The sequence below is a fragment of the Papaver somniferum genome, chromosome 7, assembly GCF_003573695.1.
Source record: "Papaver somniferum cultivar HN1 chromosome 7, ASM357369v1, whole genome shotgun sequence".
NCBI classification, from domain to species: Eukaryota; Viridiplantae; Streptophyta; class Magnoliopsida; order Ranunculales; family Papaveraceae; genus Papaver; species Papaver somniferum.
In genome coordinates this window covers 181,118,237-181,190,325 of record NC_039364.1, presented here as the reverse complement: position 1 = coordinate 181,190,325, position 72,089 = coordinate 181,118,237, and the positions used below count along the sequence as shown (strand labels likewise).

The 72,089-nt window shown below is 38.7% G+C and overlaps 2 protein-coding genes across 2 annotated transcripts; one reads left to right on the top strand and one right to left on the bottom strand.

Annotated features, from left to right (window-relative positions):
* Nucleotides 1-35,089: 35,089 nt before the first annotated feature.
* Nucleotides 35,090-35,904, bottom strand: LOC113295643. Its single transcript, XM_026543973.1, has 2 exons — nucleotides 35,750-35,904; nucleotides 35,090-35,491 (listed from the first exon to the last, which is right to left on the bottom strand). The coding sequence occupies exons 1-2, from the start codon at nucleotides 35,813-35,815 to the stop codon at nucleotides 35,090-35,092; spliced, it is 468 nt and encodes a 155-aa protein (XP_026399758.1). The 5' UTR covers nucleotides 35,816-35,904.
* Nucleotides 35,905-63,224: 27,320 nt separating this feature from the next.
* LOC113295641 lies at nucleotides 63,225-64,226 on the top strand. Its single transcript, XM_026543972.1, has one exon. The coding sequence runs from the start codon at nucleotides 63,225-63,227 to the stop codon at nucleotides 64,224-64,226; it is 1,002 nt and encodes a 333-aa protein (XP_026399757.1).
* Nucleotides 64,227-72,089: the final 7,863 nt, after the last annotated feature.

The following is a 72,089-nucleotide window of genomic DNA, read 5'->3' as shown; positions in this document are numbered from 1 at the left end:
GTTCTTTGCAATCTGATTCAAGTTTGGAATCTTCTTCCAGCAAGTCTAATGAGGAATCTCCAAGCCGTGACACTAACATGGAAATTCAAGCCGGGTTGGTTGATACTGTTTTTGATATGAATAATATTTTGTCTAAGGAAGAATTAGAAGTGGCAAGCAATATTCATATTGAAGATGTGCGTGCTAAGTTCATTAGAAGTCCAGCTTTTAGACAAGATTATTTCAAAGAAAAGAAGGAGAAAATGGAAAGAATGAATCCAAAGAAGAATTCCCCTAGTAAGTTTTCTCCCATTAAGCTTGTTCCTGGTAACTTTGCCACTGAGGATGAATATGGAGAGTTTTATGTGGATGAAGATGAAGATATTTTGGGTAATTATGCTTTTGGTACGGATATTATGGCTGAAATTTTTCCAAGAGCAAATTGAATAGAGTTGGTAGTAGCAGAAGTAAATTGAAAGGGTTTGGCTATAGATATAGGTAGCTTCTTTAATTTTATAGTTTGAGGTTATTACTTTAGCTATTTCTTTGAAGTTATTTAGACCCCTTTGGTTTATGGGGGTAGGGAGTTTTGTGCTCCAAATTTGTAATTCTTGTAATTACGTTTTTTTGTTATAACAAACTTTGGACTTAAAAAAAAAAACATAGTTGGTTACGTAATCTCAACTCTACATTCCAATCATTGAAACATTCTTCTATAATGTTATAATAGTCGTTAGACATAAAGAATTGACTATCGTCAAAGCTATTTTCAAGATTGAAACGTCACCATGACTTTCGTCCCGGGTAAAGATGAAAATGGTTAAAGCAAAAGCTTACCAACACATATTTCGAGAAAAAGATAGGCGAGTAAACTCGGCTCGAAATAGCAAATGTGTATGTATGAAAACCATCATACTTATACGACTTTTGTCTCAAGAGTAGGAGATAGAGTAGATAGACTTTTGAGTGACAGATGAGTTCAAGTCTCCACATACCTTTTGGTCGGATTAAGTTCCATTGGTTCCTTGAGTAGTTCTTCATTTTTGTAAGATAATCGCCATGGAGTCTGGAGCTCAACTATTCCTAACTATCCTAGACCGAGACTTAGTCATAAGTATACTAGAAATCAAGAAATATAGTTTTGATCACTAACATTGACAAACATGGTTGAGATAGTAACACATGCGAGTTCGATCGAGCAATGCTCTAACAATCTACCCCTTTGTCAATTTTAGTGACAAAATTATCAATACATATGGATTACAAAATAGATAAAACTTTGTAGCTTCTCGTCCACATGCTTGATCTCCTTGGTGCTTCAACATTACTCGAAAACTTCGTCTTTTCCAAGTACTCCCATGATTCCATAGATGTTCAATTCAATATCATAGTTGTTGAAGTTCCGTAGCCGTAACAATGAGAAAACAAAAGCTCTCGATCATTGTTATACAGTGTCATAGTATTATTACACATCATCAAAGTTCTTATATCACAACTTCGACAACAATACTATGGTGATATGTATCACTCCCCCTTAGTCAATACTTTCATCTCAACATGAAAACCACTCCCCCTTACATAATGACCCGTAAAACACGTAAATCATATATATTTGTAGTGTGAACTACATATTAATTCTCCCCCTTTTTGTCAATAAAATTGGCAGAGGTACGAAAACGAGATCCTAGTGAAATTTCCACGAAGACGCTTCAAGACCAAAGAAAAGTACATATCAACTTATTTAGATGCAATCATAAAGCCAAAGCTAAATGCATTCATCGGGAGTTTATAAAGATACAAGATAACCCCTAAATAATTCCACAGTCGCACTCCCCACAAAGATGTGGAAATTAAGCGCAAGTTCAAAAGAATTCTTCCCCATTTGATGTCATTCCCGAGAGAACAACAAGAGCGACCTTACTTTAACAAGAAAAAAAGGATTTTATTGGACACCAAAAACCATAATGAAATGATTTTCTATATCCAAAATTCTCAATTAAACTAACCACAAGTAAACCCATGATCAATTTAATCGGAATACACAATCAAATTAAACACAAAAGTGATTAATTTAATTGAACATGCTCAACATAAGAGAACTTACGGAGCTAAGACTATGTTAACCATAAAAGAATGATTAACTCAATCGTTTTATGCTCAACACAAGAAAACCTTATGGAGCATTGCAGTATACACATAAGATATGGATCAGGGAAAGATCAATAGTGCGGCATATACAAGGATTCATTCTATTTTCCATCATTATTTGCACAATGACACACAATAGACATACTCCTTGTAAACAAAAGATTTTAACCTATCTTCCATCAATAAATGACATAATAGGATTAACTTTTGTTTGTCAAAAGTTCATCGATCTTGTATCGATACTTGCATATCGACATATAACTGAGATAACTTTTGACAATATATGGGACAATAATAGTTCACGGACGCACAAACATATCCCATAATACATTACAATATATAAAACCATAAAGATTAAAATTGCAATCATCATCTTCCAAAACAACTTTAGAATTTAAATAAATAAATCTAAAAACATGAAGATGAAAACGTTGGACATAGCTATGTGTACTCACAATAATGGCTATTCCAAACTCTAGTTATTCTTCCTAAAAAAACAAGAATAGAATTCTTATAAGAAGATTTACTAGACATTATAGAGCTTTCTCACAACATCTACTGAGAATTCCTTCTCATTATTAAAGAAACTATTGATTATGGGATCATTCTATTCCTCTAGATCTTCAGAAATGTCAGTTAACTCACTAAGTTCTCTTTTTAGTCCACACAAGGTGTTCTTGGTTAGAAACAACATTTTTTCATAGTGAGTTATCCTTTCCAAAGAGGAAACGATTTGAGATTTTAAATCATTTCTCTTGTTGATGAAATCTTTCACCATGCCTCTAAAATTATTATCATAATGACAAACAGATAAGAGACACTCCATTAGTTGTCGACTTTGCTTTCTTTATCCTTGAGGAAGAGATTCCTTCACACAGATACACATTAACTGCTTCCACTGCATCTCTTTTTGTGATCCCTTTAGTTTCAGGAGCCATGAGACTGTATCTTATAAACAGGAATGAGACAGGAAATATATATATAAACAGATTCTATGAACACAAAACCCTAGAAAGACATTGAATGAGTCTTTCAAGATTTTTTATCCGTCTTCCATCTTCTTAGGAGAATATTTTCTTAACAAATATAAGAAAAGAAAAAGATGTACAAACCATAAAGACTTGAGCCATTTTAGTCCAATCCTCATTTTTCCCAAGCTAAAAACGAGGATGCGGACGTCACCAATATTAGTTGGTGAATGAGTGAGCAATAAGCTCAAACCTCTTTTTTTTTTTGTGGCTTATCACTGTTTGTTGTGTAAACAGATTTCTTACCTCGTCTATATCTGGATTTCTTCAAAAGAGCTTGGTTTTCCAGACCCAGATTCATTTTCTGCATGTTCTCTTGAAGTTTGGTGATTCTCTTATTGCTCCTTCTGAATCTCCAACAAGAGTCCTGATCATGCTTCGAATGTCCACAAAAAGAACAAGTCAATGAGGATTTTTCGTCTCTATGTGATTTTTCCTGTTTAACACAACAATCAACATTCGTTGTTCCTTGATTAGTTGAAATGGACAACTTTGAGCTTTGAGTTTTGCTTTTGAACCCTAAACCATTAGTGTTTCCAAAGGATCTCCGACCAAACAACATTGCTGCGATTTTTCAGAGCTTCCAGATAACCTTTGCAGGTCATATTTGAGAGTTTTAATCTCTTCTTGCTTTAGAGACATGGTTTTGACGAACTTATCATTAAGACGCTCTATCTCAATATTTTTCGCCAAGAGTGATGATTCAACTCTCTTCAAGGAGGACTTTAAGTGAAAGTTCTCTTGAAGAATCTCTTTATTCAAGAGATCAAGAAACTCGGTGTCATACTCAAATTTTGAATCATAAGTTGAAGAGGAGAGAGAATCTGTAGTACGGGCAGTAAGTCCCTTGCACCTGTTAGACTCATCTGAGACATCCAGAGTGATTGTGTTTTCCATTGAATCATCTGAAGCATTAACAGAAGATGGATATTCATCACATCTATTCTTCCTCTTTATCAATCCTTGATCTTTCTGATTATCAGTGATTCCTCAAGATTAACTTGATTGGAGCAACATTCATCAGCCCAATACAAGTGAGATGATACACCTGTTTTGGTTACAACATTAAGTGCGAACGTTCTTCCTGTGTCAAGATCAAGAATTTTTAACTTTCCTATCAGAGTATTTCTGGAAAGTGTATCAAGATTATTTCCCTCAATCATGGCATGCTTCTTAGAATCGTATCTAGATCACAATGTCCTTTTCAGGAATAGTCTTACCCAATGCAAAATATGCATTAACAATTTCAGACACTTTGTGATTAAACTCATCAAATGAATCTTCATATGTCATATGAAGGTTTTCCCAATCGGAATTAAGGTTTTGAAGCCACTGGTATTTCCTTCGAATACGGTTTGTAAGATATCCCACGCATCTTTAGACCTAGTGGAATTTGACACATGGTTCTGAAGATTTGGGGTAATGGCATGTATGATGGCCTTCAAACCGTCGGAGTTTTGGTTCACAACAAGTATCTCAGCATCATCGTATTCGCCAATATTTTTTGGAACATTAACGTTACCTACTGCAACAATGGGAGCATCATATCCATTAACAACATATACCCATGATTGAAAATCACGCGCTTGAAGAAAAGCTCGCATTGCAATTTTCCACCATAAGTAATTAGAGCCGTCGAAGACTGGTGGTATGTTGATAGAGATAGCATCTCTGTCCATAGAGTCAGATCGCTACAAACACAGACTGATAAGGTCTTTAAACGTGTTTGCCTTCTATGATACCAATTGTGTGGGTCTAACAACCACACCCAATATTTTCTATTAGCAATCTGTATGGACTAACTCCAATATAGTTTCTAGATAATCAACTAGACAGTCAGACTCAATCTAGAGAAAAGTATATTGAGGAGTTAATATCTCTCTCTCTCTCTTGATTTGATTTTTACTCAAGAAAATAGAAATCTGCGAGTCTTTATCAAATACAAGGATAATAAACTTGGATGGTACCAAAGACCAATATCCAAGGATCAATCAATTTCCAATCAAAACCAAAGGTTGGATTTCACGATTGATCGATACAAAAGCACAACCTGTGATATTTCAATTATATAACAAAATATAATACGAAATAGAAATAACATAGACACCAGAAATTTTGTTAACGAGGAAACCGCAAATGTAGAAAAACCCCGGGACCTAGTCCAAATTGAACACCACACTGTATTAAGCCGCTACAGACACTAGCCTACTACAAACTAACTTCGGTCTGGCCTGTAGTTGAACCCTAATCAATATCACACTGATTCAAGGTATAGTTGCGCTCCTTACGTCTCTGATCCCAGCAGGATACTACGCACTTGATTCCCTTAGCTGATCTCACCCACAACCAAGAGTTGCTATGACCCAAAGTTGAAGACTTTAATAAACAAATTTGTATCACACAGATATGTGTATTCTTTATTCGGTATCTACGACCTAAAGTCGGAGAACTATTGTGATTACTTTTTATATGTTACCTATCAGAGATAAATCTCGAGTAAATCTTAGAGAGGATACAAAACAATACGATAGAACAAGTAAGATTAGAATACACAACTATAGAGAAAATAGTTGGATTTGGCTTCACGAATCCCAAATAAAGTCTTCAAGTCGTTAACCTAATAATGGTTTTCGAAAAACCTAGGTTAAAGGAGAATCGACTCTAGTTTGCAACTAGGACACATGAAAGTGTCGGGATTAGGTTTTCCAGTTTCTAGAGTTCTCCCTTATATAGTCTTTCAAATCAGGGTTGCTTACAATCAAAGATAAAATAGCGTAGTAACAAAGCATTCAATATTCACCGTTATATGAAATCCTAATTTAAGGTTCATCTGACGGTGAATATTGAATGCTTTGTTACTACGTTATCTTATCTTTGATTGTAAGCAACCCTGATTAGAAAGACTATATAAGGGATAACTCTAGCAACTGGAAAACCTAATCCCGACACTTTCATGTGTCCTAGTTTCAAACTAGAGTCGATTCTCCTTTAACCTAGGTTTTTCCAAAACCATTATTAGGTTAACGACTTGAAGACTTCATTTGGGATTCGCGAAGCCAGATCCAACTATTTTCTCTATAGTTGCGTATTCTGATCTTACTTGTTCTATCGTATTGAGGTTTATCTTCTCTAAGATTTACTCGAGATTTATCTCCGATAGGTAAGATACAAAAAGTAATCACAACAGTTCTTCGACTTTGGGTCGTAGATACCGAATAAAGAATAGACATATCTGTGGGAGACAAATTTGTTTATAAGTCTTCGACTTTGGGTCATAGCAACTCTTAGTTGTGGGTGAGATCAGCTAAGGGAATCAAGTCTGCAAAATCCAGCGTGGTTTTAGAGACGTAAGGAACTGTGACTGTACTTTAATTGGTGTGAGACTTGGTTAGGGCTCAACTACGTTCCATTCCGAAGTTAACTTGTATTAGGCTAGTGTCTATAGCGGCTTAATACAATGTGTTGTTCAAAGCTGGATTAAGTCCCAGGGTTTTTCTGCATTTGTTGTTTCTTCGTTAACAAAATTTCTGGTGTTTTTGTTATTTCTTTTCTGTATTATATTTGTTTATATAAGTGAAATATCATGGGTTGTGCGTAGTTCAATCAGTTGATAAATCCGACCTTGTTTGTTGTATAGAACCTGACACTTGGGCATTGGTCTTTGGTACCGTCCAAGTTATTTATCATATCAATCAAGCTCACTGATTTTTATCTGTTAGAGCATAGCTCGGTTGGACCCACCAAGCGTTGGTAGTCCAGTTTGGTTGTCATATTTTAGTGAATCAAAACTCATTTAAGAGTCGCTTGATTATGTACTAGAGTCGACTTCGTATAGGTTAGCTTGAAAGTATTAGGATATGAGACATTACAAGTATTGCGAAGACTTGAAGAAGTGAAGAAGTAAGAAGCTACAACGACAACATCATCCTTCCACTTGAGGTTAGTGATATTTGACTTGAACTGTTTCATTCCCTAACGTATCTTTCAAGTCATGCATATTGAAAACGAAACTGCTAAACATGAACACTCTAGATATACATAGTATTAAGAAATACAATATGAAGTTTATTGTTGAACCATTAAACTTTGTAGATAAGACATCGACATAATCTTTTAAATGCTATTGTGATTATGTATGGGTATGAGGTGAGGATTTCATCCTAGGAAACAATGTTTTACATGTGTTTTAAGGAAGTAAGTTCATAAACTTGTTTATGAATCGAAAAGGAAATCGCCAGGCGTTATTGGGATTGTTATTCATTGATGTTTGAGGGTGAAAACGATTTCTGCTGATTTTGGTAATTTCGGGTGTGTGGGTGAGAAACGAGTTTAAACCCTAAACAATGTACTGTAAGGGAGTACTTTAGATTCGAGAGATCAATCTTTACAAATCCGGCCTAAACCAAGAAATGGCCTTTCCAGACTTGCTTCGGTCACAAAGTGAAGGAGAAGGGTTGGTTTTGGGGAGGGAAGCAAAGAGAGTGTTGAGACCAGAATAGTTGATTCTGGAAGAGTAGTTGTTTTACGACTTGCATCAGAAAGTGGGAAGCTAACAGATGGAAAGCTAGCAAATATTTTTTGAGTCTTGTATGCTCCTGACCTAAACTTGTTGTTCGGTGGAAATAGGTAATACCTATTTATACAAGTCGAAGTGAAACGTACTCTGGTCCCGTAAGAAATGGAAACGGGTGAGTAAATGGGAGCAGGTGGTAACCGGTAATTCCTGGAATTGATGTTCCATAATGAAGGAAAGCGTTTCACCATTACTCCATGTATTTACTAACCGCCTCATCCTTATGACACTGTCTTATAACGGGCGTAGTGTACGCCGCACGTTGTAAACTGCCAAACCAATACCCCAATGAGCATCCCCCAGTTTGTGACATGTGTTGATGTCTCGAGTGTTTTCATGGAAAACATGTAGCATGTTGTTTTTCTTTGGCAAGTTGATCTTGGGAGACTTGTCGGCTCGATGGTGACCTTCGACGGTCGAGATTTTGCATCTTGAGATGAAGGGTAGCTGTTGATTATTGCAACCCTTCGTTTGGTAGCCAGTGGCATGAAAGCATGGCCGGCATGGTTAGGCATGGCCAAGCTAGGATTTTGACATAGTTTAGGCGCAGCCAAAAACTAGGGTTTTGGTACTGTTTGGGCGCGACTAAATTAGGGCTTGGCGTCGGGCCAAAGGTTGCCATGCGTTAGCTGGTAACCTTGGACGGCTAAGATCCGCATCTTAGATGGAAAGTTGGTCGTCGATTGTTGCAACCCTTCGTTTTGGCATCCAACGTCGTGAAGGAAAGGCTGGCATGGTTTAGGTGCGGCAAGGTGGCTGGCACAGCATGCCATTGGCACATGTGGCATGGTCGGCATGCCTTGGCGCGGTTTAGGCGTGGCCAAAACTAGGGTTTGGGGTTTGTATCCAAGTTGGCGTCGTGACCAAAGGATAGGCGTCGTAGCCAGGTTGGTGCCGTGACCAAAGGATAGGCGTCGTAGCTAGGTTGGTGTCGTGACCAAAGGATAGGCGTCGTAGCCAGGATGGTGTCATGATCAAGGGATTTCCACAAATCGTTTGGTGGCAACTTTGTATGCCTGAGATTCATATCTCAGGAGGAAGGGTAGCCGTTGAGTGTTGCAACCCTTCGTTTGGAAGCCAGCGGCATGGTTGCATGTCCGGCATGCCTTTTGTGTGAAGTGGAGCTGCTGGAAGTATGCGTCCTGCAAGAGAGCTGTCTTGCGTCTTGGAAGGGAGCCGCCGGAAGTGTGCGGCTGTGTCTAAATTAGGGTTTGACATATCGAAACCCTAATTAGCGCCCTTTACTAGAATCGCCGTAGAATTCACGTACGGACTCGGATTTTGACGATCCGCCTCTCCATTTCGATCAGAAAAGAATTCTCTATCTTCTTACAAGGGAATATTTAGGTTTTGAGCTCGTTTGGATGGTGAAAACAGCCCTACAGTAAAAACCAGAAAGAATTCAGGAAGGATGGCGGCATGGCCAAAGTTAGATTTTGGTGGCACAAGCCAAAGAATTTCGCATCGAGGCAAAAGGTAGCCACAAGTCTTTTAGTTCAGTGGCGGACTTGGACGGCTAAGATCTTCATCTTAGATGGAAAGGTGGTCGTTGATCGTTGCAACCCTTCGTTTTGGCGGCCAGCGACATGAAGGCGTGGCCGACATGGCTTTGGAACGGTTTAGGCGTGACCAAGCTAGGATTTTGGCATAGTTAGGCGCGGCCAAAAACTAGGGTTTTGGCATAGTTTGGACGCGGCCAAAAGTAGGACTTGGTGTTGGGCCAAAGGTTACCACGCGTTGGCTGGCGACCTTGGACAGCTAAGATCTGCATCTCAGATGGAAGGGTGGTCGTTGATCGTTGCAACCCTTCGTTTTGGCAGCCAGCGGCATGAAGGAGTGTCCGGCATGGCTTTGGCACGGTTTAGGCGTGACCAAGCTAGGATTTTGGCATAGTTAGGCGCGGCCAAAAACTAGGGTTTGGCATTCGTTTGGGCGCGACCAAAGTTAGGGCTTGGCGTTGGGCCAAAGGTTACCACGCGTTAGCTGGCGACCTTGGACTGCTAAGATCTGCATCTCAAATGGAAGGGTGGCCGTTGATTGTTGCAACCCTTCGTTTTGGCAGCCAGCGGCATGTAGTAGGGCCGGCGTGGCTTTGGCATAGAGGCATGGCTGGCATAGTTTGCCATTGTCACGGTGGCGCGACTGGCATGGTTGGCATGCCTTGGCGCGGAGACGTGGCTGGCATAGTTTGCCATTGGCAAGGTGGCGCGGCTGGCATGGTTCGCATGCCTTGGCGCGGAGACATGGATGGCATGGTGGCGCGGCTGGCATGGTTGGCATGCCTTGGCGCGGAGACGTGGCTGTCATGGTTTGCCATTGGCACGGTGGTGCGGCTGGCATGGTTGGCATGCCTTGGCGCTGAGACGTTTTTTTTTTTATAAGTCAAAAATTGTATTAATAGATAACAAAATTTACAAGATATAGTTTACAAGAAAAGAGGTCAAAGCAACCCTCAAAACTTGAAAACTATTTAAATCTATAATAAGCAACATTTAGATATTCAACTGATAAAAAAAAATAGGTCTTCCTTCATAATGCATTCCAACACCATTGTCAAGATAACACTCTCGCTTAGCCATAGAATCCGCCGCAAAATTTGCTTCTCTGTAAGTATGAATAAATCTAATGGAGTCATAGTTTCTACAAACCATTAACCACCTTTGCCTTGCAAACCAGGGCAAATTAGAATTTTTCAACGCCTCTACCACACCATAAGAATCTGACCGGATGCAAATACGCTTTACACCCCATCTTGTAGCCCATTCCATTCCAACAATGATTCCATACAATTCAGCCAAGTAATTAGTTGTAACTCCCAAGCCGATCGACATAGATCCAATAACATTAAAAGGTGAATCTCGTGCCACCACACCTGCTCCAGCTCTACCAGGATTTCCCCTTGCTGCGCCATCACAAAAAATTTGAAGCTCATCACTCTCTGGAGGTTGCCAAAAGCACTCAACAGGTTGTTGACCTTTGACTCTTCTATGCTGCACACGAAAATAGTCCAAGATAAAAACATCTTCAACGTTGTTTTTCATGTAACCCTTTAGGCGAACTGTATAGTCTTGAATCAGCTTCAAAACTCTCTTGGAAAACATACTCCAGTTCGGTTTCTTGTACTCAAAAACACCTTTATTCCTCAATGCCCATAGCTCAGATTTAATCACCAGGTTTGCTACTAGCCACAGCTCACGAATAATCTGACTGCGCCTTTTAGCTGCCTTACAAGAAACAACAAGGTTAGAGTTAGGATTTAATCCAAAAATCTGCGCAAGCCAATTCCAGGCTCGAGTAGCAAAACTGCATCTAAACAGCACGTGTTCCAGGGTTTCCTCGGCATTCCCACACAGACTGCACTTACTGGCAAGATGAATTTTGAACCTTTCTTGTAATAGATCATATGTAGCACATGCCCCTCTGATGAATTTCCAGTTTTGTGCCACCAACACTGGATGAACTTCACTTCTCCATATCAAAAAAGACCACTCCACAGTAGGGTATTTTTGCCGAATAATATCCTTGGCTGAGCTGACGCTGAACAATCCCTTTAAGTCCGGCATCCAGATCCTGTTATCCTCTCCTTCAAGTGGTGATGGCATATTGTTTATCTCCACTCCAGCAACAACCAAATGTTCAAGGTGAATATCAGGAAAATTCCAATGGTCGCCAGCCCAAAAATCTCCCACCATGATCGTTTTATCCAAACTTTGGTCATCAAGAATGTCTGCAATACACATATATCCACACCAAATGTCAAAATAAAACGAAGTTGACCTACCATCACCCAACAGCATTTTAGAATTGTTTTCCACAAGCTTATGAACCCAACGAATGCCTGACAGAATTGTTGATTTGACCCCATAGTTTTTGATACAACCATTTCTTCCAAAAAAAAAAACTTGGCCCTAAGAAAACCAGCCCACTTCTTCTTAGAATTCCTAATACTCCACCATAACTTCATTATAAGCGCCTTATTCATGGTTGCCATGCGAATTATGCCTAAACCCCCTCCTTCAAAAGGCAACAGATTTTATCAAAATCCACCACAACTGCCCGACTGACATTTGAATCTACTGACCAAATAAAATTCCTAATAGCCTTTTCACATTGCAATATGAATTTTTTAGGCCATTTATAGACTGCCATATTATGAATCGAATAACTTGCAATAACTGACTTAACAAGAACAATACGGTCATGAAAAGAAAGCAATCTCCCCTTCCACCCTGCAAGTTGAGCTTTAATCTTCTCAATCACATTACAAATATGATGATACCTAACCGTACCAGGCATGATTTGAACTCCCAAGTAACGATCTGGAAATGTGGCAACACTCATTCCCAAGAAATCAGCAAGGTAAATTCTCCTACTCAAAGAACCACCACCATAGAAGATTTTACTCTTTTGACGACATACCGTTTGACCTCAAGCCGCTTGGTATTTTCCCAACAAATCCACCAAATTGTGCACACTTTTTTGATTTCCCTTACAGAAAATCATAATGTCATCAACAAAAAATATGTGAGTAGGAGAAAACCCATTTCTTGTAACCATATGAGTCATCTTCTTATCACAAAAGAGTTTCGTAATATTTCTGCTAAAAACGTCTTCAATCAACACAAAAATCAAGGGAGATAGGGGATCACCTTGACGTAAACCTCTATTAATTTTGAAATAGCCCTCCGGATTGCTATTCAAAAGAATAGAGATTCTAGCAGAATTCAAAATATCCAACAACCAAGCACACCATTTCTCAGAGAAGCCATATCGACGAAAAACTTCTAAAACAAAAGACCAACTCACCGTGTCAAATGCCTGAGAGATATCAAGTTTAAGACCAAGGTTGTCATCATTACGCTTGATATGGAGTTCATTAACCATTTCTGAGGCTAGACTGATATTTTCATGAATATTACGACCCTTCATAAAAGCCACTTGTTCCTCAGAAACATGCTTGTCCAAAACAGTGCTCAGTCTAACAGCTAGAATCTTAGTAAAAATTTTAAAGAAAAAATTACCAAGACCAATATGCCTAAAGTTTCGAAGAGTATTAGCACCTCTTACCTTGGCCAGCAACAATTTCCGAGAGGTTTATGAATGCATAAAAAAAAAGAACACACTCGAAAATACGAATCAACTCAACTCTCTGAACCACAGACCGAGTTTTGGGGAATATTTATCTGTCATTACACTCTCTCGTACCATCTAATGAGCCATGGGCATGAAACCGAAACTCCTCCATTACATTTAACATTTACCAAAATCTTTAAAAATAACTACTAAGGGTTGTGTCTATAGTTAGACCAATGAATTTCTCCTATTATGACAACTTGACATCAGAAACTAAAGATATGCCGAGGTTTAAATTTAAAATAAAACACCTTTATTGTTTTACCAATAAACAGGGAATTAATATGCAGACCCTTGGTCGTCGGTTTGTTGATCATCCATTTTATACTATAAAACAACAATGCGGGTTTAACCAACGAGTTACAGTTTGAAACAAAACAACACATGTAAGAGTGTGATTACCTTGGCATAACTTATTTTAATCTTCTTGCTTTACTTTTGTTTCCTTCCCTTTGAAGAGCCAATAGAAAAAGTAAATTAATCAAATACCTAAAAGATAAAATTTGAAAAAAATCTCAAAGTCATACCAGATTTAATCAGAAAAGGTGAAAAGTACCAATTTCAAACACAAAATCAGATTAGAAATACCGGAGTTGAAACCCTAGACAGAAACCCAAATGCTGAAATTGATTCCTGGCAAAAATAAATTGATGATCGAATGCAAAAAATCGAATCAAGGAAGAATTGACACCATTTGGAATATGACCAGTATTCCAACAATATATAATGGCCTTTATCAAGTCATCCTGAATGATATCCCAGCAGTGGCGGTAGAAACAACCAGAAAAACCATCCGGACCCGGAGCACTATCCGCACCCAAATCAAAAACAGCTTTTTTGATTTCCTCCGGAGAAGGAATTCTATCCATATCATTACTTTCTTCCATAGTGATGGAAGGATGATCAAAGTTGAATAAATCTTCATCAATATCCAGATGTGGGCCGTTGAATTTATCTTCATAAAATTGAACAACATGATTTCTCAATTGATCATAATCAGTTATGGAATCACCATTGACATCAACCAATTCAGAAATAGTGTTACTACTCCTCCTACTTCGAATGTTGTTATGAAAGAAACTCGTGTTGCTTGAGCCTTCAACTAACCATTGGTTTCTTAACTTTTGTTTCAGCGGAGTAACTTGCTGTAACCGAGTCTCAGAAAGGGTAGCCATAGAGTCCTTCATAGCATTTAATTTAGCAATATCACTAGGATCCTCATCTGAATTTCTAGCTGCATTCTCAAAGCGAAGTTGGTCTTGCTTCAACCGAGAATTAACATTGCCAAAAAGTCTAAGATTCCAATCTTTCATCGCCACTTTCAGCCTCTTCATTTTCTAAGGAAAAAAATAATCCGGAGACCCATGAACTGGAGCATCCCAACTCTCACTGACCATACGACTAAAATCAGCATGTAAGAACCACATCTTTTGAACTCTAAAAGGAGCTCTCTTTGGCCTTGGCACCACAAAAGGATAACCAAGAAGTGTAGAATGGTCAGAAACTTCCCTAGGAAGAGATTTACACCGCCAATTCTCAAACTTTGCTAGCCAAGCATCATTAATAACCGACCTATCAAGTTTGCTGATGATTCTATGTGAACCAGATTGACCATTCGTCCAAGTGAATTTAGAACCCAAAGAATCTGCCTCAAAATGTTATTATCATCCATCCAATCACTAAACTCATTAATGATTGAAGTTCTAGGTTCTAGCCCCCCTTTTTTCTCATCTAAACGCAATACACAATTGAAATCGCCCATGATCAGCCAAGGCATGACTGTGTCTTGCATATCGAGTTGCTGCCAAAGTCTCCTTCTTGTCACTTGAACATAACTAGCATGAAAAATGTGAACACCATCAACAACAACCGTAATAGCCTGTTTACTCCTATTTACAACCAAAGGATTTAACCCATCCAAGTAACAAATCCAAATATTAGCAATACTAGAAACAAAAGCATTATGAATAACTACTGGAGAATAACCCTCAACCTGCAGTCTTCTACTAAAATTTGCAGAACATGCCACTTTCGGTTCAGCCAAACAAAAAATCTCGGGTTTAAAATCTCTTATCAAATCTCTGAATTTAGAATGTGCAGCTTCACGAGCCACACCATTGATATTCCAGAAAAGGACCCGCATAATTAAACACTGGTATTATTTTTCTTGGATAGCTTAGATTGGTTAGCAATTTTTTAGGAGTTATTTATACCCGGAGAAGTAACCCTGCGAGCACGGATTCCCAAAGCCATTATCAACCACAATAGGTGTTACCAACGCTTTTCCCATTGTTAGAAGAGTTTTTTCAATCCAAAACTCCATTGGTAACCCTGGAAATTTAACCCAAACAGATGCACGAGAGGTTCTTTGTTTATCAGCGTCAAAACTAGGGTACCACTCCATTAGGGTTAGTTTCTCATGAGCAACTATCTATTGTTCAGCTTCTAAGATCTTAACCTTGTCGTCCTGACTTTGTAACTTGATGATGAAGAAACCCCTATTCAACGGAACAAACTTAACACGGCCATCTCCAATCTACAATTGAAGCTGGAGGTTTTTCTTCACGTCATTAAAGTTGAGTTCTTTGAAATCTAGCCTATCAATGAGGCTAAACTTCCAGATTGCACGCCCTTCCAAATAGAAATCCTCCGGAATCACAATAGAGGGTTTTCCTTCTTTTGTTGTAGGGTTTGGCAAAGTAGAAAGATCCACAACAGTTTTTGGGAGTTGTTTCTTTCCCTTAAGTCTATTAGCATATGTTAAAATCTTGATAGGTTCCGGTGGAGCAGAAGTAGTCCGCATCTCAAATCACCAAAGATGATCGAGATGAAGAAAAAATTGAAAATTTGAAAAAACCTAAAAAATTCGCCAGAGAGCCAAAAAAATTTAGGAGAGAGAAAAGTATACCTCTAGCTATGTTCAAACTAATAGAACCTTGGCGCGGAGACGTGGCTGGCATGGTTTGCCATTGGCACGGTGGTGCGGCTGGCATGGTTGGCATGCCTTGGCGCGGGGACGTGGCTGGAATGGTTTGCCATTGGCACGGTGGTGCGGATGGCATGGTTGGAATGCCTTGGCGCGGAGACGTGGCTGGCATGGTTTTCCATTGGCACGGTGGTGCGAGAATTAGGGTTTGGTATATACGAAGATAATATCAGACAATACTAAGGGTTCTGCTGTGGAACATGACACATGTATATATAAAAAAAAGGTACCCTGGTAATTCTTACGTAGGCATGCTGATTGATTCAATAAATGCGCTAGTGGTCGTAGTGACATCATGTCAGATGTACGATTTTACGATTTTACCCCTAAGCTAAAAGCCACCATCAACATTAAGTCCCTTGCTTAGCTCGGAACATGAGCATTGTTGCGAGGTAAGCATAAGATGGTGACAGGCAAAGACAAAATCGAAATGACAAGTCATGAAAAATGGTCAGGAAGACCCGGCTAACCTTTTTCGAGAGGTAACGAGAGTTCATGATGCTCGTGTTGGCGCCTTGCATAAATTCTTCTCGTGGTACCACAGGTTAGGTTGCGGAGTGGTAGAGGCCGGTTGAGACGCAAGCTGTTGGCTTAGATCTGGAATGGTTGTGCGCCTTCCGGGTTAGGCTTTGGAACACGGAGCGGAGCTGCTAGCATGGACTTGGCGTGAAGGGAAGCCGTTGGCACTGGATCAGATTGGGATTAGCCATCAGCATTGGTCGGCTTGGACTTGGAGTGGAGCTAGCTTGAGTTCCTCGGAAGGATGACGACTGGCTTCAGTTCCGTGGAAGGATGATGACTTGCTTTGGGAAGATAACAACTTGCTTCAGTTCCCTGGGAAGGTGACGACTGGCTTCGGGAAGATAATAACTTGCTTCAGTTCCCTGGGAAGGTGACGACTGGCTTCGGGAAGATAATAACTTGCTTCAGTTCCCTGGGAAGGTGACGACTGGCTTCGGGAAGATAATAACTTTCTTCGGATTTTAGCATGTTGCAACCCTAATTAGTGCCCCTTACTAGAAACGCTGTAGAATTCTCGTACGAACTCGGATTTTGACGGTCCTCCCCTCTATTCTGAACGGAAAAGAATTTCTAATCTCCTTACGCGAGAATATTTAGGTTTTGAGCTCGTTCGGGAGATGAAAACATCTCGACAGTAAAATTCAGGAAGAATTCAGGAGGGATGTTGCGGGCCCGAGGTGGCGTAGTCGCGCCCAGTCATCCGTTTCATGGAGCAAGAAGGAATCTTTATTTTGTTCAAACTCTAGAAACTCCGTCCGCATGAAAAGAGATATTGACCTTCTTCTGTTTTATGTTGCCCGTCCGGATTCGCGCCTTCGTCTGCAGTGTCTCTCAATGGATTCCAAAATTTACCGAAATCCGTCGCATTCTTGGGACGGATGGATGAAATATGTACTCGGAAACGACCATGTTAGGGCTAATATTGGAGATTGGGGTTACGTTGTCGGTCAATCCTCGGCTTTAGGTTGTTCAGTACCTAGACTTTCTGACCGTGATGATGATTTGTTGTGAATGCTTGTATGGCCGAAGTCTTCCGACGCCACTGGATAAAATAGATGAGTTGGGAGACGTTCCGTTGCCGATGTATTGCTATCAAAGTCTTCAACGACTTTGTTCCAAGCGACATCCTTCGAATCATCTTCTGAATCTCGGAATATCCTGGTTGAGGGGAGTGAAAGCGTCCCATGTTGGTAGTCCCCATGTGTAGCATACTTTAATTGCATCACCTTGAATCCACGTCCACGGGATTCGATGCAAGCTTATTGTACTCTTCTGTATGTGTTGCTGGGATACGCATGGACGAAATATTCTGGATAGCAAAGAGGTAGGAATGAGAGAGTTATGTTTTTTATCGTGGCTCCCTATGTTTCTTCAAGAAAATGTTTCAGCCGCGTCCCTGGAGTCATCTCATGAGTCTTTGATGGTCGTCGGGATGGACTGCGATGATCAGTCCCCGGTCGCATTTTTCTTTAGTTTCTAAAGTTGTTTTCCTCTGATCAGGCTTGGGATCCGCCGCGGCCTCGTAACGTGTTGAAGGCGTCTTCTAGACAGAGAGGTGATGATATTCTTGCGCTACACCCTTGAGGAGGAGATGACCTTGTTGTGGCTATGGCCTTTTGTTTGACTGTGTATTCTGAGCTTTAACAGTGAAGGGATTCCGTGTAGATTTTTGTAGTGATCGTTGCTGCAGTGAAGCTCTGGATGGTATCAAAAAATGAACAGCAACAGTTCTTGGTAGCAGATGTAATCAGAAGAGACTACATTATCGTGGGAACAATATAGGTTGACTAGAATTGTATGGGCATCCATGAAAGTAAAAGGATTGGCTGGATGCGTAAGTGAGCAAACTGTCCATGGTCACGAGTTTTGGCGGGATAGATCAAAAGGTGGCCATGACTACGAAGATTGGATGGCTGCGATCATGATCCTTGACATGGGGAGTGTGGTGGCACGACCCTTTGCAGGAAGGAGTGGTGTTGAAGCGGCTTCGGCTCTTGGAGAGGACGCTGAAACTCAAGGAGCAAAGCGCTGAAGCTTTAGCTTCGGATCCTGGAGCAGCTTATAGAGAGAACGCTGAAGCGGAGCGGCTGCTGGAGCGAACGTTGAAGCGGAGCGGCTGTTGAAGCGAACGTTAAGCGGAGCCGCTGCTGGAGAACGTTGAAGCAGAGCGGCTGTTGAAACGAGCGTTGAAACGGATCCGCTGCTGGAGAACGTTGAAGCGGAGCCACTTCTGGAGAGAACGTTGAAACGGTGCCTTGCAACTCTCAGAGCCTTGACGGTTACCATGTTGAAGTCGGAGACCGCGTTCTGTCAAACTCGACATTTCTCAAGTGAACAGAGGTTAGGAGTCCCCAGTTCCATCTATCGATCGTGCTTTCCAGGAGAGGTTGGGGTTTGGGAACGGCTTCCATGGCTGGAAACACCTGCTTTCCTGATGCAGTGTGGTTGAGGGATGCAAATATGTCTTTACGCTACGCCTTGGAGAAATATAGAATCTCACATAATTGTTTCATCATAGACTGCACGACTTTGTGGGCGAAGTCCCCAGAAATCGTGCAGGGAAGAGGGTCTCTGTGAACTCAGGAGGGTTGCTGATTTCCTTTGCCTCGATTTTGTAGAAGTCGTTCTTGATCTTTACGTGTGATGAAATTGGATTTTTGATTCCCTTCTACTGGGCGTTCAAGAGCAACACGAGCCTCTTCATCTATAAACGCACGTCCTGCTGAAGTGCCTGCGCCGGATGTTAAAAGTATTCTTTGTCAGCTCCCTCTTGGGTTGACGTGACTCTTATGGTGGCCGCTACGTCAGTGTCTTGAGGAAATAGGTATCTCTTTCTGAGTTATAAACACGTTTGTCTGAGCCTTACGAGAACCTTTCGTCTTTTCATCAAATCAACAGTGGTAAAAGGAGGTCGGCTTCTTCTGGCTCTTCCGGTGTCTTTCCCTGATGGTGGAGTAGCAGCGTCTCTGGTGACGGATGGAGTTGTCATACTTGAAGAAACGTTGGGGTGGCGGAAGCGGCTCTGGTTCTGGTGATTGTAGGTGTATCGTGCAGAGATGGCATGGTTTTGATCATGGAGTGCTAGAGCCATGGCGATGTTTCGAAGGGTGATGATGGCACTGCTTTGGCTGGTTGTGGAGAGGAGAAGATGGCGCTGGAAGGGTGCAAGCTGTTAGCGCTAGAAGGATGCAAGCTGCTGGCGCTGGAAGGATGCAAGTTGCTGGCGCCAGAAGGATGCAAGCTTCTGGCGCTAGAAAGATGCAATTTGCTAGCGCTGGATCGGCTTGGAATGGGTGCTGGCTTGGCGTGGACGCTGGCTTGGATTTGGTATGGCGCGGACTGTTGGCTGGGCATGGTGCATATTGTTGGCTTGGCACGACGTTGGCTTGGCGTGGCGTGGCGCGGACTTGTTCTTGCGGGCCCAGTTGCCTCTTTCCATACGTGGCTCAAATAGGAAATCCTTTCCTTATTCAAATTACAAAAGTGTTATGCTTATGAAAGGGGTTGGCTCTCCTTTTTATATCGTATCTTTGTTATCACGTCCTAGTGTTAGCGGTAGCGTGGTAGAAATAAAGTGTGCAAGCATATTCCAGCTATGTACTCCAGCGTTTCTCTTTCAAATTGTTCTCTTGTTTTCTTGTGTTGGTGCAAACCCTAGCCATAGGTATGCCTTCCATAAATCTGTAGAAATATTGTTCTTCTGAACTGGTGTAAACCCTATCCGTAGGTATGCCTTTCATAAACTTGTAGAAATAATTCATCATAAACAATTCCTCTTCAAATATCACCGTAGTAACGTCGGCTACCTCATGAATAGTGACGGGTAATCATTATTATGAAAAGCGGGTACGTACGGCTAGGTGACTGATTCCACAAAGAACCGGGCGTTAGGGTTTTCCTTTTTTTTTGTAAGTCAAACAAAGCGCCTGGTTTATGGTTTGATTTTCTGGATTTTTGGGTTGATAGACAAGTGTTTCCTATGAGGGTTTTGGATTATTATTCGGGATGAACTGTTTTAGGATGATGTCGTTTTTGGTTATGATTGTAACTGACACAAACATCCCAGGGAAGATATGGAACCGTGAACATTGCGTGTCGGTAGATGACATGGGATGAAACATAACATGGATATCGGTTTTATCTTTCTCGTAAAAACTTGAAATAGTAAACCATGTATTTTTTCTAGGCAAGACTTACTCGGTTTTTTTGATCTGCTAACGAAAAATGAGTCAGGTGCAAGTCCGAGTTTTGTGGGAAGCACCGCGATTGTGGAAAGTCCCCAGTCGTCCCTGAGTCACTTGATAATCGATTCGTCGATCCCTGGGCGGATCGTTTGCTTTTAACCTCTGGGAAGTCTCCAGTCGCCCGTTGCGGTGTCATGACTGGTAATCGGATCATCTGGTAACTGAGTCGTCGATCCCTGAGTGGATCGTATCGGGTCGTCTGGTAGCTGAGTCGTCGATCCCTGAGCGGATCGTTTGCCTCTACCGTCCTGACGTCTGGGTCGAAGTATGAGATCGAGGATTGAAAATTGACATTGTAACTGAAAGATCAATCTCCCACTGTGGTCGCCAATTGTTTGAGGGTGAAAACAATTTCTGCTGATTTTGGTAATTTCGGGTGTGTGGGTGAGAAACGAGTTTAAACCCTAAACAATGTACTGCAAGGGAGTACTTTGGATTCGAGAGATCAATCTGTACAAATCCGGCCTAAACCAAGAAATGGTCGTTCCAGACTTGCTTCGGTCACAAAGTGAAGGAGAAGGGTTGGTTTTGGGGAGGGAAGCGAGGAGAGTGTTGAGACCAGAATAGTTGATTCTGGAAGAGTAGTTGTTTTACGACTTGCATCAGAAAGTTGGAAGCTAACAGATGGAAAGCTAGCAAATATTTTTTGAGTGTTGTATGCTCCTGACCTGAACGTGTTGTTCGGTGGAAATAGTTAATACCTATTTATACAAGTCGAAGTGAAACGTACTATGGTCCCGTAAGAAATGGAAACGGGTGAGTAAATGGGAGGAGGTGGTAACCGGTAACGCCTGGAATTGATGTTCCATAATGAAGGAAAGCGTTTCACCATTACTCCCTGTATTTACTAACCGCCTCATCCTTATGACACTGTCTTGTAACGGGCATAGTGTACGCCGCACGCTGTAAACCGCCAAACCAATACCCCAATGAGCATCCCCCAGTTTGTGACATGTGTTGATGTCTCGAGTGTTTTCGTGGGAAACATGTAGCATGTTGCTGCTGTTTGGCAAGTTGAGCTTGGGAGACTTGCCGTCTCGGTGGTGACCTTCGACGGTCGAGATTTTGCATCTTGAGAGGAAGGGTAGTCGTTGATTATTGCAACCCTTCGTTTGGTAGCCAGTGGCATGAAAGCATGGCCGGCATGGTTAGGCATGGCCAAGCTAGGATTTTGACATAGTTTAGGCGCGGCCAAAAACTAGGGTTTTGGTATTGTTTGGGCGCGACTAAATTAGGGCTTGGCGTCGGGCCAAAGGTTGCCATGCGTTAGCTGGTAACCTTGGACGGATAAGATTCGCATCTTAGATGGAAAGGTGGCCGTCGATTGTTACAAACCTTCGTTTTGGCATCCAACGTCGTGAAGGAAAGGCTGGAATGGTTTAGGCGCGACAAGGTGGCTGGCACGGCATGCCATTGGCACATGTGGCATGGTCGGCATGCCTTGGCGCGGTTTAGTCGTGGCCAAAACTAGGGTTTGGGGTTTGTAGCCAAGTTGGTGCCATGACCAAAGGATAGGCGTCTAGCCAAGTTGGTGCCATGACCAAAGGATAGGCGTCGTAGCCAGGTTGGTGCCGTGATCAAAGGATAGGCGTCATAGCCAGGTTGGTGCCGTGACCAAAGGATAGGCGTCGTAGACAGGTTGGTGTCGTGAACAAGGGATTGCCACAAATCGTTTGGTGGCAAGTTTGTATGGCTGAGATTCGTATCTCAGGAGGAAGGGTAGCCGTTGATTGTTGCAACCCTTCGTTTGGAAGCCAGCGGCATGGTTGCATGGGCGGCATGGCTTTGGTGTGAAGTGGAGCTCCTGGCAGTGTGCGGCTTGCAATGGAGTCGCTTGCGGCTTGGAAGGTATCCGCCGGAAGTGTGCAGTTGTGTCTAAATTAGGGTTTGACATACCGAAACCCTAATTAGCGCCCTTTACTAGAATCACCGTAGAATTCACGTACGGACTCGGATTTTGACGATTCTCCCCTCCATTTCGATATGAAAAGAATTCTCTATCTCTCTTCGCGAGAATATTTAGGTTTTGGTGTCGTTTGAGTGGTGAAAACATCCCGACAGTAAAAACCAGGAAGAATTCAGGAAGGATGGCGGCATGGCCAAAGTTAGATTTTGGTGGCACAAGCCAAAGAATTTGGCGTCGAGGCCAAAAGGTCGCCACAAGTCTTTTAGTTCGGTGGCGGACTTGGATGGCTAAGATCTACATCTTAGATGGAAGGGTGGTCGTTGATCGTTGCAACCCTTCGTTTTGGCAGCCAGCGGCATGAAGGCGTGGCCGATATGGCTTTGGCACGGTTTAGGGGTGACCAAGCTAGGATTTTGGCATAGTTAGGCGCGACCAAAAACTAGGGTTTTGGCATAGTTTGGACGCGGCCAAAATTAGGGCTTGGCGTTTGGCCAAAGGTTACCACGCGTTGGCTGGTGACCTTGGACGTCTAAGATATACATCTCAGATGGAAGGGTGGTTGATCGTTGCAACCATTCGTTTTGGCATCCAGCGGCATGAAGGTGTGGTCGGCATGGATTTGGCATGGTTTAGGCGTGACCAAGCTAGGATTTTGGCATAGTTAGGCGTGGCCAAAAACTAGGGTTTGACATTAGTTTAGGCGCGGCCAAAGTTAGGGCTTGGCGTTGAGCCAATGGTTACCACGCGTTAGCTGGCGACCTTGGACGGCTAAGATCTGCATCTCAGATGGAAGGGTGGTCGTTGATTGTTGCATCCCTTCGTTTTGGCAGCCAGCGGCATGTTGTAGGGCCGGCGTGGCTTTGGCATAGAGGCGTGGCTGGCATAGTTTTCCATTGGCACGGTGGCACGGCTGGCATGGTTGGCATGCCTGACGTGGCTAGCATGGTTTTCCATTGGCACGATGGCGCGGCTGGCATGGTTGGCATGCCTTGGCGCGGAGGCGTGGCTGGCATGGTTTGCCATTGGCACGGTGGCGCGGCTGGCATGTTGGCATGCCTTGGTGCGGAGACATGGCTGGCATGGTTGTCATGCCTTGGCGCGGAGACGTGGCTGGCATGGTTTGCCATTGGCACGGTGGTGCGGCTGGCATGGATGGCATGCCTTGGCGCTGAGACGTAGCTGGCATGGTTTGACATTGGCACGGTGGTGCGGCTGGCATGGTTGACATGCCTTGGCGTGGAGACGTGGCTGGCATGGTGTGCCATTGGCACGATGGTGCGGCTGGCATGCCTTGGAGCGGAGACGTGGTTGGCATGGTTTGCCATTGGCACGGTGGTGCGAGAATTAGGGTTTGGTATATAAGAAGATAATGTCAGTCAATACTAAGGGTTCTGCCGTGGAACATGGCACATGTATATATATATATAAAAAGGTACCCTTGTAATTCTTACGAAGGCATGCTGATTGATTCAATAAATGCGTTAGTGGTCGTAGTGACGTCATGTCAGATGTACGGTTTTACGATTTTACCCCTAAGCTAAAAACCACCATCAACAATTACATATCTTGTGAACATCCAATATGTATGATTTAGTATAACTGGTCACGACTTGTTTGTGTTCTTGGTAGAACTATTCACAAATGCCTGACTTATGTATTGGTATGAATTTTATTAGTGAAACCGATCTTAAGTAATCACTTGATATGGTATGATCGAGTTTGTGATTTGTTTGACCGAATCGGGGTAAAGGGGAACCGATTCTATGAAGATGTGCAACACATCACAAAGGGGAATAGATCCTTGTATGAGGTGCAGCAAGTTTGTAGCAGAAAGGGGAACCGATCCTATGGACATGTGCAACACGTTTTTAGGCAAAGGGGAACTGATCCTATGGACATGTCCAACACATATGAGTTAGATACCATATATATGTGGGGAACCGATCCTAGTACCTAGTCAACCGATTTTTGGAAAGATAGTGTGACTATGCACAGTACTCACATGGAGGAAGAACCGAAACTTGTTTTGGTAGAACCATTAAACCCATGATTTATGATTGAGTGTTTCTTAATCAATCACATAGTTCTTGAAAGTCAGATGAACCAATTCTAAACTTGTTTGGAAGTGTGGCAAATCGGTTTCAAGGTTGTAAGTATGAAAGAGGACTTACAAAGTAAGGATGTCGGCATACTTTGAACACGTACAACAATGTTTCTCTTTTATTGTTCAAAGTTATTCCTTAATAGCTACAGGAAGAAAATCCCATGATCGAAATTTAAATAAGTTAAGAATCTTTTAATTAAGGTTATTAATTTTATTTTAGGAAAACGAGAATTAGTATTGTGCATGACTAGTTGAGATTTTCCAACGATATTTTCGGTCATTATTTTGGGCAAAGCATTTCCAGGAATTATGGAAACCGAATTTGGAATATATTGAATATCTTTGAGAATATTCTCGGTTTTGGAAATTCCTTGGTGTCCAAACTTCCTTGTCTATAAATACTTGAAGTTTGCATTTCTAGCAAACTAATCCTTCGTGACAGCAAACTTCCTCGGTTGTGTTGTTACTGGTGAAGCCGCCTATTCGAAGAGAAGAGTAACCTAATTAGGCGAAATCTTTTACTCCCGCTCAGTTTAAAGTCTTCTTTGGTATTTAGAAGCTCTACGGGTACCGTTGGTGGGAAACTAGATAATTGCGGTTTATCTTGTGTTTTCAATTGATTTGATTGACTAACGGTGGTTGAACTTTGATTGCACCTAGTTTGTTTATGCTTGAGAATATTCTCTTCTGATATAAGATTCACTAAAACTAGATCGAAGTTTCGACAGGGATCTTTAGACTGTTGTTAGTTCTAAAGACAATCTTGTGATAATCCATTGTTAACAGACTCCCTTCTGTGCGTGATTGATCACAAGAGATTCAAGTTGTTGTGTGCATGTGTTTATTGAAGATCTAATAAGATATTGAAGACAAAGAAGATATTGAAGATTTCTGATTTGGGGTTCATAATCTTTGGTGTGCACAATACTTGTTTCGGTATAAGAGGATCCAACTATAATCGGTTTATCCTTGTGGTAGATTGGATTGATTAGTTGTGTAGATCAGCATCAATACAATTCTTTGTGATTAAAAGTATTGATTTCAAAATCTTAACAATTACTTCGGTAGTTGAGAATAAGATAGTTCTAAGAACCTGACGAAAGAGTTTATTTGAGATAAACAGAAGATCTTTGTCGAACTCACATCACTTGGTTGAAGAGAGTTGATACCAAACAGATTTGTTGTTCCTTTACTGTTTGGAATACGAACCAAAGGAATTGTTCCAAGTACGTGACTTATTCATAAGTTGGAGACGTGGGAATACAGACGAAACTAGGTAAACTATAGGTTTAGTTGTTTGGTCTCAACTATACGAAGTTGGTGTAATTTTGTGTAGCGGCTTAATCATGATAGTATTCAATTCTGGACAAGGTCCCGGGGTTTTCTGAATTTGCGGTTTCCTCGTTAACAAAATCTTGTTGTGTCATTTACTTTATATTTTCGCATTATAATTGTTTTATTATAATTAAAGTAAATTACACAAGCGTTAATTCCTATTTACTTGATAAGCAATCCTATTGTGTTTGGTTAAGTCCGAACCTTTTTATCAAGTAAACATACTTCATTGTTGTATTGTCTCGATCTCGTATCCATAGACGATCACACGAAGTGTGAACCGGTTAGTTGCATTGTCTCGACTCAGTCCATAGACAATCACTTTCGAAGAAATGACTTATAGGTAGGAAACTTTTTAGCTTGAGGTATATTTGGGTACCCTCGCCTTTTCAATTGGTATCAGAGCAGGCAAACACGAAAAGATCTAACAATCTGTGTTTGTGTGATCCAACCTATAAGAATTGAATCTAATGAATGATTCAGTTAACGTAAAGCAAGACATCAAGAGTTTTGAATTAACACTTGATGATGGCATCTATGATTCAATATCTGAAGAAATAATCTTTAGAGATTCTACAAGACAAGTTAATCTTGTTAACAATGTAGAAATCGATGACGACTGGAAAATACGTCTACAAGAAAGATTAGATGAAATTTCCGATGATGATGACTCGTATTTTGAACAAGAAGTAGAAGAGGATATCTCAGAATACTCTAAACTGCTGGAACCTTTGAAAAACGAAAAGCTGAGCACTTCAAATTTTCTTGGTTTTATGAATCCTCTTTGTCGTGAGAACAAGAAACTGAGGAGGGTTTTTCATGGATATTATATTGGTTACCGCATCGGTGATTATCTTCTTAAAGATCGTACAGACGAGCTAAATTCTAAGAAATTAGAATGTGAAAATATTCAAAGAGATCTCTTTTTGTAGAAAAAGAAACTTGTTGAATCGGAAGCAAGGGTTAGTTCTCAACCAAAGAGTTTTCAAGAGAAAGAAGATGTATATCTCTCACGAGAAAAACACCTTAAGGCTGATCTAGCTGTGCTCTTGATAAAATCAAGACGTTGGAAGAAGAAATTTTGGACCTTAAAAAGTTCAGTGTTAGCTCAAACAATTTAACCTCAATGTTAGAAGTAAGTAGAAATCATCGTGATACACGAGGATTAGGCTATAAGGGAATAAATGCTTCAAATATTAGCAAAGAGGTAAAATTTGTTAAAGCTAAAAATTCTTCTAAACCAGAGGCTTCCACTGATGACAAAGATGCTCATATTTCTTGTAAAGAAGAAACGTCTGTCAAGCCTAAGAATAGTGTTCAACCAGCAGTAATCAAAGAAGGCACTTATGCTAATGTCAAGAAAGCAACAACGTTGAACAAGGATAAGAAGAAGAATAAGAAGACTCGACGAGCTCCAATGCAAGAGGATCCACAAAAAGGTAACAAAAAAACTCATACTTCGTATATTTATACTAAGCATTGTTATTATTATGGTAATAAAGAACACTTGCAATGGGGATGCAAAGTTCGTAAGATGCAAGATGCACTTTCTTTTGTATCAAACGAATTGGCTAAGTTTTCTCCTCACAAGAACTCAGATCGTTATTGTCCTAAGTTTAGGCAAAAGAATTATTATAATGATAGTTCAAATTTTGCATATCACTCGACAAGGTCATCTCATAAAATAGCCAATTATAGAAAGAGAGATGACGTTTCAAATGCAAAGACAGGATCTGATGTTCCATATTGGAGAAAGGATGTTTCGCAAAGTATTCAAAAGGACAATCGTCCTAAAGATATGAAGGAGAAAGCCACTCCTGCGAAACCCATCGCTAAATGGGTCCCGAAGTCCTCCATAGACAAGAAGGAACCAAAAGTTAGTTACAAGAATGACTCTCAGCTGTTAATTGTTGGAGACAATAATTACAAGAGTCTTCTTGAAAGACTAAAGAAAGACATCATGTCTTAAATCTCTTGTACTAGTGAACGTTGTGATAATGACACTCTTCATCACAAGTCAAAGAAGAAAAACAAGAGATAGAATAAGAGAAAAAAAACCAAGCAAGAGGTCAAGAATGATGATTCTGTCTTAGTCACTCATGATGAACAAGACAAGGATCAACTCAACACAACCTAGTTGTGTTAGAATGCGCATACTCACCTTGGTGCTCAATTTTTTGAAAGGTGAGGAAGCACATGAAACTGAGAACATGATCTCTCGGTTATTATATGACTAATTAACATCTTTAGGAGATTTCTTTTCTTCTATACAAATACCTTCTCTATCTATATTTTAGTTTTTGATAGAAACGGTAATTTTGAGTTGATGATGTTGATGTCTACTGATCATATATGTGTAGCCCTTGTTTTTACGGTTAAAACGAGCCAAAAATCACTAAATCGGACATCGTATGCAAAAGTTATGTCAAAAACAGTTTAGTGTTGTGATCCACCACAAGTAACACTTGCGGTACCGATCTTAGTGATAGGTGCAATGGGGGGAACCGATCCCAGTGAGAGGTCCCCATACGAAGAAGTGTAAAATTGTTTTTCCCATAACTTCTTCGTCCGAACTCGGAATGACCTCATTCTTTTTGCGTTGGTTTCGGAATTTAATTCCCTACAAGATAGTGGTAATTGAAATACTTGATATAATGTTGAATATTTATGGTGTATTGCAAATTGGTTTATGGGATGTTTGATCTCGGTTTTACTACCTTGATATTCGATCTCATAATGTTGTGAACCCTTATGGTTTGGGTGACTTTTTGATTAGCAGGATTAAGTTCTAGCCCGTGTTGGTAGGATTAATCAAAGGATCATGAGGGGTTCTGGTAGAACAATATGTGAAAAAGTCACAATATGTTGAATCGATTTGGTTTAGCATAAAAGCATATGTGTTTCGACGGTTTTCAACTTTTACTTGCAATTGTTTAAAACCGGTTTTCAACCTTTCTCTGGTAAAGGTAGTTGTTGTTATTCTTTTGTTTTTCATAAGGATGACAACATAATGATATTTCGATATCAATTCTCCCTGGAAGAATATGCAAACACATTGGAGAAGTGGATGTGAAATTTGAGGTAACAATCTTGTTAGTTAATTGTTTTCATGTTTAAGAAAAGCCTGATTTTATTTCATATATACTTTGCTTTTGCTTAGCAAAATTTCGATAGAATTGATGTTTTATTCCATGATGTGTGTATGTGTGTGTGATTCAATTGGTTTCGGTTAAGAAAAACTATTGTTATCTTTCTTTATTGTGTGGTATCAATTGTTTAGGCTTACAAAATTTCGGTGCAATTGCGGTGTTTTAATGCTTATGTTAAATTGCTTCCGGTTGAGGTGAATAATTTTGCAAGTTGATTTATTTGGTTTGTATGAATTATTTATGGTTTAACAAAAGAAAAGGTTTACGGGATGAGTTGTTTAGTCCAATTCGATTCCGGATCAGAGAAGCTAAGCTTATCTTAGTTAAACTTATCAAAGTGGAGGTTTCGGTTATTCAAGTCTAATCGAATGCCTTAACAAGAAATGCTAGTTAACTAACCTAGTACTTGTCTTGTTTAAAATTGAAAGGTCTAAGTTATATGGATAATTAGAACCTGATGAGAAAAATAGAGTTATCTTTATTTTGGTCTTATCGAATGAAGCGGTTGTATTTGTACAATCGGTTTAGCAAAGGGACTAAGTTGCTTAGTTGATTTTCGGTTTGCTAAACTAAATTGGGAATATTGCTTCGGGAAATTTTTTCCTTGATAACATATCAAAAAAAATTACTTTGTAGTTTCGGTTTTGATATTGGTTATCAAAAATGGTGTGTGGAACCCTCGTGCTTAACTCTATAGGTTTGCAAGTCTATTTTGAGATTTATAAGATTCTTTTCGTGTTTTCCTTTATTTTTTCGTTTCTTTGTCATTTTATGAAAAAAGGGGGAGAAATATATGGAGTGAACAAGTGATACTAGTATTGATTTTATATTGATTGGTATCACTAAGGAAAAGAACATTTGTGCTTAAACGTTTATCTAACGAAAGAGTGAAAGCATAAACTAAGGGGGAGGAGCATATCATATTAATTGGTATAACAAAGACGTGTGGATTGATGAAATCTACCTATCTCACCTTTAGGGGGAGTATTAGCTTTGTTATTATAATGTCAACGACGACATTTAAGGACTGAATGAATGCAGGTTATTGTGTTGTTGAATTCGGGAATCAAGCGTATGTGTAATAAATTCTTGTAATCTGTTTATCCATATGATTATAAGAGTTTTTTCACTAAAATTGACAAAGGGGGAGATTGTTAGAGCATAGCTCGGTTGAACCCACCAAGCGTTGGTATGTCAAGTTTGGTTGTCATATTTTAATGAATCAAAACTCATTTAAGAGTCGCTTGATTATGTACTAGAGTCAACTTCGTATAGGTTAGCTTGAAAGTATTAGGATATGAGACATTACAAGTATTGCGAAGACTTGAAGAACTGAAGAAGTAAGAAGCTACAACGACAATATCATCCTTCCACTTGAGGTTAGTGATATTTGACTTGAACTGTTTCATTCCCTAACGTATCTTTCAAGTCGTGCATATTGAAAACGAAACTGTGAAGTATGAACACTCTAGATAGACATAGTATTAAGGAATACAATATGAAGTTTATTGCTTAACCATTAAAATTTGTAGATAAGAAATCGACATAATCGTTTAAATGCTATTGTGATAATGTATGGGTATGAGGTGAGGATTTCATCTTAGGAAACAGTGTTTTACATGTATTTTAAGGAAGTAAGTTCATAAACTTGTTTATGAATCGAAAAGGAAATAGCCAAGATTTATTGGGATTGTTATTCATTGCATATCTTGTGAACATCCAATATGTGTGATTTAGTATAACCGCTCAAGACTTGTTTGTATTCTTGGTAAAACTATTCACAAATGCATGACTTATGTATTGGTATGACTTTTATTAGTGAAACCGATCTTAAGTAATCACTTGAGATGGTATGATCGAGTTTGTGATTTGTTTGACCGAATCTGGGTAAATGGGAACTGATACTATGAAGAGGCGCAACACATGACAAAGGGGAATCGATCCTTGTATGAGGTGCAACAAGTTTGTAGTAGAAAGGGGAACCGATACTATGGACATGTGCAATACGTTTTTAGGCAAAGGGGAACCGATCCTATGGACATGTGCAACACATATGAGTTAGATACCATATATATGTGGGGAACCGATCCTAGTACCTAGTCAACCGATTTTTGGAAAGCTAGTGTGTCTATGCACAATACTCACATGTAAGTAGAACCGAAACTTGTTTTGGTAGAACCGTTAAACCCATGATTTGTGATTGAGTGTTTCTTAATCAATCACATAGTTCTTGAAAGTAAGATGAACCAATTCTAAACTTGTTTGGAAGTGTGGAAAATCGGTTTCAAGGTTGTAAGTATGAAAGAGGATTTACAAAGTAAGGATGTCGGCATACTTTGAACACGTACAACAATGTTTCTCTTTTATTGTTCAAAGTTATTCCTTAATAGCTACAGGAAGAAAATCCCAGGATCGAAATTTAAATAAGTTAAGAATCTTTTAATTAAGGTTATTAATTTTATTTTAGGAAAACGAGAATTAGTAATGTGCATTTATTAGTTGAGAATTTCCAAAGAGATTTTCGATCATTATTTTGGACAGAGCATTTCCAAGAATTATGGAAACGGAATTTGGAATATATTGAATATCTTTGAGAATATTTTCGGTTTTGGAAATTCCTTGGTATCCAAACTTCCTTGTCTATAAATACTTGAAGTTTGCATTTCTAGCAAACTAATCCTTCGTGACAGAAAACTTTCTCGGTTGTGTTGTTACTGGTGAAGCCGCCTATTCAGAGAGGAGAGTAACCTAATTACGCGAAATCTCTTAAGCCCGCTTGGTTTAAAGTCTTCTTTGGGATTGAGAATCTCTACGAGTACCGTTGGTGGGAAACTAGATAATTGCGGTTTATCTTGTGTTTTCGATTGATTTGATTGACTAACGGTGGTTGAACTTTGATTGCACCTAGTTTGTTTATGCTTGAAAATCTTCTCTTCCGATATAAGATTCACTCAAACTAGATCGAAGTTTCGACAGGGATCTTTAGACTGTTGTTAATTCTAAAGACGATATTGTGATAATCCATTGTTAACGGACTTCGTTCTGTGCGTGATTGATCACAAGAAATACAAGTTGTTGTGTGCAGGTGTTTATTGAAGATCTAAGAAGATTTGAAGACAAACAATATATTGAAGATTTCTGATTTAGGGTTCATAATCTTTGGTGTGCACAATACTTGTTTCGGTATAAGAGGATCAAACTATAATCTACTTATCCTTGTGGTAGATTGGATTGATTAGTTGTGTAGATCGGCATCAATACAATTCTTTGTGATTAAAAGTATTGATTGCAAAATATTAACAATTACTTCGGTAGTTGAGAACAAGATAGATCTAAGAACCTAACGAAGGAGTTTATTTGAGATAAACAGAAGAGCCTTTGTCGAACTCACATCACTTAGTTGAAGAGAGTTGATACCAAACAGATTTGTTGTTCCTTTACTGTTTGGAATACGAACCAAAGGAATTGTTCCAAGTACGTGACTTATTCATAAGTTGGAGGCGTGGGAATACAGACTGAACTAGGTGAACTATAGGTTTAATTGCTTGGTCTCAACTATATGAAGTTGGTGTAATTTTGTGTAGCGGCTTAATCCTGAGAGTATTCAATTCTGGACAAGGTCTCGGGGTTTTTCTGCATTTGCGGTTTCCTCGTTAACAAAATCTTGCTGTGTCATTTAATTTATATTTCCGCATTATAATTGTTTTATTATAATTAAAGTAAATTACACAAACGTTAATTCCTATTTACTTGATAAGCAATCCTATTGTGTTTGGTTCAGTCCAAACCTTTTTATCAAGTAAACATACTTCGTTGTTGTATTGTCTCGATCTCGTATCCATAGACGATCACACGAAGTGTGAACCAATTAGTTGCATTGTCTCGACTCGGCCCATAGACAATCACTTTCGGAGAAAGGACTTATAGGTAGGAAAAGTTTTAGCTTGAGGTATATTTGGGTACCCTCGCCTTTTCACTATCTGTTTGATTTGATGATTGTATTGAGAAAGAGATAAAAGCCATTTGATATATTTCTTGATTGAGTCTCACTTTTAAGTTGATGCTCTTGAAATTATATTGGAGTTTAGTCCATACAGATTGCCGAACGAATTATTGGTTGTGGTTGTTATACCCCCGCTTTTTCAGTAATAACCCTTTATAGACGACTCTGGCGCCTCAGATACTATTGTCCTATCATGGAGACACAAGCAAGACTACTGCAAGGATCATGCCCGAGTAGTCAGTTTCCGCCACATCAACTCGAAGCGGTGATCATTCACTATGCCGGGGACTGGAGAGAACCCTACATCAAATACCTCAGTGATAATGACCTACCCTCAGAAAAGAAAGAAGCAGTTCGGTTAACCCAGAAATCTAAGAGGTACGTCTTTCACGATGTGATTCTATATTGCAAAAGCTTTGGAGGAAATCTACTAAGATGTCTGTCAGAATGTGAAATCCCGATGGGCCTAAAAGAGATGAACGATGAGGAACATCAAGGGACAAGGAAATTATTTCTCCAGATCCATGAGAAATATTATTGGCCGACCATGGAAGATAACGCAGGTGCCTATGTTCAGAAATACCATCAAGGCCAGTTCCACGGTAACCTCATACACACTCCTTGCCTTCCATTACATTCAGTAAAAACTCCATGGCCGTTCTACAGCTGGGGACTAGACATTATTGGCAAGATTAACCCTGCATCATTGAACAACACGAATATATTATCACCGCAACCGAGTACTTCACCAAGTGGGGTGAAGCTATCCCTCTTTGAAGCACTACTGGCATCACCATTGCGGCATTCATCAAAGAATATATCATATGCATATTTGGTGTTCTACAACATATCATTACAGATAACGGTACCCCTTTTGCAAACAAACATGAAACCGAATTACTCCAGGAGTACGACGTTAAAAAAAATTTCTCCACACCATACTATCCGCAAGGGAATGGGAAAGCAGAGAGTAGGGAATGGGCAAGCAGAGAGTACTGATAAGACTTTGATTCAGATTCTTAGTCGAATGGTGCATGACAATCCAAGGACATGGCACGAGCAATTACCCATGGCATTGTGGGAATATCGGATTGCATCAAGGAGTTTGACCGTAACTTCACCTTACTCCCTTGTCTACGGTGCAGACGTTGTCCTCCCAGCCGAGATCAAGATTCCTCCAGTAAGGATTGCAATTGCTATCTGGGTACAATAGGATGAAACTGAAGTATCAAACGCCAGAGTTGATGACCTAGATATTCTTGAACCGAGAAATATGTAGAAGCATACAGACGGAGGGTTTCTAAAGCATACAACAAAATGGTAAAACCCAGAACATTTCAAGTAGGATATCTAGTACTGAAAACTGCAAAAACATATTCAGAAAGACATGTCTGCTTCGAATTTGGCACCTAAATGGGAAGGTCCCTATGTGGTCATCAAATCAGCACCTAGCGGATACTACAAAATCCTTGCACTCAAAAGAGGTGTTGAAGGAACTATAATCAATAGCAAGTGGCTGAAAGCATATTATACCTAATTGTATGACGATAATATAGATATTAGAATGTAATTTCATTTCTCCAAAAAGTAGTTCTCTAAATGTTCTACCAATTCATTCAAAAGAAAACACATTGCAGCAATCTAAAAAGTTTCATCAAATTAAACCTTACTCAAGAAAACATTCTGAAATGTGAAAAACCAAAAACTCTATAGAGTAACCCATCCAACAGTAAATAGTTCATGTTGTACACCATCTCAAGCCTCTTCCGATAGTTATCAGTCTTGATCCTCAAGTCCTGAATCGCCTTGTCCACTCTTACGGACTCCGTGGCCAGAGTTTTTTCTTCCTCTATGATGGCATTCGTAGAAGAGACTATATTAGCGGCGGTGACCTGTCTATCGATCTTGATGATCTCGAGACGATGACGAATCCAGCCGACGTTAAATCTGAGAACCTCACAGTTAGAGATCATATCGTCCTACCGATACAGTTCCTTGTTGCTGACATCACGAAGATTCTTCTTCTCCATCTCTTCAATCACGGGTAGCAATCCAGCTACAGCAATAACAAGTGTTTGTGGATCGTTCTTCCATACCTCGGTGGTAGCGATGTGACCGTATATCTTGCAGATCTTGGTATACATAGCGGCATAACACTTAGACACGATAAACCCACCCATATTCTGGTGGTCACGACATGAGTTATTCAGGAGAAGATCGAAAGAAAGTCCAACAGTTGGATATTCATGGATAGAGATTCCCAGTTCAACCTCAGCAGGGTTGACTGACGGACTGGCGGAGATCTCATCATCAGTCGTCGTTTTGCCATCACTAGTATCTTTCTCATTCTGCTTCTCCTTAGTGTCAACGCAGACATCAACCTGCCATATCAGAAGAATATTCAATAGTCAATATGAAATCTCGAGGAAACGACAGAAGAGGATGATTATCTCCACAACTCTATCAACCATGTTGGCAGCCATTGAAGTAAAGGAGAAGCGAGAAGGAACTTTAATGGTATTCTTAAGGTCTCAGATTGTAAGGAGAAGAGGAAGAAAAATCTGCTTGCTCCACCTGCCAAAATATTGATCAGATATCGATTATAAAGATGCAAGAACGGAAGAAGGAATATCTCTTACCAATTTATCAGCTGTGTTTCTGCGCCTGGAAATAGATTCATAGGATGATTCTCTACTACCAGACATATTTTGATGAATACGAATGGAATTTTAAATCCTTGTTGAAAACCGGCAAAATCCAGAGATGAAGATGACAATGCAGGAAGACGAAACCCTAAGTTGAAAACCGTGTGTTTATCTCTGAGAGTAATCGGTTACACTTTTATTGGGATTTTGGATTTTGGATGAAGATTATGCGGACGTACGTGGAAACCAATAACACTGGGGACTGGTATTAGTCAACTGTGACTACAATTCAAAGTGTATGGCTCCCTGCTACCTTATGGACGACCCGACTTATCCATGATCAAGGTATCATGTGTCTAACACCGTTTTAATAATTTAAACGATACAGAATTGTGTTTTTAGGATAATGATGACACTTGAAGCAAGCAACTCAAATGTCCGTCATGAATATATAAATGTGTGGTACAATGACGCTATTCGGGCCCACGGAGCACGAGCAAACAGTTTAAAAATTTCTAAATCACGCTCAACCATGACTTTGTCGGTGGCCATTTACATTGCCCGACACAAAGTGACGAACTGGGAGTGATTGGTAAAGGATCAATACATGGGTCTTATGCCGTTCTCTTCGTATAGGTGTTCTCTACAGCATATCCAAAATTCAAGTTCATCAGGTGATACGATTTTTTAATTGTTGTACTAATAAGATTCGAACTCTAAGACTTGTGAAGATTAAATTTAAAGATTTAATGAAAATAATAAATATAAACAAAAGCGAGAGTTACTAGGACAAGGATTCCACCGAATTCATATCATAAGGCTCAATTATTTATTCTCAACAATTATCGCTTAATAAACAAAATAACATAGACTCTGATTTTGCCAAAGTAGATTCTCAAAATGTTAGTTATGATAACTAATTAATTCAAATCATAAATCAATTTAAAATAAGCGCAAAAGTCACATAAATAATAAAATAAATTTACCCATGTATGAAAATCGGATTCCTCCGTCACCCCAGTGATGGGTTTAGCACCTCATGTTGTAGACACTTTCAAAATGACTTTGCATTGCTCCAATGGTGTTTACAAAGAAGAACTTATGTAACTTAGGGAATTCGCAACGCTGGTACGACGTTACAGAACACACCGTTACAATATTTGTCACAAACTGAAGATAAATGTTACAAATTGACCGTTACAAACTGTTAAATATAAGACCCTAGAAACGACAGTTTTTTACGGTTTATGTTCTTCAGGTTTTTATTCTCTGCAGCAGCAGAAAAATCTTCTATGCAGCTTCATATTCTTCTATGTAGCTTCCCCAATCTCTCGATGTTCTCTCCTGTGACACCAACAACCTATTTATACATCACCAACACCCTCAACCACTCGATTAATGCAGTATATCTCGTTTTTACTCCCTCTGCCAAATCACCGAGATTTCTTTCTCTCTTTAACTTTTCCACGCATCTCTGGGTTGTCAAAATCTCTTTGAATTATTATAATATAATCCAGGGAATATTACTTCCTTAAACTGTACAAAACAACTTCAACATAGAGTGATACGAAAATATATTCATTCCATGTTTTAGCTCGTCACGCGTCTGTGTTGGAAATTTAATCTAAAGATTAAATATATGGTAAAGAGACATGAACAATTATATAGAAGAGATGAAACAGAATGATCCAACGGATGTGTCTCTTGGTGTTCAAGTAAGCAGTTAATAACTTGAAAAGGTATGGATGTAAAGAGACTTGATATGAATGGACACTTTATGTGTCTGTTCAGTGTCTATATATGTCCAACAAACCTTGAAGAAAAGAACACTTTCATTGTTTTCTCAATCTCGGCAGTTTTTATATTTGTCACTCAATTACGATATCAAGAAGAGTTCAGGATGATTCGTCGATTTTGTTGGTCGCCAATCACACAAGACTTGTTGTATCCTGGAAGCGATTTGCAATTTGTCACTTCAACAACTCAAATCGAATGGGAGCAAATAACGCTTTAAAGAAAGCGTCTCTACGCGCCTCAAGCCATGATTGTTTCTGTTCCATGCCCTAAAATTCCTAACAATTTTAAAGCGTTGCTTCATCAATGGACTTTGGAACAATTATGGGTTTTGTTTAGGCTAGGCGCTGTCCGTGCAGGATAAACTTAAATATGAAGTTTTGTGATTCTATTCCGAAAAGGAAGAAGCAGTTATGTTTGACAGAGAAACAAGGTTAAAAGGAAGATGGAAAATAATTTTCCAAATTACAACCAACATCTGGACATCCCAAAGCCAATCTCTGTGAGAAACCGGCGTCAATCAGATAAGTGTATCTAATTTCTTTTTCCTTTAATTGCGATGGCATATCCTAAATTTAGCGAATACATCATGTTGGTTTCTCGCAATGAGTACATGATTTGTTGGTTTGCATAAATATGATTGGATTATGTATTAGATGTTTGAATAAATGTCTAAGTCAGAAAATTGTTATCATAACCAATACATATGAACAAGGATTTAACTTGGTCGTAGTTCGATCAAAATAATCTGCAACTGTTGCTCCAATGGGCTAGAGTATACTGTGAATATTTCCAGACGGACTGGATCATCATTATATGATCATTATGAAATGAATTTATCATTGTAACTCTGTAAAGATCATCTTCCGGAAACTTTCTGTTTTTATAAGTTTCAAAATATCACTTTCACATTCTGGTATTTCATGACTTTGAGTATGATCATGAAACGGGGGTGAATGGAGAAGGGCTAGTGTCAATGTATCATCAGGAAAATCTTCCAAATGTATGGAATTAGATTGAAACAGAAAAATTCCAACGTGACACTAAGTCATTAGATTTCCATTTGATACACTAATGATACTAAGTCATTAGTGGCATCTGTTCACCAGGAATTGGAAAGTCATGTATACTCTAATCTAACTTTGCTGGAGCACTTCGTTAGTATCAGGATGGTTTGAATCTATCATTTGCTGTTGTTGATTGTTGAAGTGAAAAGACACTTCTTAATGGGTATAAAAGTGTGAAATAGAACTTTTGTTAAATTGCCCTGAGACTACTCGAAATGTTAAAATTGGATAGCAAGAGAGATAAATTCCATGTACCACTGGTAAGTGGTATATGAGAATATTTGTATTCCCTTTGGCTACTTAATTGTGCAACATACCAGTGGTTCAATTTGTGGAATATAATGCAGATTTGTGATGCATATATTTGAATTAATAAAATTTTGGGGGAAAGTATAATTTTTGAATTATGTTTGTTAACAATGGTTTGGTTATCGCCTTCACCATGTTTGTTGTCCCATTATTGTTATTCACGAAACATCATGGTTTCTCATTTCTGTGGTAAAATGGTGCTTCCGGTGCACTACAGGATCTATAGAAATGTGTGATGGAACTTCGATTAGAATTTCATTTGATGATTTTCTTGAATAACAAAATTGTGGGGGTATTAGAGTGGTATGCACTGTCACTTTGACAAGTGCAAATGCTAAGGCTTAAACATTTATTCAAGAGATGCTGAATTAATTGGGGATACCATTAATTCATCGCCATAGCCCCTAATTTTTCATGACCAGATATTTCATGGAGTTTCAGGCATAGCCCTGAATTTTGGTACAGCGGTAAAGGGCTAGGATGAGTTCTGAGGCTAACTAGAATTTGTTGAACAGATGAAAGTCTGTCCGAGCTACATTACTCAAGGCTTATGCTTGAAAGGCAAGTGATTTCTCTAGTGAAAGATTGTCTAATCTGCAGCCGTAAGTGAGGTGTATGTAGTAATGCTAGTTAGAACTAACTGTTGGAGACCTATCTGTTCACATGGTTAGTCGAATTCGATGGGTGTTGGGGATTATGGATGGATACACCCAGATGCATCCTTATCTCCCTATTAGAGATGTATATTTTGAAAGTCTTAATGGTTAGACTCGGTGCGTAGGGCTGTTGTGGTGGAGTACTGCATCCAAGGCACTTAGGATCTATGTATAAGAATGTATACATATCAAAATGATTGAAGCACTGGACTTCGTAACATATGTAGATGCTTACGGGATTTTTTGAATCCAAAGCTCCTAAAACTATGAAAACATCGTAGTATTGTGATGTGCCTATCATTAGATTTTGAATCTAATAGATGAGGCCAATCTACTCTGGTTGAAAGAATAAATGAACCAGGAAAATAACTGTTGTGATTATGCAGTCAACACAAAAGCCAAGCCAGGAGCACATTGATGTTTGGAACGGGCTTTTGGTTGCGAAGAAATGATCAAATTTCAAAGGAGACACAGTGAGTAAATTAACTGTGTAATGGGAATGAAACTGATCATAGTATGGTTGTTATCATTAGATTTTTGAATCTAATAGATAGGTCCAAATTAGTTTGGCAAGTCCTTTTAGTAGGAATTTATTTTTGAAGGAATTTTTTTGCGAATTCATATATGGATGGGATTGAAACCTCAATAATGTTTGTTAGAGCACTGCTCGGTCAAACTCGCATGCGTTGTTTTCTCAAGCATGTTTGTCAATGTCAGTGATCAAAACTATAAGTCTTGATTTCTAGTCTCTTATAGCTAAGTCTCGGACTAGGATAGTAAGTGTAGTTGAGCTCAAGGACTTCATGGTGATTCATCATACAAGAAAAATATCTACTCAAGGAACCGGTGGAACTTCTCGACAAAAAGGTATGTGGAGACTTGAGTTTATCTGTCACTCAAAAGTCTATCTATTCTATCTCCTACTCTTTGAGACAAAAGTCGTATGCTATATATATATAGACTAGATCATACACATTTGGTATTTCGAGCCGAGTATGCCTCGCCTATCTATATCTCGAAATATGTGTTGGTAAGCTATTCGCTTCGACCAAGTTTATCTTTACCTAGTGACGGAAGTCATGAATGTTTCAATCACTTTGAAAATTGCTTTGACGAGAAATAGTGTAACAACTATATAACGTCCTCTAAGAATGTTTCAATGATTGAAATGAGAGTTTAGATTACATAACCAATGGATTCCTTGAACCGAAGTTTTCGAACTTTGTTGATCAAGAGAACCGGAAGTATGGCAAGTGCCAAGTCCGCGAACTCAGTCCGCGAACTGGCGAAGTTCTCAAACCCGAGAATTTCTGCTGGAGTTGACAAACTACTTGTGTGAGTCAAGTCCGCGAACCGGCGTAGTTCTCGAACCCGAGAATTTCTGCTGGAGTTCGTAAACTCTATCCGGTGTCTTAAGTCCGCGAACCAAGTCTGCGAACTTGAGAAGGTTATATATCTAAAGATGATTTATGAACTTAATCTTAAAAGACTAAGGAATGCATTTGCAAACCGTGGCTATTAAAGTTCATGAACCGATTCGAGTGAATCAAATCATCTTTGCTTCAATTGTGTCTTGTGTAGTTACATAAGATTTCCTTGCAATTGAACAACTCTCTTAACTAGTTCATTTGAGTCAATTGAACTAGTTATGGTGAGGAAGAACATGGTTGGTATAAAACGCTCATATGGTTAACCTCTTTGGGTAGACTATTGTTGAACCAATAATGTACACGTTTGGGTGCGGTTAACAAACCTAGAAGCGTACAGTCATTTGTGTATGACAAGCTAAGTTTTCGATCTAACGGTTCAGAAATATTAGTTTGATTCTAAATCAGGTTTTCATTTAACGGTGAATATTGATTGTTTTGTAACTAAGGCAAAACCCTGAATTGAAAGGCTATATAAATGAGACATTTATTATTGTGCAAAACTAATCCCCACACGTCCGTGTGATACTAGTTTCTCTGCTAGAGTCGTTTCTCCTTTAACCTTTGGTTTTCTTCTTCTAAAACCAGGTTAACGACTTAAAGACTTCATTGGGATTGTGAAGCCAGACCGATGTTACTTTTATCGTAGTTGTGTGATCTGATCTTGCATCTTCTATCGTAATAGTACAATCATATTGATTGGCTAGAGGTCGTGAGAGTTCTCCGATAGGCAGGATATATAAAGTAATCACAAACGCCTCCGTCTCATCGTTTGTGATTCCACGACATCTTGTTTCGTTACCATACGATTAAGATTGTTGTGAGGTGATTGATTAATCTAGGTTGTTCTTCGGGAATATAAGACCGGATTATCAATTGGTTCCTGTTCACCTTGGTTATTATCAAAAGACGGAACAAAAACTTTTAGGGTTTTTCTGTGGGAGACAGATTGATCATTTGATAGAGTTGTATGTGTGAGACATATTTGTTTATTGTTAAAGCCTGCGATTTTGGGTCGTAGCAACTCTTAGTTGTGGGTGAGATCATCTAAGGGAATCAAGTGCGCAGTATCCTGCTGGGATCATAGGCGTAGGGAGTACAACTGTACCTTGGATCAGTGGGAGACTGATTGGGGTTCAACTATAGTCCAGTCTGAAGTTAGCTTGGAGTAGGCTAGTGTCTGTAGCGGCTTAATACATTGTGTATTCAATCTGGACTAGGTCCCGGGGTTTTTCTGCATTTGCGGTTTCCTCGTTAACAAAATTCTGGTGTCTGTGTTATTTCTATTTCCGCATTATATTTGTTTATATAATTGAAATAATACAGGTTGTGCATTTGTATCAATCAATTGGAAATCCGACCTTTGGTTGTTGATTGATATTGATTGATCCTTGGACATTGTTCTTTGGTACCGTCCAAGTTATTCCTTGTGTTTGATTATAGACTCGCTGATTTCTGTTAGCTTGAGTGAATCAAAACAAGAGAGAGATATTAACTCCTTGAGATACTTTTATATAGATTGAGTCTGACTGTCTAGTTGATTCTCTAGTAAGTGTTTCGGAGTTAGTCCATACAGATTGTTAATCGAAATATTGGGTGGTGTTGTTAGACTCCCGCTTTTTCAATTGGTATCAGAGCAGGCAAACACGTTTAAGACCTCAAAAGTCTGTGTCTGTAGAGATCTGACTATATGGACCATAAAGTCTCAATTCACGCTTCACCAGGTTCTAAAAACAACCGTAGAAAAAGGTCTGATAAACTGGTTACTCTTCAAAAGGGGTTGGATGAACAAATCCGGATCAACTCTGGTCTTGTTTCAGAAATTGCATTTCTTAAGGATTTGATATCTGGTAATTGTCCCTTGGTGAATCTGAGTAACTCCAGTTGTTCCCCTTTAAAGAATAGTCGTAAATCAGATAGTGAAAAAACTGATGTGACTAGGAACCACTCAGACAAACTTCAAAGAAGTGGCACGTATTGTTGTTGTGATTCTTCCAATCATTTTCAACAAGTTTGTATGTCATTCCAAAAGAGTTTTATGTTGCATGTAATATTTGTAAGAAAACTAAACAACATGTTGATACTCTGAAAGGACATACAAAACTTTTAGGAAACTCTAAACAGAAAAGTACTAATAGTATGGGTGCCTTTGCTTTTAAGATATACGTCTCCTTTTCAATGGTTTCTTGATAGTGGATGCAGTAGACACACGACAGGTGATCTCACATGGTTCATTTCGTCTATTGACTATGAAGGAGGTCCTGTAACGTTTGGAGATGGGAGTTGCTGCTACATCAGCAAGAAGGGAACGATCAAACTACCCGGTGTTCCAGAACTCCATGATATAGTGTACGTAAAAGGTATGACTGCTAATCTTCTTTCTATTAGTCAAATTTGTGACAAATGCCATCGAGTTGTCTTCAATGCAAATGGATGTGACATTGTTGACAAAACTTGGAAAGTAATTTTTCAAGGAACTCATGGTAAAAACAACTGTTATCTTCTTAGTAGTCAGTTTAGTAATCGTTGCAATTTGACTAAGGTGGAATCTACACATCTTTGGCATGAGCGTTTTGGTAACATCAATTATCGCCTTCTAACTAAGATCATTTAACAAAGAACTTGTTAGAGGCATTCCCAAAATCAATGCAAAGATTGAAGGTGTATGTGGTGCCTGTAAAAAGGGTAAGAAAACGAAAGTTCACCACAAATCATCTCGAGATATTCTCACTAAAGCTCCACTTGATTTAATTCATATGGATCTCTTCGGACCAATTCAACAACCCACTGTTGCTGGTAAGAAGTATGCTTTAGTTATGGTAGATGATTACACCAGATTCACTTGGGTTGCATTCTTATCTCATAAGAATGAAACTCTTGGTGAATTCAAGATTATTGTTAAAAAGATCCAGATCGAACAAGGTTGCAAACTAAAGAAAATTGAAAGCGATCGTGGTACAAAATTCAAAAACACAAAGGTATTTGAATTCTGTGACGAACTGGGGATCATTCAACAATACTCACCACCTATCACTCCTCAAGCTAATGGAGTTGCTGAAAAAAAAAATAGAAATATTCAGGAAATGGCCACGGTAATGCTCCATAACAAAAACTTACCCTTAAGATTTTGGGGAGAAGCTGTTTTCACAGCATGCTATTTGATCAACCGTTTGTATTTACGGTCTAGAACCCTTAACGCTCCTTATGAGTTGTGGTATGGAAGGAAACCCAACCTAAACTATCTCAGGGTGTTTGGAAGTAAGTGCTATATTCTGAAAGATCGAGAACAGAAAGGGAAATTCGACACCAAAAGTGATGAAGGTATCTTCCTTGGCTATGCTTCTGATAGTCGTGGTTTTCGAGTATTTAATCTCAGAACTCAAGTCATGATGGAATCTGCTAATGTTATCATCGACGACATTAGTAACTTTCGTCAGGATAATCCTCATGCTGAATTGCCTCCAACCGAGACAATTGATAAAGTCAAAGAAATTCCAGAATCAGCTGAAGTTATTCCAACTGTTACTGATCCTGACATTTCTAGTGACGAGGAGAAGAGCACTGATCAAGGCAGCCCTGATGAACAAGAACGTGTTCCTCCACGACATCTCTGGGTTCAAAGGAATCATGATCCAAACAGTATTATTGGAGGAAGAGATTCTACAGCTAAAACTAGAGGACAGCTTCAAAATATTTGCAATTTTGGTTGTTATCTTTCGCAAGTAGAACCAAGAAATATTGATGAAGCTCTGAACGATCCCTTTTGGGTGAATGCTATGCATGAAGAGTTAAATCAATTTCAAAGGAAAGATGTGTGGTAACTTGTACCTTGTCCCTCCAATATCAATATTGTTGGTACCAAATGGATATTCAAGAATAAGTCTGACGAATTTGGCACGATTGTCAGAAACAAAGCTACACTTGTCTCTCAAGGATATTCACAGATTGAAGGGATTGACTTTGACGAGACCTTTGCTCCTGTGGCACGCCTTGAGTCCATTCATCTCTTGTTAGCTCATGCTTGTTTTCTTAAGGTTAAGTTGTTTCAAATGGATATAAAATCCGCATTCCTTAACGGAATCTTAAAGGAAGAAGTCTATGTTGCTCAACCAAAGGGGTTTGAAAACCCTGATTTCCCAGATCATGTGCTAAAGCTCAAAAAGGAACTGTATGGGTTGAAACAAGCACTTAGAGCCTGGTTTGAAAAACTTACTTCTCTCATTAGAAAAGGTTTTTCAAGAGGCGGAGCTGACAACACGCTGTTTACCAAATGGAGTGGGAAAGATGCTGTTATTGCTCAAATCTATGTAGATGATATCATCTATGAATCAACTTCTGAAATTTTTGCAAAGGACTTCCAAGTCTCTCTTGCTAAGGAATTTGAAATGAGCAATGTTGGTGAATTAAAATTCTTCTTAGGATTACAATTCAACAACATAAGGATGGAATTTACTTATCCCAAGAGAAGTATGCTCGTGATCTTGTGAGAAGATTCGGCCTGGATAAGTGTTCTCCAAAATTAACACCCATGCCCACCACTGGTAAACTACATAGAGATGAGAAAGGAGCAAAAGTGGATCAAAAGTTGTATCGATCTATTATTGCTAGTCTTTTGTATCTTACAGCTACTAGACCTGATATTTCTTTTAGTGTTGGTTGTTGTGCCAGGTTTCAGGCAAATCCAAAGGAATCTCATCTTGCAGCTGCAAAAAGGATCATTTGATATATTAATCACACTGTCGGGTATGGTTTATCTTACACTTTTGATACTAACACTGATTTATCTGCATATTCAGATGCTGATTGGGCAGGATGTGTCGAGGACAAAAAAAGTACATCCGGGGTTTCTAATACGTAGAACTAAATCTTGTTGCTTGGCATAGCAAAAAACAAAATTCTCAATCCCTGTCTACATGTGAAGCAGAATATATTGCTGCTGGTTCATGCTATACTCAACTCCTATGGATGAAACAAATGCTAGTTGATTATGGAGTTGATATTGTAATAATGAAGATCTTCTGTGATAACTCTAGTGCGATTCGAATCACTGATAATCCCGTTGAGCACTCAAGAACAAAGCACATTGACATAAGGTACCATTTTATTCGTGATCTTTTTGAAAACGGTATCATAAGTATGGAATTTGTGCCTTCCGAACAACAATTGGCTGATATTCTTACCAAACCATTAGACACTGCTACATTCCAACACTTGCGACAGTTTATTGGTGTTGTTTTGGTTCGTTAAGTGTTTCTATAACTCTTTCCCCTGTGCTTATCTCTATCTTCTGGTCAATTGAGTTTGAAACTCCAGTAGGTTACTTCAGTTCAGTTCTTGTAGGGTTGTTTTCTGTCTTGTTAGTGTCATCTTTTGTGTGTGTCAAAATCCTTCTTTTCTCTTGAAATTAAGGTCGCTCGTTGTTGTTCCCTTGGGAATGACATCAAGTGGGGGAGAGTTCTTTTGAACTTGTGCTTAATGGTCATATCTTGAGGGGTGTGCGACTGTGGAATTTTAGAGGGGTTATCTTGTATCTTTAAACTCCTTGATGAATGTTGTTAGCTTCGGCTATATGATAGCATCTAAATAAGATGTTGTGTGTTTCTTTCTCTCAGTCATGAAATGTCTCTTACAAAAATTTCATTATGATCCCGTTCTTGTACCTTTGCCAATTTTATTGACAAAAAAGGGGAGAATTAATATGTAGTTCACACTACAAATACATATGGTTTTCGGATCATTGTGTAAGGGGGAGTGGTTTTCATGTGAGATGGAGTATTGACTAAGGGGGAGTGATACATATCACCATAGTATTATTGTTGAAGTTGTGATACAATTGGACTTTGACATTGTATAATAATACTATGACACTGTATAACAATGATCGAGACCGATGCTTTCTCATTGTTATAGCTACGGATCTTCAACAATGATGGTGCTAAACTTACAACCTTTGGGATCATTGGAGTACTTGGAAGTGACGAAGATTTCGAGGAATGTTGAAGATTAGACATGTGGAATAGGAGATACTAAAGTTTCATTATCTTTTTTATATTCCATATGTATTGATAGTTTTGTCACTAAAATTGACAAAGGGGGAGATTGTTAGAGCACTGCTCGGTCAAACTCGCATGTGTTGCTATCTCAAGCATGTTTGTCAATGTTAGTGATCAAAACTATAAGTCTTGATTTATAGTCTCTTATACCTAAGTCTCGGACTAGGATAGTAAGTGTAGTTGAGCTCAAGGACTTCATGGCAATTCATCATACAAGAAGAAGATCTACTCAAGAAACCGGTGGAACTTCTCGACAAAAAGGTATGTGGAGACTTGAACTTATCCGTCATTCAAAAGTATATCTATTCTATCTCCTACTCTTTGAGACAAAAGTCGCATGCTATATATATACTAGATCATACACATTTGGTATTTCGAGCCGAGTATACCTCGCCTATCTATATCTCGAAATATGTGTTGGTAAGCTATTCGCTTCGACCAAGTTTATCTTTACCTAGTGACGAAAGTCACGAATGTTTCAATCACTTTGAAAATTGCTTTGACGAGAAATAGTGTAACAATTATATAACGTCCTCTAAGAATGTTTCAATGATTGAAATGAGAGTTTAGATAACATAACCAATGGATTCCTTGAATCGAAGTTTTCGAACTTTGTTGATCAAGAGAACCGGAAGTATGGCAAGTGCCAAGTCCGCGAACTCAATCCGCGAACTGCCAAAGTTCTCAAACCCGAGAATTTCTACTGGAGTTGAAAAAATACTTGCGTGACCCAAGTCCGCGAACCCAGTCTACGAACTGGCGTAGTTCTCGAACCCGAGAATTTCTGCTAGAGTTTGTAAACTCTATCCGGTGTCTTAAGTCCGCGAACTTAGTCTACGAACTTGAGAAGGTTATATATCTAAAGATGATTTATGAACTTAATCTTAAAAGACTAAGGACTGCATTTGCAAACCGTGGCTATTAAAGTTCATGAACCGATTCGAGTGAATCAAATCATCTTTGCTTCAATTGTGTCTTGTGTAGTTACATAAGATTTCCTTGCAATTGAACAACTCTCTTAACTAGTTCATTTGAGTCAATTGAACTAGTTATGGTGAGGAAGAACATGGTTGGTATGAAACGCTCATATGGTTAACCTCTTTGGGTAGACTATTGTTGAACCAACAATGTACACGTTTGGGTGCGGTTAAGAAACCTAAAAGCCTACAGTCATTTGTGTATGACAAGCTAAGTTTTCGATCTAATGGTTGAGAAATATTAGCTTGAATCTAAATCAGGTTTTCATCTAACGGTGAATATTGATTGCTTTGTAACTAATGCAAAACCCTGATTTGAAAGGCTATATAAATGAGACATTTAGTAATGTGCAAAACTAATCCCCATACGTCCGTGTGATACTAGTTTCTCTGCTAGAGTTGTTTCACCTTTAACCTTTGGTTTTCTTCTTCTAAAACCAGGTTAACGACTTAAATACTTGATTGGGATTGTGAAGCCAGACTGATACTACTTTTATCGTAGTTGTGTGATCTGATCTTGCATTTTCTATCGTAATAGTACAATCATATTGATTGGCTAGAGATCGTGAGAGTTCTCCGATAGGCAGGATATAAAAAGTAATCACAAACGCCTTCGTCTCATCGTTTGTGATTCCACGACATCTTGTTTCGCTACAATAAGATTAAGATTGTTGTGAGGTGATTGATTAATCTAGGCTGTTCTTCGGGAATATAAGACCGGGCTATCAATTGGTTCCTGTTCACCTTGGTTATTATCAAAAGACGGAACAAAAACTTTTAGGGTTTTTCTATGGGAGACAGATTGATCATTTGATAGAGTTGTCTGTGTGAGGCAGATTTGTTTATTGTTAAAGCCTGCGATTTTGGCTCGTAGCAACTCTTAGTTGTGGGTGAGATCAGCTAAGGGAATCAAGTGCGCAGTATCCTGCTGGGATCAGAGACGTAGGGAGTACAACTGTACCTTGGATCAGTAGGAGACTGATTGGGGTTCAACTATAGTCCAGTCCGAAGTTAGCTTGGAGTAGGCTAGTGTCTGTAGCGGCTTAATACATTGTGTATTCAATCTGGACTAGGTCCCGGGGTTTTTCTGCATTTGCGGTTTCCTCGTTAACAAAATTCTGGTGTCTGTGTTATTTCTATTTCCGCATTATATTTGTTTATATAATTGAAATAATACAGGTTGTGCGTTTGTATCAATAATTTGGAAATCCGACCTTTGGTTGTTGATTGATATTGATTGATCCTTGGACATTGGTCTTTGGTACCGTCCAAGTTATTCCTTGTGTTTGATTATAGACTTGCTGATTTCTATTAGCTTAAGTGAATCAAAACAAGAGAAAGATATTAACTCCTTGAGATACTTTTATCTAGATTGAGTCTGAATGTTTAGTTGATTCTCTAGTAAATATTTCGGAGTTAGTCCATACAGATTGCTAATCGAAATATTGGTTGGTGTTGTTAAACCCCCACTTTTTCAATGTTTAGTCACCGGTAATGGTAACCTGACCGACCACTAGAAAATGACTAGTCCATCGATTTAATAGGTAAAAACAAGTTACCGATAAGTGATTAGTTTCAACACTTAAGTTTTGAATAACATGATTGTGAAAAGGAGTGTTGATGTGTACCATTATGAATAGAGGTTGACTACTAGTCTTAATGAAGTCCAATTCTTTGTGAACAAGTTTTCAAAATAACGGAAAACTGGAAGGATTACTCCTATGTGAGCATAGAAGTGGTGACGCTTCTCATAAGAGTGAGGTTTCTCTTGGGATTGCTCATGAAACCGGGCAAGCACAAGGCCATAAAAGTGTTAAGCGAAAACCGAACTCGTATTAGTATCAATGTCTCTATGTGTGTGGTGTTTCCGGTTGTATCACAATGAAGTAGAGGTTTAAATACAAGGCCACCATCACCTTCGACAGAACTTTGAAACATTTACACTAAACATAAGTTTAATCGGTTTTGATACTTATGCATATGCATAGAAACATAGTATTGTGTGGATAATTGATTATTTATGTGTATATCTAATCTAGTGGAGGATTGTTGGAAATTAAAATATCAATTAGATTAAATATATGGTAAAGAGATATGAACAATTATAGAGAAGAGATGAAAAAGAATGATCCAACGGATGTGTCTCTTGGTGTTCAAGTAACCAGTTAATAACTTGAAAAGGTATGGATGTAAAGAGACTTGATATGAATGGACACTTTATGTGTCTGTTCAATGTCTATATATGTCCAACAAACCTTGAGGAAAAGAACACTTTCATTGTTTTCTCAATCTCGGCAGTTTCTATATTTGTCACTCAATTACGATACCAAGAAGAGTTCAGGGTGATTCGTCGATTTTGTTGGTCGCCAATCACACAAGGCTTGTTGTATCCTGGAAGCGATTTTCAATTAGTCCCTTCAACAACTCAAATCGAGTGAGAGCAAATAACGCTTTAAAGAAAGCGTCTCTACGCGCCTCAATCCATGATTGTTTCTGTTCCATGTCCTAAAATTCCTAACAGTCTGTTCAGAGTTGACATACTCCAACATTCATATTTATCGTAATAGATTGAGTCTAACTCATGCCAGGATGATATCTTCACGCAGCTTCGACGAATCAACCAAAGGAAATCCCGAGTTTTCCTAAAAGCGTGTTCCCCTATTTTCTTCAAACCTTCGCTGCAGCCCAATTTTTTCGATCCTGACGGACTTACCAGTCTTGTTTGAGTGTAAAGGGTCCAGTCCAACTAATTGTAGCGATTTATTCTCCCTAATTCTCCTCCAAAATCTTCACACCAACAATCGGGTTTTTCTGGAATATTTTCCCGCCAAAAAAGTAATTCAAATGGGGAAGAAGAAGGCGCCCCTTAGCGAAGTCTGAGGTGTGAATATCAGTGTGTGTTGAATAGTAAAGCAGGTGCCTCCTATCAAGTAAGGTGCCCCTTATTAATTGAGGTGTCCCTTAACCAAAATGAGAGTCTGAATAACATGTGTCCTCAGGTGTGCAAAACATTATTTTTCGAGTAACATTCTTCACGAGAGCTTATTCCTTGAAAAGACTTAAAACAAGATTATTAGTGATAAAATGAGTCATAGCTTGGGTGAAAATGCGTCGCACTTTTGTGCTTATCAAATTCCCCCACACTAACATTTTGCTAGTCCTCGAGCAAAACCGAAGAAGACCCGCTACACAGCTGGTCATATAAGAGAGAGAGAGACCCGCTACACAGCTGGTCATATCAATAATTTATTTTATTTATTATTTTTTAGACCCGCTACACAGCTAGTCATCACATGCAAGAAAAAAGAAAAAGACCCGCTACACAGCTGGTCATAACCCTAACAATCATAATATATTTTTTTTTTAGACCTGCTACGCAGCTGATCATAACATACCTACAAACCTACACTAGACCCGCTACACAGCTGATCATAATTTGCAAGGAAATTCCTGAAAAAGTAAAGTAAAAAAGTTAACCGCTCCCGCACACTTAAACATTACATTGTCCTCAATGTAATTGAATCATCCAACGCAAAAATTAAGATGGGAAATTCATAAGATGCAAAAAGTAAACGAAAAATATAAAGAAAATAAAAATAAAATAAATATACCTACTGGAATGTACAAAAAGGATCACCATACACTACTAACCTGAAAATTTGGGGATCAACCCGAAATACAGCTTCACACTTATGTTATAACGGTGTGGAGACACTGAAACTATCAAAAACAGAGACTTAATTCCAAACCAAGTTTTTACAACACAAGGAAGTGTGTAAAGAACATAATATGGGGATTTTATGGGGACTGGGGAAACATCAATTGGTTCATGCACGATTTCGGGGATAAGCAAATCCTCTGGGTATTTAGATGCAAAGTACTCCGACAAAATTTTAGAAGCACACAATTCTAACCCTAAATTAGGTAACTTTTGGAAGTCTAGGGGACTAGAAACAACCTCTAAATTCGGTAAATTATCTTGTGAGATGATTCATCTATGGAATTAGGAAAACCATCTACACAATCATCCACATGGTCATATACAAATTCTGCTTGGAACAGAGAGTCACTACAAGACTGATCATCATCATCATTATATAATTTTTGGAATTCCATAATTCTCAGTCTTTGTTCCAAACTAGGTGGTGTGTATTTGTAATACTTCTCATATATCATGAGATGAGATTCTTCGCTTACCATTTGTGGAGCGAAAACTCCATACCGTTGCCTATGCATATATTCACCAAGTGTCATCTCAGATGAGGCTGCCTGATAATTTGAATTTCTACGCTTATATTCTTCCAGTGTCATCTTAGGTGACGCCTCCTCAGAAAAGCCATCGTCCTCAAATAGTCACTGTAAAGAAATACAAAAAGAAACGCATAAAAAGGAAAAAAGAAAATCTAAAATGAAATGAATATACTGTACAAAATAAAAATAAACCTAAAAATTAATCTAAAAATTAATCTAAAAATAAGTTTGTGTCGGCGACGCCAAAATGATACGATTTTTTAATTGTTGTAGTAATAAGATTTGAATCCTAAGACTTGTGAAGATTAAATTTAAAGATTTAATGAAAATAATAAATATAAACAAAAGCGAGAGTTACTAGGACTAGGATTCCACCGAATTCATAACATAAGGCTCAATTATTTATTCTCAACAATTATCGCTCAATAAACAAAATAACATAGACTCTGATTTTTCCAAAGTAGATTCTCAAAATATTTGTTATAAATCGTAAGTATGGGACATCAAACATTTAAGAAAGCATGACCCATAAAATAAAGTAATAACTAATTAATTCAAATCATAAATCAATTTAAAATAAGTGCAAAATTCACATAAAGAATAAAATAAATTTACCCATGTATGAAAATCGGTTTCCTCCGCCGCCCCAGTGATAGGTTTAGCACCTCATGTTGTAGACACTTTCAAAATGACTTTGCATTGCTCCAATGGTGTTTACAAAGAAGAAATTATGTAATTCGGGGAATTCGCAACTCTTGTACGGCGTTACAGAACACACCGTTACAATATTTGTCACAAAGTGAAGATAAATGTTCCAAACTGACCGTTACAAACTGTTATATATAAGACCCTAGAAACGACAGTTTTTTACGGTTTGTGTTCTTCAGGTTTTTCTTCTCTGCAGCAGCAGAAAAATCTGCTATGCACCTTCATATTCTTCTCTGTAGCTTCCCCAATCTCTCGATGTTCTCTCCTGTGACACCAACAACCTATTTATACATCACCAACACCCTCAACCACTCGATTAATGCAGTATATCTCGTCTTTACTCCCTATGCCAAATCACCGAGATTTCTTTCTCTCTTTAAATTTTCCACGCATCTCTGGGTTGTCAAAATCTCTTTCAATTATTATAATATAATCAAGGGAATATTACTTCCTTAAATTGCACAAAACAACTTCAACATAGAGTGATACGAAAATATATTTATTCCATGTTTTAGATCATCACGCGTCTGTTCAGAGTTGACATACTCCAACATGCATATTTATCGTAATAGATTGAGTCTAACTCGTGCTAGGATGATATCTTCACGCAGCTTCGACGAATCAACCAAAGGAAATCCCGAGTTTTCCTCTCTTGAAAGCGTGTTCCCCTGTTTTCTTCAAACCTTCGCTGCAACCCAATTTTTTCGATCCTGATGGACTTACCAGTCCTGTTTCAGTGTAAAGGGTCCAGTCCAACTAATTGTAGCGATTGAGTCTCCCTAATTCTCCTTGATGTAGTTTTTATAATGGTAAGAATAGTGGTTCTTTCAAAGACTTGTGAAGATTTTGTTTTAGACTTAAATTAAAATAGAAACTCAAATAAATTCGATTTCAAGATTGTTGAGAGCACTGGGACTCAGGATTCCACCATTGACCAATTAAGTGATTTAATCTAATCAATATTCATGCAATATTCTTTGCGTTTAAAGTGATTCTAATTTATTGCCTCTAGTAGATTTTTGAAGTAACAATTGTATACATCAAGCATGAAACATCAAAAGTGTTAAACTAAGCATGCTCCATCAAAACGGGTCACAATCATTTAATAAAAATCAATTTTCCAATATTAGTTTCATGCAAATAATCGTAAAAGAAATTGCAAAAATTAATTAAAATAGAAATATACCACTTTTCATGGAACAATGGCTTCCTCCGTCGCCTCAGGTAAGGGGTTTAGCTCCTCATATTATTCACGTGCTCAAAATAGGTGTTCATTGCTCAAAAGGGTGAAAAACAAGAGAACTTAATAAAGCAGACAGTTCGCAACGTTTTATAGGCGTTACAAACTGATTGTTACAGGGAATTGTTGCAATAAGAACTGCTATAGGAAACGATAAAAAAAATATGATGTAAAATAAAAGACTGCTCTAATCTATCTAATGTTCTTCGTGTTCTTCAGCAGCAGCAGCAGAACCCGGTTTCCTGCAACTCGATTTCTCGGCTCTGTGGTGTTCTAAACTTCCCCTAAATTTCTCTGAACTTCCAAACCTTCCCCTGGAACTCGACTTCACCTTTTATATCCCTCGGAAACCTAAAAATCCTGATTAAAATTCTTCTCTTACTTTCCGTGAAAGTCACGACAATAATATCGCTGCCGACTTATTTACGCGATTCTGACCTGTCCAAACCATCCCAAACACTCTATTAGGTAATTACGTATCTTAGGAAAGATTATCTGCGATTTAGTCTCCCTGAGTCTTCCAAAATCAGGCCAACAGAGACCTGTAACTTCTTTCACCTTTGTTTCCTTCTCCCGGGTTATCTAGCCCAATTCCTTCGACCCAATCAATTGTACCAACCCTGTAATGCTCTAAGAAGTCCAGCCCAACGAAAATCATCCATTGAATCTCCATTGAAATCGCTCAAAACTCCAACCCTAAATCTTCTTGTGTGCTGATTTCTTTTCCCGCCAAAACAGATTTGAATTTTGGGGAAGAAGCTGGTCGCCCCCTATCCTCGGCTGGGGTGTAAATAACACATGTCCTGGGGTGCCCTTATCCAAAATGAGGGTGCCTTTAACACTTTTCTAGCCAATTGTTCCAAAAATGTATATTGCCCAAAAATACCTACACACACACATAAAACACCATAATAAGTACAAAAATGAGCACTATCAATATATAGAATCGAGATAAATCGGGCACAAAAATGCGTCCATCAAATACCCCCAAACTTATTATTTGCTAGTCCTCGAGCAAAAATAAAATAAAAATAAAATCCTAACTCAGTGTCGCGGGCATCATCGGTTGCATTTAGCGTATGCAACAAGCCTTTACACCCCTAGGTGGCCCTAATGGCCGAGTTATAGTCTCGGGAGGGCTTACAAGAGATATACCCTCAAAACCTTTACCCCGGACTCTAGATATCTACACAGAACCTTGGAAGGCACTAAAGAATCTCCTTGGTTGGCATACTTATTGACTATAGGAGTAAGTACCCTGATGCGAAATTCTAATTGTTGTACACGAGTTTGCACTCAAGCATACTAAAATTCATATATAAGTGACAGAGCTCTACCCAGATAGTTTCTGGACATCATAACCGGAGTCAACCAATCACATGGATAGATTAAGAAGATGGATGTAGAAAAAAACGTAGATGGTTTTGATGTTGACTAAGGTGAACGGTGTTTCCCATATCTGTCTGAAGGCCACTGCCAAAATGAACCTATCCTAATGGACTGAGATACTGGTCTGACTAATATTAACGCAATTGGCATATACAAGGGAACCAGTGGTCGATAATCCTAACTCTAGGTCAACACAACTGGCATATACAAGGGTTCCAGTGGTCGACTTTATTGAATTTATTCCGGTTGGTCTGATGGTCTGGTCTCAATTTCTTTTTTTCTTTTTTTATATATAATACATATATTTTTTTTTTCTTTTTTTTTCCATTTTTTTTTCATTTTACTTGGTACTCAATCACTCTATTTCACCCTAGCAGTGGTAACAACTTGAATCGTGGGCCCCATGACCGGTTGTCAGCTCACTCAACTAGATATAAATATAATACGTGACAAGAAAGAGTTCGTTCCCACAGAGAGGCTTTTGTTGTTATAAAATTTCAGTTTCTTAGTAACCAGGGGGGATTTTTGTTTTTATCTAAGCAATAAAAGTAATTGAAAGAAAAGTAAATAATTGGAATAATCAATAAGGATAAGATATTGGTCACGGGATAGTATCATTCACAAACATGTATTTTCATTAATGACTAGAATTGGAATTTTAATCTCTCATCTATTAGAAGTCCTAGGATATCTTGATCGCAAGAGTATCCCGTTTATTTCCCGATTTTATCACAAACAACATTAAAAGATGCTATTGTGAAATCTACCTAGAAAGCAACCTAAAGTGTAAAAGCACAATTAAGTTTAATTCCCTAAGAGCAATAAGTTCTATGAAATAAGACTAATCAATGCAAACAAACGTGTAAAAGCACTAATTCGTTTTAACAAAGGTTATGATTCATATGCAATTAAAAAGATGTATCACTACAAGTAATAATGGCACTATGCTACTTAGAATCAGGGATAAACAACTATTTCGTATTGAAAACCCTAATCTAGCAATAGAGATGAAGACTAATCTAATTGATTCCGGACTCAACCAATCTAGCATTCAAATCATAAAACAATATCAACCATGAATCATAAACAATAAAGTTTTGAGACAAAACTAATTCATTGATTTAAATAACATGCCTGAGAAATCAACTTTTATCCCATAACCAATAATTGAGTTTAGTTACTCATAATAATGGAGTTCATCATAATCATAATAAAAAAATAATTGAAGAAGATGAAAAATAAAACGAAAGCAAACCCTAGTTGTAGCTATCTCCAAAGCTCCAAGAATAATACGTGATTTCCAAAGTTGTAGAAACTTTCACTTTTTTTAGCTTTTCATCTTTCCAAAACTAGATCTTCAAAGCCACAAGTCCAAGTGGTCCAATAAGCCAATTAGTGAGAGAAACCCATGTATAAAATATGTCCAAAAGAATGTCGCCAGAAAGTGGCCGGGAAGCGACCGGAAGTTGGCCGGGAAAGTTGCCCAAAAACATCTCAGGTGACCGGCAAATTCCGCCCGGTCAGCGGTCAGCGAGTCAACTCGGCCGGGTCAGTTGAGTTAACTCGGGTCAAACACCGAGTCAGTCACTGAATCAAAGCCGAATTAGCTGAGTAGGTTTTGGCCAAGGCCATTGCACTGGCCTAAGCTTTATGCTGCACAATGATTGTGCTTCATAGCTCCATCCAGCCATGATGGCCCTGCATCTTCAGTGTTGGACCTGGCCATCCAAATTTTGCACAGTTCATCATCTTTAATCCTGTCAGCAGCATCACAACACCACCACTTCCACCTGTAGCTTCAAATCACTCGCTTGAACTGCAGCTGCAACCAATTCCTGTAGTTCAATTCTTGCACTTTTGCATCTCCTGCCACAAATAAAACCACCTGCGATGCTTCCATTAGACTCTCCACTAGCTACATCACAACTTCAGTCCCATGGATATCTCTGCCGCTTCATTACTAGCTCATGCCTGCATAATTCTACACATTCACCAACATCATCCATCCTTGTAATGCCATCACCTGTACAGTTCATATCCCACCTGCAATTTCAGCTCTTTCTGTTCTGTGTCAACAGCCTAAACTGCAAAACACTTCTCTTCCCTGCTTGCCAAGTGCTAGCAACACTCCACTTACCCACTGCAACTTAAATCGCAGCTTCAATCACCTGTAAAAGCTTCAGCACAACTCTTTCCATCTCAGTTCTTCTCAGCTCATAGCCACCACTACATAACACCAGCAACTTCATCAGATAAACCCTTGCCTACAATTTCTACTTCTCACAGACCCACCAATTTCTTAATCTATCTCATTCAACACCTGAAACTACACACCTCCAGTTTAAACCAACAGCACACAACACCATCACCTGCAACACTTGCAACTTCAAGCACCAGCTCTGCCTTCTCATTCTCATCTCAGCTGCAATATCAGTTCAAGCAACACTACACAACAACACAACCTGAGTCATCACACTCCTAGGCAGCAACAACATCACCACATACTTTTCTGTAACTCTCAATCATAAACCACCATAATCAACACCTGCAGCTCAGTTCCTTCCACACATTCCAGTCCTGCAGCTTAACTCAAAACAACTCAATTTATACCATCAGGTCCATTCCATTGCTATCAGCTGAAACAACAGCAGCAACACCACCTTCTCTTTCTTAGAGACTCCACTCTCAAACTCAGTTCTAGACCACCTGCAATGCCATGGATTCACTGCCACATCTCCGTCCTCAACAACAACAAGCAACAACAAACCTAGGAAGCTTAATCATCTCTAAATCCATGTAACCCAATAGCTCCTACTGCAGACCACCTAACATTCATCTAAATCCTTCATATCACCACAGAGCTTCATCACTTCAACCACTGTGAAATGCAATCACCAAAACACCTATAGCAACAACTGCATCTTCCCAATCCCATCTTCTCATCAACCAAACCAACAATTTCAGCTTCAGAACTTCAGTTCACCACCCGGACTCATTTAATATCACCACCAGAGTTCACTCAGTTCAGTTTCTTCTCAAACTTCGGAAGCATCATCTTCTTAACAAACCCAAAATCCCTTCTCCACTAATCCACCAGATTTACTAACCACAAATCTGAGCTCTTCTTCTCATCTTCTTATCATCATTACCATCTTCAAATTCCATACCAGAAACAATTAGCAGAAACCCTAGTTCATCTATTCTCTGCTCAACAACAACACACAAGTCCTCCTTCAATCGTCATCAATTTCCCAGCAGAATCAAACCCCCACAGTTCAGAACCCTGACTCCATTTATTCCTTACTGAATCTCTTCCTTCAACCATTAACTCAACCCATATCTTGTCTGTTCTTGTAGATTTCAGAAACCCACATCTGGATTCAACCTAAACCCAAATCATTCCAATTCCTGCCATCTTGAATGAGCAAACCCATCTCCAATTCGAGCATCAATTTCTTCCTCAATCAGATCTGGTTTCTTCAACAGCAACATCACCTCAATTGTTTACCCATATCTGCATCTGAATCTCCACCTTTACCAACAGACCCAAAAGCATCAACAACTTCTTCTTCTTGTTAATGAATCAATTTCATCAGTAACACAATCGAATAAAATCTCCCATCAATCTCTCAGTTCATCACTCAATTTGAGACGGGAATCAGTTTAAGCTCTCAGACACCAGCGCCTCTATTTCACATTTCTCTGAATTCGAGAAAATGATTGAGAAATCTGAGATTTAGGGCCAGGTAGTAACCACAAATGATATAGGCACCCAGCGATTAGATAAGGCTATCCAATCACTATTTGGCCTGTCAGTTTCAGAAAACTGCCAGTTCATTCCTCACTCCTTCTTGCGACCTTAGCCGGTTCAAATATAGCTCGCCTGTGAATTGACCTCTTTACCTTTTACGCTCTAAATTGGCGTTTTCTCCTTCTTTTGCTCATAGTGACTTCATTGCACCTAATAACTCAAAACTAAACATAAGAGATGCAATTCACAAGGATAATAGCAAAGAAAGCATAAATACTAGATATAAAATTAGGTGTTTTAGACACCTATCACCCCACCTAATCACTTACAGAAGCATATTTTAAAGAAAACAAAATAAAATAAGTGAAAAAGATTCAACGAGATATGGCGAAACTACCATGTTTTTTTTTTTACTAACACTGAGCTTTGTGATTTTTTGAATAAACTCTTTAGATGTTTCCATCTAATCAGATTGGTTCCTTAACTCCTACAACCAAGATGCTTCCATCCACTTAGATTGGTTAGTTCCATCCTTAATAAGCATAAATTTCTAGGCTCTGGAGTTTATTTATTTATACTGCAACTAAAAAGTTTCTCCCATACCCAGAAACTTAAATCTAACATTGTCCTCAATGTTCTAAAGATAAAATTAAAAACATGAACAAGGAGAAACCGTTACCATTTGAAGCAAAAGATTTAAGGAAAGAAATTACCGTGTTGCATGAGATTGGGTTACCTCCCAAGAAGTGCTAAGTTTAAATTCTTTAGCCAGACATTATGTACCATAAAATGGCTAATTACCCTTCAAATCGTATATCAATAGTCGAAACAAGTGTGGATCACCAAAACCAAATAATACTGCCACCAATATGATACAACTGCAGAGGATCAGAAAAATGAACAGACGGAGCACAACCTTTGAAGAAGAATTGACTAGTTGTGGATCTGTTATCTGGGGAATCGATGGAGAAACGAAATCGCGTGAAGCACTAATGATGAGTGTGTTTGCTGGAGTAATTCGTGAAAGTGGTGATGTATGTGTTGCTGTCGTGAATCAAGTTAACCGTATATCAAGGATTGAGTGCAGTTGGTATTGGTGCTGCGAAGAAAGGAAGTTAAGAGAAATTCTAGAAGACAAAGGGAAGTATGGATTGATTGATGAATTTGTAGCTTGGGTACTTGGTTGGAATTGGCATTTGAGTTGAATCTGTGTGGGTTGAGCTATTGCTGCTCGATTTCAGTCGATGGAGTTTGGAGCTGAATGAACTGAATCCAAGATGGGGTTAACTTCAACTGAAGCAGCAACATGGAGTTCCGGCATTTCGATGTTGATTTTTACATCTGCAATAATGAATATGGAGTTGTGTTGCTTGTTGTCTGAGATTGAAGAGTCGATTGGTTTGGCAAAGCTAGGTCCTGATGTTGGTTGAATGAGTTGTCTAAGAGGCTGTTTGTATGAACCAAATTGAGCTTCGGTTACTAATTGTATGTGAATTCACATGAGCATCTTGTGGTGCTCAGTAGAGATGGAACGTGTTGCTGGGTTCAGCCGGGTAGAAAGGTGGTTAGATGGGCAGAATGGAGACTGAGTCGGAAATGTGGCAAGTGGTGCTAAAAATATGGTGTGAGCAGAAATATGTGGAAGACGTTACAACTATGTGGAGTGTTTTCCCCAAATCCAGGAAGTGTTTGAATCAAGTAGTTAGAGAAGAAGTCAAGTTGTTGATGTATAAAGGATAAGCTTAATCAACCAAGAAGGGTACGACTGAATACTGCAATCTGAGTTTTCTTTTGCTTTCTACTTTTAGTTCAGTTCTTTTTAGTTCTCTTGGGTGTTAGAGTTTTTGATTCAATACTTTTAATGGCTATTTACACAACAATGAGAAGCTAAACCCCTCTCTGCCAAGACAAGAGGGGAAGCTTAATGGGTTCAATGTTCTTAAGTTATCATCAATAAATCATTTTAATGCTTAATCCATTTCATCTTTGTTTGATTGTTGTTTTGTATTGAGTGTGTCTATAAACTTCTTAGATTTAGTGTGATTTCCGGATACATTGAATGCTATGAAATCCCTGTGACACTTCTCAATTGGGCTTTGTATTTAGAACATAATATCAATCTTATGTAATAGTATTTTTAGTTGCACTGAGAGTTATATTTGTCGTATCTTCCGGGTAGAGCAGATTACTATCTGTCTCTATTCGAGTTATCTTTTGATGATATAAGACTTTAAGGCCATTAGGTGGAACCTTGTGTCTTGCTAGATTTACATCAACTGTTATTTTTTACAATCATCTTCTGTTTCGTTCTCAATCACAACTCAACTACAAATCAATTTTACATTATTGTTTAGCTTAATAATTCTCTTGAACACTAACAATCTCTGTTAGCTAATAGGGTATTAGAGAATCACCCTAGTCATCCAATGGCAGATGAAGCTGCGAGATTAGCGGCTGAAGCTGAAGATGATAGAATAGCTGTTGAAGCCGCAGCCAATGCTGATGGACCTAGAACCCTTAGAGATTATTTGCAACCGGAAATGACTTCTACACCTTCTTGTATAGTTCTTTCGGCTAATGCTGGCAACGTGTCGATTAAGTATGGGCAGATACAAGCACTGCCTAAGTTTCATGAATTGGACTCTGAGAGTCCATACATACATTTGAAAGAATTTGATGAGGTCTGTACTACTATGCCTTTTGTTGCTGCGACTCAAGATGTTGTGAAACTGAAATTGTTTCCATTTTCTCTCAAGGAGAAAGCTAAGACTTGGCTGCATTCTTTGCGACCAAATACCATTAGGACATGGAATGAAATGTCTAGAGATTTTCTGAAAAAGTTTTTTCCTATTCATAAAACCACCACTATTCGCAAAAATATTATGAATTTTTCTCAAAATGAACATGAGTCTTTTTTCGAGTGTTGGGAAAGGTTTAAAGACTTACTTTCTAGCTACCCTCATCATGGTTATGAAATTTGGAGAGTTATTAACTTCTTTTATGAGGGTCTAAATTCTGGTATGCGTCAGTTTGTTGAAATGATGTGTAATGGGCAATTTCTGAATAAGTCACCTGATGATGCTTGGAGTTATTTCGATTCACTAGCTGAAAATGCCCAAAATTGGGATACTTCAGGCACAGCGGATAGGAATAAGTCCAAACCCTTAGCTAGCTCTAGGCCTGGAATGTATGTGCTGAGTGAGGAAGATGATTTGAATGCTAAAATTGCTAGCTTTCATAGGAAAGTTGATGCTATTCAGAAACCAAATGTAGTTAAGGTAGCTGACTCGGTAGAACATGCTTGTGGCATTTGCGAAAGTGTTACATGACCAAGCAAATGCCATGAATACATACAAAAGACCTTTTAGCTCACCTTATTCAGAAACATATAATCCTAATTGGCGAAATCACCCTAATTTCAGTTGGAGAAATGGTCCTACTATGAATGATGTTAATGTTCCTCAAGGGTCTTCATCTAGTAATCCTTATGTGCCACCTCATAAGAAGACTCTTGAGGATACTTTACAAACTTTTATGTAGGGACAGACTCAAATAAATCAGAATACCTTGCAGACTTTGGATGAGCTGAAAACTAGCATAAGACGTATTGAATCACGTCTCAATGTTAGGGAGAAAGGGACATTACCTGCCCAAACTCAACCAAACCCGAAAGGCTAGTATGAAGCTAATAATGCTAATATTGAACAAGCTCAGGTTGTTACAACACTTAGAAATGGTAAGGTGATAGAGACTCCAATGAAGGTAAACGAACCTGAGGTCTCCAAAACCCAAGGGCGGTGACTGTCACAGTGATACTGAAAATAAAAATTCTGATATTGATAAGAAAATGCATGCTCCATTTCCTCATCGTTTGATGTTTACTAAACCACCAACTGGTTATAAAGATATTCTTGATGTTTTGCAGCAGGTGAAAGTTAACATTCCTCTCTTGAGTGTGATTAAGCAAATTCCAGCGTATGCCAAGTCCATAAAGGATCTCTGCACCATCAAAAGGAAGCATAATGTGCAGAAAAAGGCATTCCTCACGGGACAGGTAAGTGTTATTCTTAAACACAACACTCCTCCCAAATATAAAGATCCGGGATGCCCTACTATTTATTTTATAATAGGGAAGTTCGTGATCAAACAAGCACTTTTGGATTTGGGATCTAGTGTAAACCTCCTACCTTTCTCGGTTTATGAGCAGTTGGGCTTAGGTGAATTAAAACCCACCTCGGTCACTCTACAACTTGCGGAAAGATCAGTTAAAGTACCGATAGGGGTAGCTGAGGATGTGTTAGTTCAAATCGATAAATTTTACTATCCAGTGGATTTCATTGTTTTGGATACTCAACCTGTGGTTAATGCTAGTAATGAAATACCTATCATTTTAGGTCGCCCTTTCCTTGCAACTGCCAATGCTTTGATTAATTGTCAAAACGGTATAATGAATCTTTCGTTTGGTAACATGACTGTTGAATTAAACATCTTTGATGCATGTAAATACCCAAGTGGTGATGATGATATTCATGAGGTTAGTATGATTGAAACAATTGTGCAGGAAAAGTTATCTCATCTAGAAGCTGGGGATGCGTTAGAATCCAGTCTTCTTAACCTTTTGGATTTCGATGAGGATGGATCCATTGAAGAAGTCAATTCCTTACTGGATTCATCCCCATTACTGGATACAGATAAGTGGCGGTCTAGATTTGAATCACTTCCAATCAATGAGACCAAGACACTACCCTCATCCATAGAATTCCCAAAGCTTGACCTTAAGCCACTTCCTAGTGACTTGAAATATGCTTTTTTGGGTCAAAATGAAATTTCCAGTAATCATATCATCTGAACTTAATGAAGAGCAGGAAGCGATGCTTTTGGATGTTCTTAGGAAGCACAGAAGTGCCATAGGATGGACTATTGCAGACCTGAAAGGAATTGACCCTAGTATTTGTATGCATAAGATTAACTTGGAAGAGAATCCAAGACCTTGTCGACAAGGTCAGTGTAGGTTGAATCCTCACATGAAAGATGTTGTCAAAGCTGAAATTCTTAAGCTATTAGATGTAGGTATGATCTATCCACAAAGCTTAAAACGTTCGATTGGATTACACCTTGAGTGAGCTACTACTTGGTGGTTCAGTTGAATACAATCTGATATTGGAGAGCTTCTGTATCCGTGGTAAAAGGAGTTTTGGGGATAACACTGAGCTAGCTATTATTCCACGGTTGGTGATGAATGGTTCTTATGAACAATAGATAAGTATATTAATCCAGTTATCGCTTGGTAACGGCGAAGGATTCCTTGATCATCTTTCTTTTATTATTATCTTTTTATTAATCTTATAAACAAATCCCCCCTTTGTTATTTACTTTATCTTGTTGATCAAATAACCTATCAATTACACAGCTCTCTGTGGGAACGATCTCTTACTACCGCTATACTACCAGTTAATTAGTGGGAAATATATTTAATAATTTGTTGAGCCTACGACAGCCCATACAAATTTTGGCGCCGCTGCCGGGGAGCAGTTGCTAATTGATATTTATTTGTTTAGCTTGTTTTTATTTTTAGATTTTCTTTTTGTTTTGATTTTCTCTTTCTTGTGAGTCGTCATGTTTCCTTACGGATATAACATGTACGGAGCACAAGATCAGATATACGACAGTGGTAATCAAAATGGATTTCAATTTCATAACAACTACCAAACATCCTATGGGTATAATCCAAACCAATCTTTTGGCTATGATCAATATCCCACTGAACCTTATGGATATTCGCATACATGTCAACAACCTTATGACGGGCATGTTAGTGAACAATCACAAGGATGGAAGGATAGTTATGTTTCTAATCAATTGTTTTCTAGTAATGTGCATATGACAGAGAGTTTTGAACTCAAAACTTATGATAGTGTAGCCAAACCCACCCATATTGCTCATATTTCACTTATTCAAAGGGAAGAGTTGCGGTCTAGGTATTCTATTGTGAGTAATGATATAAAACGTGTAAACATCAGAAAATTTTATAAGAGATACAATCAACTGGAAGAAGATGGAGCATCAGAGGAGACTCTTCAAGAAATTGAAAGGGCCATAAAAATGGAATTCCAACGTCGTTGGGATAGTGAAGATTATGAGGTTGACGAAGATTCTGATGAAGATGAGCAACCTTTGGAAAGTTCTAGCAACAATGATACGATTATTCCAACTCCTGATCATAATAACGATCACTCGCATATTCAAAAGGAGGAGATTGGGTATGATATATCTATTGTTATAAATGATGTAACGTATTCAAACGAAGAAATTAGGAGTTGCATCAATGAACTAAATGTTTTAGGAGAGGATTCTGATTCCGATGACGAGGTTGTTCAAGAGATGAAGATTGAGAATGAAACCAAATTGATTGAAGTCGTGGAAGACCCAATTGAGCTAGATAATAATAGTTCGATAGAGGACCACGATATACTTGAGGTAAATAGTTCACTGTTAATTACAAATGAGGATCCGAAACAAGGTTTGTCTAATCCTTTGTATAATTCTATATACATTGATCCTTTATATCCAATTGGAGTAGATTCTAAAAGAGTTGTTAACCCAATTTTTAAGAAAATACCTCACTTAGGATTGGAGTTGCGTGCTTCCAAAGTTTTAACGGATTATTTTGCTTCTAAGTATCCACCACTTGATGTGTTTTATTCGAGCATTGTGGAGGTTCACCAAGCTGAGGAACCTATTGAAGTTCCCGAATTCTATGTTCTCTATCCACTTCCAAGTGTAGAAAGAACTAAGTGTGGGGGAAACTTCAATAAAGTGATAGATTCAATATTTATATTTTGTGCTAATGTTTTTGTTAAGTTATTATTTGAATTGCAGATTGTTATTTGGAAGGATTACCAAATTTTTCAGATTATTGGTGTACGGACGATAACAATAACGTCGGGCTGACGACGTTAAACCAAGCGCTTTGTGGGAGGCAACCCATCGGTTTTGTATCTTTATCCCTTTTGTTTTTAATTTTCTTAGTTTTTCATATCATATCTTGCATTCTCATCTTAGATTTTACAAAGTCCAATATCTATAATGAAAGTTTTGATGAATTCTCGTCAGAAAATTCTGACTGCGCACTTGTCACGAAAATAGCTCTCGAGACTTCATACGAAGTCCGATTTGAGTGGTTGACCCCAAATTTTAAAGAGGACAGACATACATTTCTTTTCCAAAAAGAAAATTGGAATTTTTAGTGCGTTAAGTTGGATCGATAGGCCTGGACATTTGAGTTTTTGTATTTTTCCAGAACTTTTTCAGATTGCATGTCAGTCAGTCCGGAGGCCGTAAAAGTCAGACCGTTTATCGAAACACTGTGCCCTTTTGAAACCTTATAGAAAATACGTAGGTGAAAAACTTTAGTTTAGGATGTTTTTCCTAGTTCCCTACCCATTTGTACAGTTTTCGAGTTTTTAAGGGCTGTTATGTCAGAAATCAGAATTTTCGGTTTTGAACATTGAGGACAATGTTGAGTTTAAGTGTGGGGGAGTAGTTAAGCATGTTTGGTTTGCATACAAAATAAAAAAATAATACTTTTTGATTTCTTGCATTCTTGAGACTTCATATTTTGGAGTTACTTATGAGCTATTTTGGATGACACACTACACCTTTTAAGGTTGAAACAGTTCTTCAAGCTATAGATTAAGTTCCATGTATTTCAATCCTTAAATATATACGTTCATAATTGAATGCGAAACTAAGATATTGTATTCGTTTGAAAGAGTCATCCTCGCAATTAATCATTACTGAATCACTTTCTTTTTATTTTTGCAGTTTTATGTTTCTCTAAAGTGATTTGGTGGGATTCAGATACTTCCGTGGATGTTGTAGCAAGGTAATCATTGGTTGAGTTTATATAAAATCCCCATAATAAAATTGTCTTACACTCGTAAAGAGTAAAGAGTGATCCGAAAAAGAAAATATATATATATGTAAATAAGGCTCCTCTTCTTTTATCGACATTACTAATAAATGATAGGTCCGTAATTTTGGACTAATCATATTCGATGAAAACAAAAACATATCATTATTATATAGCAAGTCAAAAAGACTATTGATGAGGTTCTTGACACTTTGATAGCAGTATGTGTGAAACGTTGTCCCTGTCTCCGTCGCCTAAGCAAGCATGGAGTGCAGGATCCAAGGCAACTATCATGTACTTGCTGAAAAGGAACATGCGCTTAGAGTATCTAATCATGTGGTCGAGTTAAATGGGTGCTTCTCTCAACTAGTGCGCTATAAATATATATCCTTTGACGACATTCATACAAGTATTGTGGGTAACACCTTTCACTTAATTCAACATTTGCACACTTCACTTTTCTATTTCCATTTTCTTATCTATCCATGTGATTTCATTATGCGAGTGTTGTGAAAAACGTTGCAACAAGTACAATGACTATCTTAGTGGAGTTTTGCAAACAAGTTGAATGTCACACATAAGTAATTGCTAATGTGTGATGATTGGAATGTATGTAAGATGTTTGCAGCTAAAGAACATATGCAAGCTAATTATTTGGCTTTCTACTTTGTGTCTATCCTTAGTGGTTCTTCCAAGGAGAAAGATTGGAGTAGGTTTTGTGGGTATACCTCTTGTAAACCCTCACGAGACTATAGCTCGTCCACTAGGGGCACCTAGGGGTTTAAAGGCTTGTTCATGCTAAGAGTAACCGTATCCTCGCGACATGGAGTTGTTGTATTTAAGATTATTTTTATTTAGTTTGCTCGAGTACTAGAAAAATCTAAGTGTGGGGGAATTTGATAAGTGCATAATTCATATGATTTTAGTGTCCATTCCATACTTGTTTTAGCTATTATTCTTGCATGTATTCGTATTATTACCATTGTTTTCTCTTATTTGTCTCTATTAGGTGAATCATCCAAAAAAGAGCTACAAAGTGCTGAAAAGAGATAATAAGAGAAGTATCCCAAGTATCCAAGGGCCCAAGTCCAAGAGAAGTGGAAAAAGTGCGACGAAAAGGAGGAAAACGCTCATAATCAAGACACATACCAAAGACCGATCTTAAATCATTCAAATTAAGTATTTCTCATCATCATCTTTAAGATAATTTAAAGCTAAAAATAATTCAAAAAGAATGAGGACATTCCGAGTTCGGATGAAGAAGTTGTGGCCAAAACAGTTTTCATTGAATATCGAAGACAGTGAAGTCCGCGAACTGGGTTTGCGAACCGAGTTCACAGACTTATTTCCGAAAATATCTGCTGGAATTTGAAGTTTGCGGACTGGGTACGTGAACTTATCAAATGGGATACGTGTATTCACACCTTGGAAGGCCTAAGGGCACGTTTGAAGTCGTTAGGTCATATTCTCGGGTCGGGTTCCTAAACCTAACTAAATACTTGGAGAACAAACAATGTAAACCTATAAAAAGATATTAGGTTATGTAAAAATATCATCGAATCTCATATCACAAGTTTTACATCAAAGGGGGAAACCACCATTCTTCATCTTCTTTGTAATATGAGTAGTTAAATCCTTTGTTGATTAAGGATGAATTCAATGTTCTAAGCATGAAGCTTTATTAATAATACAAATATATTGAGAGTTCTTATCATCATCGTTTATCTTTACCATATCTAGGGTTTATGAGTGATTCTTATATTGATTTGGGAGGCCTACTAGATCAGTATATTGATTGTTCTATTGCTAGTGGAAGTTATGAGATAAGTAATCGTCGATTAACTCTCTACACAAGTAGAAATCGCGAGACCTTACAGAGGGATTCTGTGTAGCAATCGTGTGTGAAGATAACACCAGCAAGTAAACCTTGAGCTAAGAGTTTAACTAATGGGATCAACCTAATTCACAAAGCTTAAAGCGTTCAATTGGATTACACCTTGAGTAAAAGGAGTTTTGGGGATAACACTGAGCTAGTTGTTATTCCACGGTTGGTGATGAATGGTTCTTATGAACAATAGATAAGCATATTAATCCACTTATCGCTTGGTAACGGCGAAGGATTCCTTGATCATCTTTATTTTATTATTATCTTTTTATTAATCTTAAAACCAAATCCCCCCTTTGTTATTTACTTTATCTTGCTGATCAAATAACCTATCATTTACACAGTTCTCTGTGGGAACGATCTCTTACTACCGCTATATTACCAGTTAATTAGTGGGAAATATATTTAATAATTTGTTGAGCCTACGACAGCCCATACAATAATCGAACACACTGATCTCGTAGGAACTGGAATAGTTGAGTGATGGAGAAGTGGGGATCGTGTAAAAATAGTGAGAACAATGTCCCTATTATGAGGGTAAGACCGTCCAGTTTAACACCCACTACTTCTCTACTGCCTTCAACTGTCCTCATTTCCTGACACTTTCTCATAATGGGCGTGTTGCACGCTACACGCTGTAAACCGCCAGACCAATACCCTTGATAAGCATCCCCTAGTTTGTGACATGTTTGATGCCTTGAGTATTTTTGTAGAAAATATGGAGCAAGTTGCATGAAGAATTGAACAAGTTCCATATGGTAGTTGATGAATGGGTCTTGCCTGCAAGACCTAATTATGTTGACCAATCCCGTGCAAGCTAGGTGGCAGGTGGTCATAAGTGGCAAGTCAAGTAGTATGAATGAGACTTACCGTGAGTTAGTACTCGAAAAATAGTATACGATGCTTTTAGGTTAAATAAATTATTAAATTATTTATGAAATTGATATTTATGAACTATCGTTTGTAATAAATGCATCTAAAGCATCGCTGTTAAGCAAGCAGCTTAAACATGATCGATGCATGTAAAGCATCGTTGTTCATAGCCTGTTCAAACTAGTTGCGGATTTCACGGTCCTAAAAAGGAGCGTGACCGGCCTTGTTTGATCGACTTCCAGGAGTTGCTCGAGCAGATCAGTGATGAGGTAGTCAGTCCTCATAGGAGGGGAATGACCGATAGTCATCATGGAACCCCATTGGTTAGCTGAAATTAAATCTAGGCCGGTCAAATCAGCCGGTCAACTTGGGCAGTTGAGATAATTTGTGGCAGTTGTTGATTGTCGTTGAATTTATAAGAGGGTGACTATCCCACTTTGAGCAGCTTCCAGGAGCTATTTGAGTATGTTGAGGACAAGGCAATCGGTCCTTATAGGAGAGGGATGGCCGGTAATCACGATGGCACCTCATTGGTCTCCCTAAATAGAAACTAAGCCGGCCGATTTGTCCGGCTAAGTTGGACGGCTGTGATCAATTTAAGACTGTCACGGGAAGTATTAACCAAATTAAAACCCTCTTTGGAGCCGCTCGTCTACCCTACTTTGGCTAGCAATTGCGAACGCTTCCTGCAGGCTAGGAGAGTCCTGATTGGCTGAAATAAAAGTGGGCCCGTCGGTGAGTACCATGGAACTTGTTTGGTCGCGCCAGGAGGTAGACAAACTCGTCAAACCAACCAGCCAAGTCGTGTGGTCGTGATCGTTCCGTGACTGACTTGGACGGTCTAGATTATTTTTCTTATATAAGAAGCAGGGCAACTAGCCTACTTTGGCTAACAATTTGGAATAGCAGTAGGTAGGCTAAAGCGATATGATTGGTTGATTGGAAAGAGGGGTCGACGGAAAACAATATGAGGCAGGGACGGTCAGTGATGGAAGGCGCCAGCTAGGACAAACCGACCGTCCAAGTGGCGCGGCCACACCCTTTTGTTGCTGCCTTTGATTGTCGCAGTTTCCCTTTTTCTTATTTTTCGACTTTTGGTAGGATTTTTCTCCTACTAGCTCCATGATGGGATGCTTACCTAGCTTTCCTAGGTTTATCTTCGACCAATAGGGATCGAGATATTGTGCAGGCTCCGTTTTAGGGAAAAAACCTATTTTTTTGTAAATCGACAAAATTAGGTCAAAAAAATGAATTTTGCGAGTTGACACAAAATTAACCAATTTTGTGAATTTTGCTCGTTGATACAAATCACTAATTATTATCTTGGAGAGCAGCGCAGTTTGTGCGCTTCTGATTAAGTACCTTCACGCACATCTTAATCCTGACACTTCAGGAAATTCATGTTACTCAGCTGAGAGCGAACATCAACTGTCATATCATGTCAATATCAAGAGTTCAGCTGGGAACATAGCATAGGATGAATACTCAGCAAGTCCCGCATTAGTGAATAATGCAGGTGGGAGTTCAAGAAAATTAACAGAATACCTGGGACTTTTGCAACCAACATTATTCTAAATAAAATTTCGTATACATTTTGAATTGCTCAGTACATATGTAAGAAAAGATGCATAGGCGCTCATCAGTTTTAAATTGCTCTATTTCTTTGCAGAACAGGGGCACATAAATACGGAACTTTACAGTTTTAGCCTCGAACTAAAAACCACCACCAACACCAGTAAACCTCAAAATCCGGTACTTACGACTCCCGAAGAGCATCCTAGATTATTATTCACTTCACAAGAAAAACTTACTTGATATTAATTAAGAATATCGTGATAGAGGTAATGTCTTGTGGAATCACAAAGTCTGAGACAAAGAACTTTGTGATTTCTATCAATCTTACCTGTCGGAGCTAAACAAGATCAGGATATATGAACTATCAAAGATAAGATAGTCGGACCTGGCTTCACGAATCCCTTAGAGAAGTCTTTAAGTCGTTAAACCTAATTATGTTTCTCAGTAAAATTGAAAACATAGGTTAA

Coding starts and splice junctions, on each gene's coding strand:
- LOC113295643 (XM_026543973.1), bottom strand. CDS start 35,815: ATGTCTGGTAGTAGAGAATCATCCTATGAATCTATTTCCAGGCGCAGA. Junction 35,492..35,749: donor GAAACACAGCTGATAAATTG/GTAAGAGATATT, acceptor CTGATATGGCAG/GTTGATGTCTGCGTTGACAC.
- LOC113295641 (XM_026543972.1), top strand. CDS start 63,225: ATGCATGCTCCATTTCCTCATCGTTTGATGTTTACTAAACCACCAACT.